The 72,089-nt window shown below is 35.1% G+C and overlaps 2 protein-coding genes across 2 annotated transcripts; one reads left to right on the top strand and one right to left on the bottom strand.

The window, feature by feature from the left end:
- Positions 1–15,124: 15,124 nt before the first annotated feature.
- LOC145681494 (uncharacterized) lies at positions 15,125–20,248 on the bottom strand. Its single transcript, XM_081753144.1, has 2 exons — positions 20,120–20,248; positions 15,125–15,610 (listed from the first exon to the last, which is right to left on the bottom strand). The coding sequence occupies exons 1-2, from the start codon at positions 20,129–20,131 to the stop codon at positions 15,248–15,250; spliced, it is 375 nt and encodes a 124-aa protein (XP_081609270.1). The 5' UTR covers positions 20,132–20,248; the 3' UTR covers positions 15,125–15,247.
- A 26,815-nt stretch (positions 20,249–47,063) lies between these two features.
- LOC145681493 (uncharacterized) lies at positions 47,064–57,572 on the top strand. Its single transcript, XM_081753143.1, has 2 exons — positions 47,064–47,093; positions 57,019–57,572. Exons 1-2 carry the CDS (start codon positions 47,082–47,084, stop codon positions 57,340–57,342), a joined length of 336 nt encoding a protein of 111 aa, XP_081609269.1. The 5' UTR covers positions 47,064–47,081; the 3' UTR covers positions 57,343–57,572.
- Positions 57,573–72,089: the final 14,517 nt, after the last annotated feature.

Below are 72,089 nucleotides of genomic sequence, written 5' to 3'. Positions count from 1 at the left end.
AAATATTTTTGTAAAATATTCTAAAAGATTGTAGAACTAAACAAACAAATCATAAATTTAGAACAAAAATAATATGTAGTTGAAGGCAATGAAAGTTAAAAAGAGCGTTACTTATAGCGTACCCTGTATTTACAGCTTGCTACAACAAAATTATCTTTGTTTATTTCAGAATTCTAGTACTAGGAATTTTAGTACATTTCAGTAGTTATACCAGTGGTGCCCACCCCCCCTTATGTCCATGACGCACCCCCCAATTGTCTATCCGTAGGTGTTCTTCCATGAAAAAATCTTCTTTTCGATTAATATTTACACCCCCTCAAACATATTTATATAGATTTTTAAGCCCCCCAAATATTTCAATGACGCAGTTTGCGTCATAGCCCCCCCTCTGTGGGCACCCCTGGTTATACCAGTAAATAGTCAGCGGTTGTAACTTCAATGATGAAGTAACCCTTATAATTAGTGTAAAGTACTGCATGAAACCAAATATAATAAGTGGTTGTAAAATCTAAAATGAATAACGGTATTGTTACCAGCTACAAGTGAGCAATGGAACTCACGAATGACAAACCGGCGCTACGTAACTATTCTTTGTGAACGAGAAGGATGAATGTAGAGAAGAAAGGAGTTCTACTTCAATAAGGAATATTTGGAAACACCAGCAAGCATTAATAGGCTTGGAAAAGTGCTCCAAAAATTTGTAAAATCTTATCTGTTCATGATAAGTATTATAGGTAAGCAAACATATCGTACTGCAGTGTTTGCAAAATTTCATACTGTTTTATGAAATCAATTAGGATCACAATTACTTAATTTGGCTTTCATTATACAAGAAATCATGGAGCATTAGTTAAATCATAAAAGTTAGCCCAAGTTCGTGGTTAAAGATAAAGAACTTATGGAATGGATGCTACAGTAAGATTACCTCAACCTCATGAACCTTACTGAATGGAAAGATTTGAAATCGACCTTGTGTCAAGCTAACTGGGAATCTAGATCGTCTTTGGAAGAAAAGAACTGTTTGTAATTGCTGATCTGTATCCTATTATGCTGAAGAATTTTAAAATATTTTTTTGAGCAAGAATATGGAGAAAAGCATTGTCATATAGTGTATAGTATATTATTGTTCATTATAGCTTTAGAAATATTAAACACGTAGTTCTAAAACAAAACTATCCAAAACACTAAATATATATAAATAAAATGAATTTTATTAATATATATATATATATATATATATATATATATATATATATATATGCATTTGCTTTTGTTAATTTTGTTTCATTAAATCATGTAGTCGTATACGTTTTGCACTAATATGTTGTTCATTAGTTCTGCCATGAGCTTACGATGTTATTCACCCTATGTTTATTGTAAGCAGTTTGTATTGTGTATAAATTAGAAAACTCATTAACTATTTAATTCCCATACACAAAGGCGGTAGAATGACAAGGTGTGTACGATTTGAAGATGGTATAGCTCTTGTTACAGAATCTGAAAAAAAACTAATGAGGTGTTAGAAAATTTGAAAAGAAAGAGGCTAAAGTTATGGGATGAAAATAAACGTTAGAGAAACAAATCAATGCTGATTAGAACGAAGTGTAGAGGAGAATGTAGAAAACGTTACTAATTTCCATTACCTGGGTAGTATTATTGGTGAGGATATGAAGTGCAAGTATGAAATGAAATCAAGATAAGAATATCGAAAGAAGGTTTTAAGGAGAAGAAAAGTCTATTTTATGGCTCTTGAATAAAAAAAGTTAGAAAAAGTACAAAATGTTTTGTGTGTAGTATTGTATGCTACGGAGCAGAAGCATGAAAATTATGCAAAAGAAATTAAAACGAACCGCAAGTTTTTGAATTATGGAGGAGAATAGAGAGAATTGGCTAGGTCAAACGGAAAGTGAATGTGGAAGTGTAACGAAGGATGTACTAGAAGGCAATAAGGAAGAGCGAGAAGAGGTAAAAGAATTAACATACTAGAAAGGCCACACATTGACCAACGGATAAAATAGTCGAGCCGGGATAGGTACTGTATTGTGAGCAACACAAGAAAGGCTCGTAAAGCATATTTACCGAAGCACATGCCTCACAAAGCCCTCTTCAATGCTTTTGAGACACATGGTTAATGATCCAGGGCTCCCCTCTCTCCACCTTCTACCCTGATTATCTCTCTCTCTCTCTCTCTCTCTCTCTCTCTCTCTCTCTCTCTCTCTATTTCTTTTTTTCTCTCTCTCTCTCGGACTGGCTGTCCTGTTGCATGTGGTCAATGTGTAGCCTGCCTTTAAAAATCTTAAAGCAAAAGATTTAGCTGAAGATTGTGGTGCATGTAAACTACTGAGTATCCGACAAGTAACCCGTCAATAATGGCAGCATTTCTATTATGATGATTATAAATACAATTTCCAACGATGGCCAGATCAGAACCCTTCTTCTTCCAGGGAAACAACAGCTCGAGACGTACACAGTAGGACGACGACAGGCCGGTGATGCTTTCCTTATGATTTGGAGAATCTTCATATGATCATCTATGGGAGGTAGTATATGAGGAGGCCAACAAGAAGGATCCTCGCTATTGTCAGGTTATTGTTGACAGTGTACACCTATTGATGTTGATCATGTTTCTAATTGACAATAGCATCTTTCAGCAGAAAACGCTCCTTGTCACAAGGTCAACGTTACGCCACAGTAGTTCGAGTACCACAGTCGTGAATTTCAATTGCAGCAATGGCACCCAAAACTAACCTAATCTTAACCTGAACATCTATGAGATTTCATTAAAAGATTCGAGCTCATTGCAGTCCTCTGGGTAATTTACAGGAATTAACTCGTTTTTGTGTGCAGATGTGTTGTGACATGCTTCCAGCCACCTATCAAGGCCTCATTGATTGAATGCCACACCGGATTGCTGATGTCCACAGAGCCAAATGTGTACACATCAGATATTAGGTAGGTGGGCATAATGTTTTGGTTGGCGAATGTAGATTGCTAATAATTCCATGATGATCTCTCCTAATCTCATACAAATATTTTCATTTACTGAATAACTTAAACGGGACATAGAACACCAACATTGTAGATAGGGATGCATTCGAGTCGAGTCGAGTCGAGATTTAAGCCTGTCTCGACTCGTCTCGAGAAAATGTTGTCTCGACTCGTGTCTCGACTCGAAAATATGTTTCTGTCTCGACTCGTGTCTCGACTCGACAGTCTCTGTCTCGACTCGACTCGAATTCGAGTCGAGACGTCTCGAAATTCGAGTCGAGACAAAATATACGAGTTAAAATATACGCACACATCAGCCAGAATATTATGACTACCTACCTTATTGTCAGTGTGTCCAACTTTGGCACGGATAACAATGGCGACGCGTCTTGGCATGGACGCAATGATCCTTGAAAGGTCACTGGAGAGAGTTGATTGGTACACATAGGCAAGGGCGCCGATTTTTCTGTAAATGTGGGGGGACATTCAGATGCAGAAGGCATATGAGGATTTTAAGACAAATTGTATTCAAATTATGCCAAATATTGTATATTCATAAATACAATGCGGGGGCTCACATGAGCTTTGGGGGTGCCCGAGCCCCCTCGGCCCCCCAGGATCGGCACCCTTGCACACAGGTCATCTAATTCCCGTAAATTCCGGGAAGAGGGGCGATGCGCTCTGAAGTCATGTTCAATCACATCCCATTTGTGTTCGATTAGGTTCAGATCAGGCGAGTTGGGCGGCCAGAACATCACTTGGAACTTGTCCCTGTGTTACTCGAACCACTCCATCACAATCCTGGCCTTGTGATATGGTGCATTATCTTTTCGAAAAATGCCACTACCGTTGGGAAACATGGTCGTCGTCTGCAAGCAGTGTGTGATACGCCTTGGCCGTCATGGTGCCTTGCTCGAGCTTCATTAGACACATAGATGCTCACGTGAATGTTTTCCGGAGCATAATTAAGCCACCGCCAGCTTGTCTCCGTCCCGCAGTACAGGTGTCAAAGAACTGTTCTCTTGAAACACGACGAATTCGCACCCTCCCATCGTCATGATGAAGAAGGTATCGGGATTCATCAGACAATGCAACGCTCTGCCACTGTGCCAAGGTTTAATGACGATGGTCATGTGTTCATTTCAGTCGTAGTTGCCGATGTCGTGGTGTTAACATTTGCACATAGAAGGGACATGGGCTTCGGAGGCCCATCGTTAGGGGTGTTCGGTGCACTGTGTGTTCAAACGCACTTGTACTTTGCCCAGTAATAAAGTATGATGTTAGTTCTGCCACAGTTCCCTGCCTGTCTTGTTTTACCAGTCTGCCTAGCCTATGACGTCCGACATCTGTAATGAGGTGGGGGCGCCCAACCCCTCGACGTTTGGACGTCGTTTTCCCTTGGTTTCGCGACTTGTTGAAGACACTCACCACAGCACTCCTCGAACATCCGACAAATCCTGCAGTTTCCGAAATTCTCCTGCCGAGTATGCGGGTCATTACAACCTGCCCTCGGTCAAACTCAGATCGCGGGCCTTCCCCATTCTACACACGGCCAGCACTCTCACTGATACTACATGCACCGTACGCGTGACTGACTAGCAGGCATTCGTCGGCAGGTGACACAGATATCGCCTGGACGGAAATTATATCGATAGTAGGTTGGTAGTCATAATGTTCTGACTGATCAGTACATACTAAATAAATTTAAAATGTAGGAAATTTTCAACATTCTGATTAACTTGCAGGAAATTTCACAATGAAAAGAAGCAACTGACTTGGACAAGACAACGGTTAGTTGATGGGGCAATCTTTTTTTCTGGTCTTTGAGGTGTGAGCTTTGACCATGCCTTGTGAAATTTTGATGTTTGGTGCTCATCAGTCGCGCTTCCATTTTTTTCTAATTGTTCCAGTTCATGATAATTAACAATACATTGCGCAGTTCGAATACATGTTCACGTTTTCATTCAATCCAACTCAAGCCGCTTCAGATACTATAGAGTTGTATTTGTTTACGAAGAATTAATTGCGTATTAGAAATACACCCCAACAAAACATTCTGCGTGCTCATCTGCTCAGTATTCAAGATTTTAATTACAACCTGAATTGTTAAAATGCAAACGTAAGTTGCATTAGATATCTAAGCAGTTCCTAGTCTATGGATAATTCAAGCAATGCTAATTAAGGTCTTTCTAGCAAGCACTTCTGCTGTTCATAAACCTTACGCATTGGAGTAGGAAAAAAAAAAGAAAAGAAAAGAAAAGAAAGAAAGAAAGAAAGAAGTAAAATTGGTAATTTTGCAACCGTGACTCACTCGGGCTCATGCTCTCTATCCTCAATGGAGCTCGCGTTCGCTAATCTCAATGAGGATCACACTAGTCAAGTTTCTCATTAATTCGAGCTTGAGCTTGATATTTACTGTGAAATTCTCTTCAGCTCGATCGCGTAATGCCACACGTCCTTTCTTGTTTTTACATCTGTCTCACCATTTTCGATTTATACGGGTGGCCGTGGACTTTTCAATTAAGTTTTTGTTTTCATTTTGACCCGCCGCCATTTTGCACAGGGTTGTCGTAGAGAGTCGAGACTTGCTCCATTTTCCTTCATTTTACAACAGATTTCAAACGATGTGCTACTTAACCCCCCTTGCCATTTGAAACTTTTTAGTTGGATCCCGTCTGGGGCCCTGCGGGGAACCCTGAGGCAAACTTTTTACCCCCAAAAAGTGTGGCCTTGAAAATGATGGGATACATGTTCACCGAGTTTTCCATTTACCCAATCGTTTCCGAACAAATGACTCGGTTCAAACTATTCTAGCAGGTAATTTCCTAGCTATGGCTTTTTAAATATCTAGAAATTGGCCATGTTTTTGGCCAATATCACGGGAACGGTAAGCCATAGAGATATGATATTGGTGGTAATCAATCCCTAATAGAATGCTAAACATTTTTGTCCTGATATTAATTGGTGGCCACTGGCCAACTGGCCATTGGCCAAACCACTGGCCAGTTGGACAGTGACTACCGGTTACTATTTGGTACCAAAATGTTTACCATCCTTTTAGATATTGATCAAGACCAATATGATCTCTCTATGACTTACGGTTCCCGAGATATGGCTGCTTAAATTTCTGTAAATCGGTCATTTTTTGGCCACTATCTTGCGAACGGTTAGATTGACGCGAAAAATTTAATAATTTTGTCTAATAGTTTTTGATGCTCTATCTAATGCAGTGTACAAAATTGAAAAAATGGAAAATACAGACAGACGGACAGATAGACACACAGAATAGAGAATTCAGTAACGAACTTTTTAAAGTTCGTTGAATATGTTGTAACTCACGATATCCCGCCCGGTGACACGTATAACTTCGGGATTCGTCTAGTTATAACATATACAATGCGAACACAATTGTCTCGTTCGGATCTCACAAGGGAACCTTCCGAAAATGATAGCTGCAGTGAAAGGTGTGGCCTATGCCAATTGAAAGAGCTTTAACAGAGATGAGCATTCCCAAAAAATTAGCTGCCCATAGCAATAGGCTCAGGAAATATAAGGGGTGGAAGTTCGGGAAACAGCAAGGCTGGACAAGAGGGAAAAGTGCAAATTCCACAAAAAAAAGGGGGGGCACGGTAAAATACAATGCTGACAAGTGATGTATAGAAAGAGACTTGCCACAATAGGGAACAAATGAAGGCCACCAGTGGGGTTAACAGTGTTGCCAACTGCAATGAAAAGTACATGTTTTGCAAAGAGCACTATATGAAGTGAGTGCAATATTCAGTGTCAACCTGTCATGTAGAACATAAGATATGGCGTGTCTAATCAGTGGTACAATCTAACAAAAGAAAATAGAAAAAACAGAAGTACGAAAAATACGGAAAAAACGGAGTTGGCCATAATGCGCCACATTTGATCAGGGGCTGTACATATTAGAATGAAAAACAAGAAGCACCGAATATGCAGGAAACCGACGTACCTAGAGTCGAAAAGAAAAACGAGTTCCAAAGTTGGCAAGACTGGCCATGGACATCCAGACAAGTCTAATATAGTTAGGCCACTCGCTTCACAAAAAGAAAATTCCGGCAACAGGCATCACTCGGAATGCATCAATGTTAGAGTGATTGAGGCAATGTCAAGTCGGGGAACATGAAATGGTTGGGTTGAGCCAACAACCGATAATAGAAGTAGTGAACATTATGTCATGGTTGGGTCGTATTGGGAATATGCAGGGTGTCCCATCAAACTTTGTGACCTGAAAGATTTGCGAAACGAACAAAAATGTGACGGATCCAGTTGTCCAGGAATGTACCAATGTCAGGGGGTGATAAAAGTCTGTGAGAAGCAAGTGCTCCCAGGATCCCCAACATAGGATCCCAGGAGCCAACTTCAAATTTTCAAATGGAAACAGGGACCGAGTGTTACCTCTCTCGATTGATCATGGAATGTGCAACAACATATATAGGAAATATTTGCTATATGAAGCATGTTTTTCAAAATGGCCGCCACAAATATGTGCTGTCTTAACATGGCATCGAACAATGTGATCTCAAATTGCTGCGAAGCGAAAAGAGATGTTGCAAATCGAATTGCACAGGAATGTACTCATGTCGAGGGCCAAGAGAACTTTGTAAGAAGCAAGTCCCCCAGGGCCCCCATCATAAGGCTCAAGGGGGTCAACCGCAACATTTCAAATGGGAACAGGGGCGGATGATATTTCTCTGGATAGATACAACACCGTCTATAAAAAAAACATTTGCTATATGAATATGAAACAGATGTCAGGCAAGGACAACTAGCGGTGTTTCCCATATGATCAGACGATGACTTATTTATGGCACGAGCCATAGTAGAAGGCGGCTTAGTTGAAGAAACTACACCCTCTCAGTAACCTAAATTGCACGAAAATTTCCAAAGCAGGTTCATTGACCTGACTACCGCATGTTGCCCACTTTGTCCAAGAGCGGGATGGTTTGTTTCTAACTTTTCTACCGAAAAGCATTTGTCTGGAATGGTGTTTCGGAGACAATAAAATAAAGAAAATATACTAGGCAGAGAGAGAGCAGGGAGGAGGGAGTGTACCAATTATTCTTTCCTCTAAACCAGCGTTTCCCAACCTTTTTCAACTTGCAGCACACTATGGGTGTAACATGGATTCTCGCGGCACACTTATAGATATTATTATTTGTAAATATAAAACACACTGGTATTTTTTTTCTTTGATTACTGATCTCCTTCGCACAGAAAAGAAAGCTCGATCATTGGGTTTTCCTCGTGGTAAATCACTATGCTTATTTTTCATTCTAATTTAAAAGGAGAAAACAACTGCAATGAAATGTTGGACTCAGGTTATTAAAAATACGCTTACTCTTTCGAAAACTGTATCCAACCTTTTACTAAGAATGAAGATCATTAAATAACGAACGAACAAATAAATCTATTTTACTTTTAAAACACAAATGTAAATAATTTATCGAAAGGATTGAATGATATTTTAAATTTTCAAGTTACGAAATAGTCTGTAACGATAAAGAAGCAATAATGGTCATAACAATAACAAATACTTTTTTCAACATTAGAAATTTGCAGAAAAGTAACACGGCATAAAACTTAAAATTGTAGATTCATAGTAGAGGTTCATAGTAATGTGCAATACAAATATACATTTTCCCCTACGTTTTGCAATTTGATTGCTATAGAATTAATAATTTTGTTTTGATATCCTCGCGGTACATCAGTGGCCCATTCACGACACACAAATGTCGCGGTATTTTCACTGCTAGCTTCTCATTTTAGACAGGTATATTTACAACAAAGGGGGGTAGCGTGCACCTTTGCACCCCCTTAAATCTGGCCCTGTCCAGAAGTTGTAGTGCTCCACTACGTGTGATACAACAGTTAATTCTATGGCTTGATGTGCAATCCGCAGGTCATTTTAATGTTATGAAAGTTAGTTTTAAAACAGTTGAGAAATTTATATTGTTTAATTAATTTTATCAGTAGTACCCAGATTATATATCTGTACTTAAGTTAATTTGAAAACATTATTATAAATAGACCATGAACACTCTTGAAGAAACTTATTCTCGGAAGTGAAAAAAAAGAAACATATTATTCTGTTATTGAAATAAATACGTTTTATATTCTGCAGTTATTAAACGTTAACGGAATTTATAAAATTTGTGCAGGTAAAGAATCACAATAAAACAAATTCTTGAGGAAATTCTATTCTTCAGTGTGGATTGAAGCAGATAGCATTGCCCAAGTAAGAATTGAGTGTTTTGTCGTAGAAAATATGCCAAACACAATGATAGCTTAAATTTTTAAGGCTTGAGGGTCCCATTCCCTCAACACCACCGAAGCCTTCAGACATGATATAATCTTCATATGGATAATTCTGTCAAAATTATCAGTACTAAACATGCAATAATGGTTGATAAAATTCCCGTACTTCAATAAGTATTGCAGTATGTATTCTAAAATGATGGTAAGTTTTCTGATTATTACTGAATACGTCTTTCTTTTATCTGGATCTTTTGCAATGTATATCAGGTCAAGAAATATTGGATGTGCTGCGGTGATTCATGGGTATCGAAGCGAATATATATATATATATATATATCGAGGAATTTTATAGTTATTCTCCAGATTTTCTTAAGGCTATCTAAGTAGAACACAAATATGTCTTCTTCGAATTTTAAAAATGTATTAAAGGTGAAGTTAAATATTACATAGTAAATATGAAATACGAATGAATTACTTTGATATGACCGCAGAGGCATATCGCATCTTGTATGAATAGTAGATATTTATTGTATTTTGTGTTTCGTGGAGATAGTCATGCCTATTAACTTAGGGAGAATAGGAACTGATTTACTAACGATGTGTATATTATTGTTCTACCATCGTATTTTTGTTCGCTATCGACTTTAATAGCCCACTTGGATCAACAATGATAAACTTATAATCACTCATCATCGCACTTCTGTTACTAAGAATAATATCTAACATCCTACTTCAACTACTGCTGCTGATGTTGTTATGTATCATGTTATGAAATCTAACCTTACATAATCTACCTTTTTATTTTTTTTCTACTAATATTCATAAATTAAATAAGAAGTATGGAAATTTTATAAATTGAGATTCATCATAGAAGATACATACCGAAGTTGTCCATAGCCAAGAATTACATCAGAAATCCTTGATTATCTTCTTTTGTTTTCTTTTGTATCTGTTTCTTGTATTAATATTACTTTGGTAATAATATAATATCAATTCTATTCTAAATTTTGATTATTGTCTATTGAGATCTTTATTAATAATTTGTCAATAACGTGTCATGCTGCCTTCTGGATGTTGGCTCCAGTATGTCGTCTTTAAGTCCCAATCCGACGTGTCACACTCGATATCAACGAATCAGGAATGAAATAATCTACAGATGCGTGTTCTTACGATCCCTGTCAAATAGAAGTTTTCGTTTCGCAATACTACTTATTTCGAAAGACAGGAGCTACATAGTGTGTTGAACAGTGCTATTACAAAGTTATGTAGCCCTATATCGTTCATGGAAATAAAAACACAATAGTTATAACTATGCTAAATTACTATAGACTGCCAATTGCTAATTCAGAGAATTTATGATGTTCACTTTATTGCAATGTTCTTATACAGACTAGATATAGGCTACGGATAATAGTTTTATACAAACTAGATAATCAATTATTATTATTATTATTATTATTATTATTATTATTATTATTATTATTATTATTATTATTATTATTATTATTATTATTATTATTATATTTGAAGTACAATCAAATATCACGACATTAATTACTAGTTTTAATTAACTGAATTGAGCTGAAAATTAGATCTTGATCTCGGTAGATTAACTAATAAATTTACACGTTCTGTACCTTTCTAAAGTAATAAATGCTGGAATTGGTTTCAAGGCTGTTCCTGAGTGAATAATTTCTTCATAATAATATTAAAAGTTTTAGAAAAATTTTCGAGACATTCGAGTCGAGTCGAGATTTTTATGAGCTGTCTCGACTCGACTCGTGTCTCGACTCGAAAATTCGAGTCGAGAAACACGTTTGTCTCGACTCGTCTCGAATTTTACAAAGTGTGTCTCGACTCGAATCTCGACTCGAATTCGAGTCGAGTCGAGTCGAGATTCGAGACATGTCTCGACTCGTGCGCATCCCTAATTGTAGATAGTGACAGATATTGTCTGCAAAATGCTATTAAATAGGGTTTCGAATCTTTTTGAATAGAACATAAATTTGAATGCGCAGTTTAGGACGTCATAATTGTTTTGCATCCAAATGTGAACATTATACCAGTGATTCTCAACTTTTTTTTGAGACTAGCATCCCTTTGGGTGAATGCGATTGCCCTGAACGCCCACAACATCTTAGCCAAATTCTCTCTCATGCACTATCCACCTACTTGAACGGATCTTAAATTCACTGCTCAGATGAGGTGTGGGAAATAATAGTAACAAAAGTCCAAACTTGTAATAAATGAGTCTATGTGTAAAATGCATAGTGGTTTTCGTCCACTAAGGAGAAAGGTCTAACTTGTCATGGAATCTCATATGTCCCCTAAATAGTCTATCGCCCCTTTTTGTTCCAACGTAGAGAACCGCTGCTCTTGAAAACAATTACTAGTACAATAATAGCATTTTGTACAATCAGTGACAAAACTTCTTTCCGTTTGGTAAAATTTATTTTGAGAATAACGGTAGTATGACTGGAACGTACAACGGTGGTATGACTGAAACGTACAGAAAATTTACATTGTTTTTAATTTACTGAAAACTGTACTCAAATTATCCTTCCATTCTGAAAATATTTGACGAAACTAATTTCATCAAACGAAAAGAACTTTTGTCGCTGACTGTATAATTTATCCAAGTCAGCTTCCATATTTTTTATGTTTTTTATTGTTTTCAAGTTATTTGCTAAAAATTAAATGAATTGAAATCTTTCAGTTTTACGTCCCACGATTATGCCGTGTAGGGTAAAGGAAAAGATGATGATGAGAAATGAAAGAAATAGTGGAATGAAGAAAGTGGAGGAGATGGAAGAATTCCGGGGAAGAACACACACACCACAAAGTTCACTTGGTGCGAGCTGGGATCGAACCAGGGACCCCAATCGCCAGAGGTGAAAGCTCTACCACAGAGCTACCGCGGCTCCCAAAATGAAGTTTTACCCGAAAGAGAATGAATGGAAATTTCCCAACAATTCTTCACTAAAATCTAAGAAGTGAAAGTAAGTGAGGCTGAGAGTATCAAAGAACCTGAACCAAATCAATTAGCAATTTTACAAATGTATAAATTATTCAAGGTTCTATGCGGGGAGAAATTGGAATTGAAGGGAATTATTATTATTATTATTATTATTATTATTATTATTATTATTATTATTATTATTATTATTATTATTATTATTATTATTATTATTATTCAATATTACATTTGGTACAATGTTAACAGAAAAATTTTGACTAAAATGTCATGGGAAACGAGAGAGATACATAGCCCCGTAATGAGCTCTACATTTCAAGAAAGTTCTATTCCAAAGTGGCGGAATGTGACTATGTTGTTTGTTCATTGAAATAATACCTGATTGACGGAGAAAAGAGTAAGTCATTGTCCTTTTTTTTTTTATCTCTTGTTGTTCATACTTTGTAAGAGATAATTGAGAAGTCGTGAACTTACATCAGCCGAAGATCTACCACTCACTGTCAGAATGATGCAGCAGTAAATATGTCTGACAAGGAATAATGAACTCGTCACTACCAACGTACGCAAAACAACGTACCAGGCTACATTCAACGTTTAAGCAATTCTTTACTGCATACAACTCATATACTGGACAAAGCATCTTCCATGTGGTAGGTATAATACCTGTGTACTATTCAAAGAAGTCTGTCCATCAGAAGGGATAAAAAAAAAATCTGCCGATCACCAAAGTGCCAAGGATGAAAGAGAAAGTATTAAAATATACGTATGACAAGGTTCAATACTATCAATGAGGGATTCATGTCAAAGTTCATGATCATAAAAGCATATCCTATTTGAGTATTAGTCTTTAAGTCAAAAGTGGGATGGGTATGACAATGTATTGGTACGAAAACCTGTAAAGAACTTGTTTAAACAAAGATCCAAATGACTAAATTGCCTTCACAGACATACAAAGTAGTATAACAACAAACTTTCAGGAAATACTTACTGCAACTTTTTTTTTACTTTAAAACATACATACTCAAGGTAATCTTTTACTTGAAAAATGAGAACTTTTAATCATACTTAAGAGTAATGAGGTAAGCATAATGCTCTTCATGAACTTTAAAGAAATTAACACGCTTTACCATTTTCTACTGGATAACCTTCCAGAATAAGAAAAGCTTTGTTACAGGGGCGAAAAGGTCCTATCAATTTCTGGTAGGTTAAGACATTGAAATTGGCATTTTTAAAATGCTTTATTTGCACATTACTATAGGTAGTAAAACAGAATGTAAAAAGAACAATAAGAAAAATGAACGACTATCCGGAACATCTTTTAAGTATTTTGAAAAAAAAAAATAATATTGAGACCCTCTGTTCTTAACATATTAGAAAAATGTTCTAAGATAATAGTCATCTGATTTCGGATACTTTTTTTCTTGTATGATGTTAAACTACTATGATAATTGCATCTTCTCTTTGTTTGGGCAGTGTCCTAAGAGTCTGACATACTAAAAATAATACAAAATTTACCATTTTTCTTTTGCTTGCTTTTCATAAGTAAAAGGAGATAATATAATGAAAATATAAGTAAAAGGAGATAATATAAGTAAAAGAAGATAATATACCAACTTACCACAATCATAGATAATGTTATTCTACAACAGAAAATATGAATCTGAAGAATTTTCAGTGCTGCTTTCCATAGGAATTATAGTGTTGTCAGAATAACATTTCTCCATAAATCTAAGTTAATCCAGTGATTGTATTCTACTTGCATGCGCCTTAAACTTGTAAATACATTTTTATTTTCCTTCGGGGCACTTGTGACTGAAATTCTGCTTGTTGACAATAAACATAAGAATTCAATAATTCCTGTTACTCGAAAGTGTTGTTCAAAGGATCAGTTACTGTTTTGTCGCAAACTGTACTATTTTATGATAGGTTGATATATCTTATCTATTTGTCAATTAGAACTGAGATTCTAACATTGTAAGACAGGCGGTTGATCAAATAGTCTCAAACTGGAACATGCCATTTTGGGATTAGTTTTTTTTTCTATTTGTGCATTTGCAAATGCCTACAACAAAATTTTTTGTGTTGGTTGAAGGCAGAAGACATCAGTTTAAAATGCAGAATGAGTTATCGAAGTTTTCACCTTCTTTATATTTTACTTTTTAAAATCTTATTTGATGATTTAGAAGTTTTTAATAGTATCTTTTTATGATGGTCTATTTACATAAGAACTTTTACCCATAAGGTAGTTATTTAGTTATTTAGCTTGTTTTTAAACTCCCCTGGAACCTCTAAATGTCTTTTGAATAGTTTATTATTATTATTATTATTATTATTATTATTATTATTATTATTATTATTATTATTATTATTATTATTATTATTATTATTGATCGCAAGAAATATATATTCTAAGTTTACATAATATTATCGTCATTTACGTTATAAATAGCATTAATGAAATATTTTAAATGTCTCTTTTATTTTTTCCAGGAGGGCTCATAACAGCGCTACTTGAAAAGATCTGATATGCTATTATTTTAATTATACCGTATTATAAATAGCAAATGGCCAAATTTTGAAATTATCGTATTGTATTAAGAAGAAAAATTTATAAAACTTATAGTTGGAACTTACTGTAGCTAAGACCAGTAGTGTGCAAAAACATTTTCCTTTCGATCAGAATAGTGTGGTGCAATAAAAATAATACTTTAATTTATAATTTCTCTTATATAATAAATTATTAACAACATCTTTCCCTTCCAATCCAATAATAAGTTATCTGCTTACTCTTCTTATCTAGAAATTTCATCTATTCCTTCCTTTTCTTATTACTGCGACTATATGAGAAACAAACAAATAAATTCCAGTTCGAAGGTTTATAGCAAGAGTCCCACTATTAGGTAAGGTTTTTTATTTCTTATTTACATATGTACAGTTCATATTTAACAGTCCCGTAACATGCGTAACAATTATCAAATATCATTCCAGTATCATCCAAGAGCATCACTTCTTCAGCAAAACTGGTGCAGGTGCAACATGCGCATGTGCAAGTGGAGAAACGTGTGCATGAGCCAAAGGTGCAACATGAGCATGAGTCAGGGGTGCAACCGGTGCATGTGCAATTGGTGCAACAGGAGCAGCAGCAAATGCAGTTAAAGCAGGAGCGGCAGCAACCACGGGAGCAGCAAGAGCATTATAATTCCTAGCGACGACCTGTGAGCTTTGGGCTGTTACAAATGGCTGGGGTGCAGCAACAACAGGATGTGCATATGCAGCTACGGGTGCAGCAGCATATGCAGCTGGTACTACTGGTTCAGGGATAAGGTGAACTGCGGATGCTGCGGAGATTACAAAACTTACGAGGAACTGAAACACAGAGAGAAGAAAAGTGTTGCTGTTAGTATATATTTATGTACCTGAGGTTTACTTTTCTTTTTTTTTTTACATAAAAGTGAACTGCCGAACAACTTAAACTTAGTTACAAGAGAAATAAAACTCCCAATGGATTATATACAGTACCAAGTTAATTTATCTTCAGTTTTCTATTATCTATCTATCTACCTATCAACTTTCTAGCTATCCAAACCTTTTCCTGGAAAAGAATAGTAACTAAAAATTTACACACACCACAAGAATTTCCAATGCAAGCGAGATATCCCGTTCTGTCCATAAGAGATATCTCGTTCTAATTCGTAAATTGGAAGACGTGAAAAATTAATTAAGTTCACACTTTGGCGTGCGTCTTTGTAATCAAAATGTTTAAACGCATGTACATTCTGTACGCGTGGCTCGGGTTCTTTCTCAGTAGAGGAACTAATCCTAAATTTAAAAAAAAAAAAAACTCAAAGAATGATTTTGGATCTCACTTTAAGCACTAGGCCCTGCCTCATATAGATTTGGTTCTGAAACTAGACATTAAATCCCAATTAAATAACTCTACTTCGTCTTGTTAATGTTTCTTGAAGTTTCAAAAAGTAGGACTTCTGCACTTTTCAGTCGAGTTCATGCTTACAGTGAATAGTCAACACAATAAGTTACATATCCGTATATTCCATATTAGCTGCAAATGAGACGATAAAATGCAACTTGACCAACAATTCTGTTGTTTAATTCTTTATTATTTTCTGGTAAATCATTTTTTCTTTATTCTTAACAATTCCAGTGAATAGCCATTATATATAATCCATAGGGTATTGTAATCCATGATACATTAAATTAAATACGATTAATACGATATTTAATAACAACCTGTTTTTGGTATGTGGCGCAGAATGCGAATCAGAGTAGATTTCTGTTTGATATTTTCTGTACTGTTCCAACGTCAATTTAAAACCCATAATAATGAGATGAAAGTCGCTGTGCATATATCACACAAAACTCTGGTAAAAGATACTTAACTGACAGATACCTTGTAGCCATGACTCGCAGAGGTTACGCGGATCTTTACTCATTATTATAATTAGCCTACTTTTGTTTACTTCTAAATCAAAGTAGAAACTTATTAAATTTTAAATCATTTTATGGAAACCTTTTGAAACGATATTTATACTAAATAAAGACCAATATAGTATAGTTGGAATGGAATTCGCAACCATTAGAGGTGATGATCACTTCATTTCTGTACTACTCCCTCTAAAGTTCAATAATTTAACATTTCTTTTTAACAACTAAATATATTTCATAAATAATAAGCATTTTACATCTGAGAGTAAAAGTATTAAGATTCTCCTGAACTGTCACCCTCGAAACCGTCGCTGGTTATAAACTACAAAATATTCTATACACAAATACTAGATGAAATGCTTAGTCCTTGCAGAATAGTTTATGGAAAATATTAGGTATATTTGAGTTTCTTTTTTCTTTGGATACTGTCTAAACCGAAATAAAATTAGAAAATCTCAGTTCCACCCAAGTACTAAAAATATATGCAAAATTTACTTCAAACCATGCAGCCTGTATTCTTTGCCCAAAATTTGTACATTGTCCACAGATACAAGGAGTCGCAAAAGTGAAACCGTATTTTTTAAAAACGAAGTCTTCTCCAAGGCTTTTTTGCCTGGGAAATTTTGGGCTGTCTTGAACATTTCAACTTTAATGATGAACAACAGTACATCCACCTTTCTTTCCGCATTATAACACGAAAATGATAACTACATTCTGAATAAAATAAAAACATGATAAGTTCAACAATCAGAAATAATCACTCACTTCATGGGATATAAAATAGCAAATCGGTGGACACAATACAGTTTTCTAATTTGAACGAGTTGTTAGTAGAACTATTACAATAATGTTATAGGACAAAACATGTTTTAGTGAAAATTTAACAGTGTTTGCAGTAACTGTTTTGAAAATGTAGTTGTTAGACTTAGTGAAACAAATTCGTTATTTAGAATTTATGCATAAATTAAACTTCAGTTGGTTGGAGGAAAATATATCTTATGTCGGAAGTTACGCGGAAAACAAGTTTATCGTTTTATCTATATATATAGCGTTTATTGAGACTGTTGAAATTCGAGTGCAAGAAAGTTAAGATGTTAAACCCAAGTTTCCCATTTTAAATATATTGACACAATATAAGAATAAAGGAAGAATAAATGCTGTAAACGATGTACTAAGTTTTTTTCATTAAACTAAGATTTTACATAAAGTGGTCGTTTATAGCTTTAATTTTGTAAACTGAACTAGAATATTTGAACTCACACACAGTAAAGTGTTTCCCGAACGGAGAACGAGTTGTAAGCTAAATTCGGTATCAAAACAAAAGTGGGTTCGTATCTGTTTCTTGATTCATATTTTTCTTCTTGTCTGGCAATTTGAATTTAGTCAACTAATAAAACACGTATCAAAATATATAACTTTCACGCAGTCCTGCCCTCTCAACTACTGGCTAGTGCATGTGCCTTTGGTTCGATTCCAGGTATGTACCTAACATACAAATCCCTGCCGCTTTCTTCCTTCTTCCCATTCCCGGATAGTGTGCTCGCCGAGGGACGTTACCCCTTACATGTGACGTGTTTATGGCAAAAGATGCCGGTAGTGCCCAGAAATGTGTACAAATAAAATAAAATAAATAAATATGTAAGTGGATAGCCAACAAACCTGACCGTTCTGGTATCTTGGGTTACTTAACTTACATTTGCAGAACTCCAATTAAATGCCAGTTCGAAAAGCAATAAAGATAACCAACCCATTACTGAATATACAACTCATATGCTGTAAGGAGACATTTAAAATAAAATAGAATCTATAATAGGAAAACAACAGTAATATTTGAACAAGAAAATAACAAAAAGTCAAATGAACGAAAATTTCCTCCCCCCTCTCCCAAAGAAAAGGCAGTCTTTTTATGAAATAAAATTCTGACCCCCAAAAAGCCGGATGCATTTCTAGCAGTGTATATTTCTACCCCTTTAGTATACACATATCAATGATAAAATCCCAGGTCGACCCAAGAATTGTAAAAGGTTAAGCCGCTTATTTATTTTTGAAACTTTTTGAATGCAAAATGACGAACTTAAATATTAAGCCCTTTCTCTCCTTTTTTCTTAAAAGCGGATTTTTCTAAAACATTGTAACGATTATTTTGTAGTAAAGAGTTTTTGCACTGAGTTTTATCATCCCAACTTGAGGAGATTGTGAGATACTCTATTTTCGGAATTAATAAGAGACACATTTCAATAAATTCTAAAGTGTGTACGGTCTTTTCCTTATGGTTTCCTAGAAGTATGTCAAGCCAACAGTGTAGATTTTTATACACGTACAAACATACAAACATACAACCAAACCTTAAACTTTACATATGTCGCATTCAGTACACAAGGGAATCAAATCTACTTCTTTGGGCATATTTCATCTTTAAGATTTCTTTCTGAAGCTCCTTTCACAGCTTAAATAATTCATGTTCAGATATTGTAAATAACTCTCGTGATTTGAAAAGCAATATTAATTTTCCCACGTACGTTAGTGTACCTAGGGTTGCCGACCGTCCGGTATTTTACCGGACAGTTCGGTTTTTCACCTCCTTTTTGGTGTCCGGTACGACCTCAAAACCAGACGTTAAAAATTGGATAATGTTTCCTCTTAGTAGTCCTATTTATTTTTCAAGTATATTTTGTGCATCTCATAATTATATTGCAAATTATATTTGCTTTTCTGTTTTAAATACAATGTATTATTGATGGTAGACTACAATAATTACATGTGCTGACTGAAACAAAATTGGAATAAGTAAATTCAATAATTGCTTCAAAAGTAACTAAACTTATTAAATTCGAACTTCGAATCGCTCAATTGTATGTGAAGTTACCATTTTCTGGTTGTTCACATGTTTGACCAGCGATGATGTCCCAAATTTGAGAATATACATACTCCAGGCAGGCCCGTAGCCAGCCCAAAAATGTAGGGGGGTCGGCTGAAGTTAGGGGGGCCCGATCCAACCATATTATAGTTCATCACCATATTATAGTTCATTTCCAAGCCTACCGTGAAAATTTTAGGTGGACCGGCCCCCTAGAGCCCCCTGGATACGGGCCTGACTCCAGAAGGGTGTCCGGTATTCTCATTTTCAAGAGTTAATAACCCTAAGTGTACTGTAGAAACTTTTGAGACTTTTTCTTACAACTTTGGTGATTAGAATTGATTCTTGTGTGCTCTGAATGCTCCATATAAGATATTAGTGTTTGATTTACAAGATAGGGGACTTTCTTTTACTTTTTTCCCCTCTAGATATATACTCTATAATTCTGCTTTCTTATGTGCTACCCCAAACCTAATGACTTTGATAAAAATTCAAAAGTCTCCACATGCATAGGGTAAATCATATATCAGACACTGGAACAAATATTAACTTAAGTTCACTATTCAGTCACTCACCACTCGGAACATGATTGTTTTGATTGCTTTCACTGTTAGGAACTACACTGACATAAATGACAATTGGACTCTCACTTTATATAGTTCCACGGAGGTATGCAGTAACGTGGTTGCAATCCACTTTGGAATCTCAGAATTGAACACTGGGTAAGAATGTACGTGTTCTCAATGATTAACAAATAGCCATCAAAGACTTCCGTGTGCAGTCTTCTCTTTCGACAGCTCTGGCAGTAGTGCCAAGCGCTTCAGTTTGATTCAACTGATGAACGTTTGCAGAATATCAAGTAATTAGTCATCACAATATTTGTTATATAAGAGGAACATATTTCATTTATTCAGTTAGTAGGCAGCATATAGCTAACAACATACAAACTACGTTCCAGAAACTAGGGAAATTAAATCATTTAGGCCACTTTTGAGTACATATGATCTACCCTACTTTGTCCCATTTTGCATATAATCTATCCTGCAGAATTAAAAGTAGCTATTTTCAAATGATTCCAGATAATTGTTCAAAATTCCCATCTTCCTTAAAATGGCAGACGATTATCCTATCTATGGTCAATTGCCACACCTAGTAGTGATTACTTTACTTACTAGTGATTGTAGATTTGGAACTTAACTTTGCTTTCTAGCACCAAGGCTATTTGAGATGTGGATCTGCACTTTCACGTGAAATCCAAACTACATAGTTTTTCACAGGGAATCAAACCTGAGTTTCTCTCACCAAACATGCGTACGCTAACACAAGAAGAGAATTCCTCCTTCAAATTGAAACTTTAATGTGGAAAATAGAATCCGCCCTCCCGAAACAATTTATACTTTTGAAAATATCAATGTACCGTAATAACAGTTTACAGTGACGTATCTAGCCAAGGGGCCGGAAGTCCTAAGCCTCCCAGTCTTTTTTGAGGGACAAAAATAATTTAAGCCATTATTTATATATCCTTCAAAGTTTATAGCAAACTCATCATATACCTATCATAGTCTGGATTCTAATTTCCGCCCCTTCTGTTTTTACCTTCTAGATCCGTCAATGACAGCTTACCTTTTTTCTTCTCTTTTTAACGTAAATAAACAGGTAATTTCCTAGCTTATTATAATATGCATACTTTTTAGCCTGAAATTAGTGCTAATTCCTAATGGTTAACGTTGCATGTTCAGCTACATTCGCTCCATAACTGTCTCTATTTGAAAACGGATAGTGGGATACTGCAGATAAATGTTCTTTGTTGTTTATTACTAAGAGACAAGGATAGTATTAAATGTTAATAAGGTTATAATTACTAATGTATATAAAATCCACAACTGTTCACTCCATATTTAGCATGATTCCTTCCTGTTCTGCCTAACGAATCCCTAGCACTTTAGGCCCTATAGAAAATATTTTAAATAATCTTATTTTTGGCAGGATAGGAATTCCTGTTCTGCCTTATTCTTGAAAAAGGGATATTTAAATTTGAGGGAAATTTATTAGTAGGTCTACTAATTTTTTCCTTGATTTTCAAATATCATTCTAAAACACTTTAAATTAAATTTGGGCGGACGAATGAGGTGCGTAAATTGAACGTCCAGTTTTGTTAGATTGAACGCAAGATCAGAATGTTTTATCTGATAAATTTAGGGCTGTTTTATGTGATCAAACAGCCCTAAAAATCATTTTTAGTGTAACAAATCTAATGAAAGTGTCCAGTGTGATGCAAAAAGCAAAACACTACAATTACGTCGAGTAATTACATAATTTATTTCAGATAAATACTTTCAAATATCTACAGTAGAAAGCTTTACAAGAACAAAGCTACACTAACAAATTAAAATTTTGCAACAGGAACCACAGTTTTAATTTCTTAAAGGATTTACATATACATTTTGTCAATTCGAAGGATGACAGAACCTTGAAACTTTAAAAATCGTACTTATAAACACATAAAATTGACACATATTTTGACATCTGCTTACATACAACCTTCATTGTTCTAAACGTAAGCAGTATGCGGCAGCGTCTATGTACGTTCTTAAGAACTTGATAATTTGGTGAACATGTTTCTTTTTAAGTTTTTGTTCGCCACTAGAACATAAATTGTTACATTTCTAGAAAATCAATCCAGGAAATGCAATGATATATCCTGTATCCCCCTATCCCTTCTGCAATGTACAGAAAATAGTCATACGTTTTGAAACATTATATTCCTTTCATGCCTGAGTGACTAGTATATTCAATCTTTGGATGGATCCCCACTAGATATAACTGCCTTGGACCTACAGTTCTTCAAGTGATTCTTCAAGTGATTCCCTTAATGCAGCGTTTCCCAACCGGTGTGCCGTGAATGGGCCACTAGTGTGCCACTACGAATCGAAACAAAATTATTAATTTTATAGCAATCAAATTGCAAAACGTAGGGAAAAATGTATATTTGTATTTCACATTATTATGAAACTCTACTATAAATCTACAATTTTAAGTTTTATACCGTGTTACTATTCTGTACATTTCTAATGTTGAAAAAAAGTATTTGTTATCATTGTTATGACCATTATTATTTCTTTATTGTTGCTGACTATTTCGTAATTTGAAAATTTAAAATATCATTCAATTTTTTTCGACAAATTACCTACATTTGTGTTTTAAAAGTAAAAGAGATTTGTTTGTTCGTTTGTTATTTAGTGATCTTCCTTCTTAGTATTTTTAAAAACCTGAGTCCAATATTTCATTGCAATTGTTTCCTATTTTTAAATTAGAATGAAAAATAAGCATAATGATTTACCACGGGGAAAAACAGTGATAGATCTTTCTTCTCTGTGACAAGGAGATCAAAAATCACAGAAAAAATACTACTGTGTTTCATATACAGTATATGAATACAAATAATAATATCTAGAAGTGTGCCGCGAGAATCCAAGTAACACCCGTAGTGTGCCGTAAGTTGAAAAAGGTTGGGAAACGCAGCCTGAACGCTTCGAATGCTTGACAAATTAAGACCTGAAAACTACTCTCAGAAAGAGATGTCCAAATTCGCGAGCTCGACTCTGCAGGAAAATCAATGAGCACGAACCCATCTGAGCACAAGTTTTATAAGTGGATAGCGTGGACGCTAGCCCTAATGAAAATCGTTATAAATAAATTTAAAAAGAAAGAGAAGAGTAGTCGCCATTTAAAACTGTAAATTACTTCAAAAGCAAATCTTTTGAATATCATAACATATCGAAAGTATTATTGATCGTAAATTAAAGTTTATACGCATTTCTTTAACTGTCGTTTAATATTGGACTACCGAAGATAGAACTGAACCTAAATTTATTGACCGCGCACAATACACCCAGTTATGATGTCGTTCAGTTTTATTAATATAGAGAAAAACTAAGAAAGAAAGATACGAAGTTAAGAGGAAGATGAAGGAAGGAGAGGAGGAAGAAGGGTACGGAGAAGGTAAAGTGGTTGGAGTGACTTTAGAGAAGGAAATATATTGTCTCAGAGATAGTAAAAGGACAGGGAAAGGTGATACAGAGAAAGGGATATGGGATGGTCTATGGTAAAGATGGAAAAGATAAAAGAGGAAGAGAAAGAAGAGGTAGAAAAGGAAAGGTACTGGAGAAGTATCGAAATATAGTAAAGAAGCACAAATAAGTACAAGAGGTACTTTATATTCCCGTTCTAGTTCTGGAGAATCGAGTTTAAATAGTTCTCTGCAAAACACATGTCAACCCATACAACTCTGACCTGGATCCAAGTAAATGCGCAAGTCGGAGTTACTCAAACTCAGCCCTGATGGTAACAAACGTTAGGTCGATGTTTGTAATCATTGTTTCTAATCATAGAGTATTTGCTTATTGGCTTAATGTTTCTTGCCCAGCAATCAGAGTAGTACTTGAACTAGTCAAAGAAAAAACATCAGTCTAAATGTTTCTTATTCGTGATTTGGAGTTCCTGAAGGTTCTGAACTCAGTGGTTACTATCACTAGTTCTGTTCCATTGTTTCAACTTGCTTCGTAGAGCCATTGTCAAATTAATTGGAAGATTAATGACCTTCATGATCTTGGTGATGAATAAGAAATAACCACATTTTCCAAAGAAAATCAAAATATACATGGAATAAGATAATTATCGATTCTTACTCTATATCGTAGGTTTCTCTACTTATAACTAAAATAATCATTCATTCATTCGCACATTCACACCATATCAGACAATGTATATATATGACTTTTGAAAATATTGCTTCAGAAAGGAAATACTTAACTAACTACAGTTTGTACATTTTTTATTACATCGAATGACAAAAGATAAATAGGAAAGAAAGAAAAAGAAAGTTAAATACATATTTTTACATATTGTACATTTTTTATTACATCGAATGACAAAAGATAAATAGGAAAGAAAGAAAAAGAAAGTTAAATACATATTTTTACATATAAAGTGGTCTCGATAAACATTGGAATAGATCAATTGACATTCAGTTTAAGAAATTTAATCGACTAGCTATATTCCGAAAGTAGCTTATCTTGCTAATTTAACATTTATAACAAGAGATTGAATCTCTCCTATTACATATACCGGTGGTTATATAACACACGGTTCTGGAACTTAATATGGATTAACTTTGGAAGATAAGATTTATTACACGGCTTTAAATACTCTCTTCAATTTAGCTAATCTTACTTAGGTTTCGTGTTCATATTATCACTAACTTAGTGTCTATACACGATTTACTTTCTCAAGTGTGTGAATCAAAGAGACACACTTATAATAATAGTCACATCGTTTACACACTAGTCCATATTAAGCGTGTTTAGCTATCGAATATGTCGCACTAATGTCGTTGTGATGACAGTCAAAATAATCATATAACGAATAGATAACTTCTCATTACCGTAGTTTTAAGACTACATATTTTTCAAAATCAGTTCGTTGTCTAGTTTAGTTTGATATTATCAGTAATTTAAATTCATAATCAACATCAATGTACGTTAAAAATTAGTTTATAATTTCGGTAAAGTCACAAAATTAACTAATATGCTTTTAGCATTAACTAGTCACAAAATAAAATTAACTGTATACGAGTCGTTGTGAAAATTGTAACCATTAGAGATGCCTTACGTCGATTTTCCAGTTTTTTTTTTTTTTTTTTTTTTTTTTTTTAAACTATGCTGTTGAACTTAAGTCCGTACGGTTATTGAATAATCACCATAGCTTTAAATTACACACACGAAATTATCAGGTTTGGGAGATTCATTGATCAAAAAGGGAAAGGAGAGATTTAATTATTTCAAAGAATTTAGGTTTAACAATGTTCTACGTGGATATATGAAAAGTTAAACATACGTCGCAATAACCTGCCTTCTTACTAAACCCAACATGCACTTTGTAATTAAGTAGTAGAAAATGGATCGATCTGGGCCATACTAGGCCATAAGAGGCCAACTCAGGAGCCCCTGGGAAATTGAGCACCTTACACCGTGAACCCACGGTCTTTTACGACCTCCATTTTAGGGGTGAATTTATTCCCTTTTATGAGCACTTTTAGGGGGTGTACTCGTTCTCTGTTATGAGCATATTTTTAGGGGTGAGCTCGTTCCCTTTTATGAGCATATTTTTCAACCCCTACGAACACATAACATAACAAGGGTATACTCGTTCTCTTTTATGAGCACATTTTTCAACCCCTATTTTAACATAGCAGAACTAGTAAAAGAGTATGACTTATTTTTCAACCTTAATTGAAGACAGCAGAGAATAGATAATATTCATCCCCTATTGGAACATAGCAGTGAATACATAAAACTACTCCAACCCCTATTTTAACATAGCAGAAATTACACTGAGATTATGAACATAGAACAGAGCATGGCTTATTTCCCAACATAGCAGAAATTACACTGAGACTACGTAACACACAACATCCTCCATTTTAAGGATGTACTCGTTCTTTTTTATGAGCATATTTTCCAACCCCTATTGCAACATGACAGAGACTACGTAACATAGCGGAGGTGTACTCGTTTTTACGAACACACAGCAGATACATAAGACTCGTTCCACCCTTATTTAGAGTATGGTATATTTTCCAACCCCTATTTGAACCCATGGTCTTTTAGGGGGGTGAACTCGTTCCCTTTTCCAACCCTTATTTTAACATAACAGAGAATACACTGAGACTATGAACACACAGCACAACAGATAATACATAGTACAGCTAATAAAAGAACATGGCTTATTTTCCAACCCCTATTTTAACATAGCAGAAATTACGAACACACAGCAGAGCATAAGAGTACGTAACACACAAGGGTGTATTCATTCTCTTTTATGAGCATATTTTCCAACCCCTATTTCAACATGACAGAGACTATGAAACATGGCGGACATAGCACAGGGGGTGTATTCATTTTCTCCACCCCTAATTGAACATAGCAGAAATTACACTGAGAGTACGTAACACACAAAAACCTCCATTTTAGGGGTGGACTCGTTCTCTTTTATGAGCATATTTTTCAACCCCTATTTTAACATAGGAGATAACACATAAGATTACGAACAGATAGAAGAGCACATAAAACTACGTAACATAGCAAGGGTGTACTCGTTTCCTTTTACGACCTCCATTTTATGGGGTGAACTCGTTTCCTTTTATGAGCATATTTTTCAACCCCTATTTTAACATAGCAGAACAGATAATACATAGCACAGCTAATAAAAGAACATGGCTTATTTTTCAACCCCTATTTTAACATAGCAGAAATTACACTGAGAGTATGAACACATAGCAGAGCAGATAATAAACACAACAACCTCCATTTTAGGGGTGTATTCATTCCCTTTTATGATTACTTTTCCAACCCTATTTTACGACAATGAATACCTATGTAACATAGCGATTCGATACGCTCTTTGAACCGATTTGGGTGAAACTCAGTATATAGGGGTTTTCGGACATGCTTATTACAAATATCATACTTATTTTTACCTGGGTCCTATAGTTTATGTGGCATACGCCCTTTCTATGACAATTTTAACCGATTTGGATGAAACTCGGCATATGGGGGTTTTCGACCATGCTGAGTACGAATATCATACTTATTTTTACCTGGGTCCTATAGTTTATGTGGCATACGCCCTTTCTATGACAATTTTAGCCGATTTGGGTGAAACTCGTTATATGGTGGTTTTTGGACATGCTGATTAGAAATATCATACTTATTTTTATCTGGGTCTGATAGTTTATGTGGGATACGCCCTTTGTATGACACTTAAAACCTAATAACTCAAAAACGAAGCCACACATTGAAGTGCTGTTTCCACATTTAGTAACTGGTCATCAACTACTACAAGTTCCAAAATAATGATCATCGAGGTCAAAGGTCAAAATACTTAAAACCTAATAACTCGAAAATGGATCCACATATTGAGGTGCTGTTTCCACATTTAGCAATTGGTCATCAGGTACTACATGTCCCAAAATTAGTGACCATCGAGGTCAAAGGTCAAAATACTTAAAACCTAATAGCACGAAAACTGAGCCACATATTGAGGTGCTGTTTCCAAATCTAGTAACTGGTCATCAACTACTACAAGTTCCAAAATTAGTCGCCATCGAGGTCAAAGGTCAAAATACTTAAAACCTAATATCTCGAAAACGGAGCCACATACTCAGGTGCTGTTTCCACATTGAGTAATAGGTCATCAGGTACCACAAGTTCCAAAATAATGACCATCGAGGTCAAAGGTCAACATACTTAAAACCAAATAACTCTTAAATGGATCCACATATTGAGGTGCTGTTTCCAAATCTAGTAACTGGTCATCAACTACTACAAGTTCCAAAATAATGATCATCGAGATCAAAGGTCAACATACTTAAAACTTAATAACACGAAAACTGAGCCACATATTGAGGTGCTGTTTCCAAATCTAGTAACTGGTTATCAACTACTACAAGTTCCAAAATAATGATCATGGAGGTCAAAGGTCAACATACTTAAAACTTAATAACACGAAAACTGAGCCACATATTGAGATGCTGTTTCCACATTTAGTAATCGGTCACCAACTACTACAAGTTCCAAAATAATGATCATCGAGGTCAAAGGTCAACATACTTAAAACTTAATAACACGAAAACTGAGCCACATATTGAGATGCTGTTTCCACATTTAGTAATCGGTCACCAACTACTACAAGTTCCAAAATAATGATCATCGAGGTCAAAGGTCAACATACTTGAAACTTAATAACTCGAAAACGGAGCCAAATATTGAGGTGGTGTTTCCGCACTTAGTAATAGTTCATCAATCACTGCAAGTTCCAAAATAATGACCATCGAGAGTTTGTAAACGGAGCAACGGATAAATTTTGTACAAAGCAGAAAAAGTGAAGGAGGAATAAATTTGAGTGGCCTATTGAATTTTGTACCAACGAGAAATGTCATTTTTTCTAAACCATGTTCTAATATTTAAACAAACGAAGGGGTGAATTTGAGTGACCTATTCAATTTTGCACCAACGAGAAATAATTGCGTATTTTAAATAAACAATCGGATAAATTTAACCGGCTCAGAAGTTCAATACTATTTCGTACTCTTGAGTGAGCTTTCCAATTTTGTAGCAAGAAGGACCATTTTTCTTTTTAAAACTAACTCAGAATTTCATTTCATTTTTGTAATACTCAAATTTGGATGAAGTGTTTAGTTTTGTACGAACCAGAAAAAAATGAAGAAGGTCTGTTTTGACTAGTTCAATATTTCTGTACAATTTTGTACTACCCAAATAATCACAAGAAAATCAAAGAAGGGTCATTTTAACTAGATCAGCATTTTATACCTTTTGGTGCTATTCAAATAATAGAGGCAACAAATTTCAGTGGTCTATTTTATTTTTGTATAAAATTCTGTATAATTTTGTATAATTTTGTATTATTTTTGTATAATTTTGTATAAACACCACAAAGGTATAAAATTCTGAGCTGTTTTCTTCTGATTGTTACAAAAATGATATAAACATACCGAGCTTGTTATAATGGACCTTCATGGTTGGTATAAAAGTGAATAGGTCACACAAATTTATTCCTTCGTTTATTTGAATAACACAAAAAGGTATAGAAATTCTGAGCTTATTCCGTCGTTTTTTGAGTAGCAGAATATGGTATTTCTTTGTTTATTTAAGTAGTACAAAATGTACATAAAATAGACCTTCTACGTTTTTTTTAATTGCAAACAATTTTTTTTACTTGGTATAAAATTGAATAGGTCACTCAGTTTTAATAGCACAAAAGGTACAAATTGACCTTCTTTGCTTAAGCCACTCAAAATTTAGTCTTTCGTTTCTTTGAGTTAGTTAATATGGTTATTTGATTAGTACAAAATGTTAATTCTTTTCTTTTCCTGCTTGTTTTCAAAACTGAATAGGTCATAAAAATTTATTCCTTCGTTTATTTGATTAGTACAAAATGGTATAAAATTCTGAGTTAGCTAAATTGAACCTCCTTCGCTTTCTTCGTTTATTTAAATAGCACAAAAAGTTATAAGATGCTGAGTTATTTAAAATGGTATTTCTTATTGATACCAAATTGAATAGGTCACTCAAATTTATTCATTTGTTGATTTGTGTATCACAAAAATACTCAGCTAGTTAAAATGGCTCTTCTTTGCTTTTCTTCTGATTGGTATAAAATTGAATAGATCACTCAAATTTATTCCTTCGTTTATTTAAATAGCACATAAAGGTATAAAATGATCCTTCTTTGCCTTTTCTGGTCAGTACAAATTCTTTCCTTTTTCTGCTTGGCACAAAAAATAATACTCCATTCAAATTTAGTTTTTTCATTTGTTTGAATGGCACAAAAGTACAGAAATTCTGAGCTAGTTAAAATGATCCTTCTTCGTTTTTTTTTGTTTTGTTTTGTTTATTTGAATACTACTGAGCTGGTTAAAAAGGCATTTCACGCTGGTACGAAAATAAGACACCTAAACAAAACGTATATAATTTCTGAGCTGCTAGTTAAATTGGTCTTTTTTCGTTTTTTCTTTCGTTTATTTGAGTAGTACAAAATGGTATAAAATTCTGAGTTAGCTAAATTGGACCTCCTTCGATTTTTCTGGTAAGTACAAAAAACAGGCCACTCAAATTTACAAAAAGGTACAGAAATTCTCAGTTAGTTAAAATGGGCCTTCTTCGGTTTTTTCTGGTTAGTACAATTTTGTTCTTTCGTTAAAATACTCAGCTACAAAATTAAATAGCTCACTCATATTCATGCCTTCGTTTATTAGACTAGTTTAAAATGATATAAAATTATCCTTTGTTTTTGCTTATTCCTTTGTTTGTTGAAATAATACAAAATGGTATAAAATACTCAACTTCGGTTTTTCAAATGCATTACTTCGTTTAATTAATTTTAGAGTTGACACAAGTTATAATTCCTTTGTTTATTTGAATACTCCAAAATGGTGCAAAACTAAATACTCCATTGTTTATTTGAGTAGTACAAAATTGAATAGGTCACTTAAATTTATTATTTCGTATATTCAGCTAGTTCATTTTTTCTCGTTGGTATAAAAAGTAGAACATCGAAATTATTCTTTCGTTACAGAAATTATGAACTTGTTAAAATGACCCTTCTTCGGTTTTTTCTAATTGATACAAAAATAAAACATTTCAGTAGTTCAAAAGTTACATAATGCTCAATTTTCGTTTGTTTAAACAGTACATAATGAGCTAGTTAAAATAGCTCTTCTTCTCTTTTCCAGTTGGTACAAAAGAAAATAATCCACCTGATCTTCACTTCTTTTTTTCTGGTTGGTATTCCTTCGTTTATTGGAGTAGTACAAAACGGTATAAAAGTCTGAGAATGGCATATCTTTGCTTTTCTTCTGATTAGTACAAAAATAAAATAGACCACTGAAATTTGTTGCCTCTATTATTTGAATAGCACAAAAAGGTATAAAATGCTGATCTAGTTAAAATGACCCTTCTTTGATTTTCTTGTGATTATTTGGGTAGTACAAAATTGTACAGAAATATTGAACTAGTCAAAACGGACCTTCTTCATTTTTTTTCTGGTTCATACAAATATAAATACTCCATCCAAATTTGAGTAAAATGGTCCATGTTCGCTTTCTTCGTTTTGCTTAAATAATTCTCAGCTAGTTAATATGGCATATCTTTGCTTTCTTTTGAATAGCCTAAAAAGGTACAGAAATTCTGCGCTAGTTAAAATTATGTTCTCAAATTATTCCTTCTTCACTTTTTTTTCTGCTTTGTACAAAATTGAATAGATCACACAAATTTACTAAATGAGGAAACGTTATCTCAATATGTGGCTCCGTTTTCGAGTTATTAGGTTTTAAGTATTTTGACCTTTGACCTCGATGATCATTATTTTGGAACTTGTAGTAGTTGATGACCAGTTACTAAATGTGGCTCCGTTTTCGTGTTGACCTTTGACCTCGATGGCGACTAATTTTGGAACTTGTAGTAGTTGATGACCAGTTACTAGATTTGGAAACAGCATCTTAGTATGTGGCTCCGTTTTCGAGTTGACCTTTGACCTCGATGGCGACTAATTTTGGAACTTGTAGTAGTTGATGACCAGTTACTAGATTTGGAAACAGCACCTCAATATGTGGCTCCGTTTTCGAGATATTAGGTTTTAAGTATTTTGACCTTTGACCTCGATGGCGACTAATTTTGGAACTTGTAGTAGTTGATGACCAGTTACTAGATTTGGAAACAGCACCTCAATATGTGGCTCAGTTTTCGTGTTATTAGGTTTTAAGTATTTTGACCTTTCACCTTGATGGTCACTAATTTTGGGACATGTAGTACCTGATGACCAATTGCTAAATGTGGAAACAGCACCTCAATACGTGGCTCCGTTTTCGTGTTATTAGGTTTTAAATATGTTGACCTTTGACCTCGATGGCGACTAATTTTGGGACATGTAGTACCTGATGACCAGTTACTAGATTTGGAAACATCACCTCAATATGTGGCTCCGTTTTCGAGATATTAGGTTTTAAGTATTTTGACCTTTGACCTCGATGGCGACTAATTTTGGAACTTGTAGTAGTTGATGACCAATTGCTAAATGTGGCTCTGTTTTCGAGTTTTAATTTTTAACCTTGATGGTCAGTACTTTTTTGATGACCAATTGCTAAATGTGGAAACAGCACCTCGATATGTTGTTTCGTTTTCGAGTTTGACCTTTGTTCACGATGGTCAGTAGTTTGAGGACATGCTTATGTCATTTCTGCTATGTTAAAATGTTCAAATAGAGGTTGAAAAAGTAATCATAAAAGGGAACGAGTTCACCCCCTAAAAAGTGTTCATAAAAGGGAACGAATCTTATGTATTATCTGCTCTCCTATGTAATTTCATTAGGGGTGGAAAAAATGGTCATCAAAGAGAATGAATGAATACACCCTCTAAAATGATTATCGGTAGACCGTGGGTGTTCGATTGTAATCTTTGCTCGTTATGTTAAAATAAGGGTTGGAAAATACGCCATGCTCTTTTATTAGCTGTGCTATGTATTATCTGTTGTGCTGTGTGTTCATAGTCTCAGTGTAATTTCTGCTATGTTAAAATAGGGGTTGAAAAACGAGTACACCCTTGTTATGTTAAGTACTCTTATGTGTTATCTGCTCTGCTGTGTGTTCGTAATTTCTGCTATGTTAAAATAAGGGTTGAAAAATATGCTCATAAAAGGGAACGAGTACACCCTTGTTATGTTACGTACTCTTATGTGTTATCTGTTCTGCTGTATGTTCATAGTCTCAGTGTAATTTCTGCTATGTTAAAATAGGGGTTGGAAAACGAGTTCATCCCTAAAAAGTGCTAATAAAAGGGAATGAATACACCCCTAAAATGGAGGATGTTGTGTGTTACGTAGTCTCAGTGTAATTTCTGCTATGTTGGGACATAAACCATGTTCTTTTATTAGCTGTGCTATGTAATTTCTGCTATGTTAAAATAGGGGTTGAAAAATATGCTCATAAAAGGGAACGAGTTCACCCCCTAAAAATGTGCTCGTAAAAGAGAACGAGTTCACCCCTGAAAGAGTGTTCATAAATGGGAACGAATCTGTTCTGTTGTATGTTCATATTCTGCTATGTTCAAATAGGGGTTGGAAAATATGCTCATAAAAGGGAACGAGTTCACCCCCTAAAAATGTGCTCGTAAAAGAGAACGAGTACACCCCCTAAAATGGAGGTCATAAAAGGGAACGAGTTCACCCCTAAAATGGAGGTCATAAAAGACCATGGGCTCACGTTGTACGGTGGTCAATTCCCAGGGGGGCTCGTAAAAGGGAACGAGTTCACCCCTTAAAAGTGGTCATAAAAGAGAACGAATACACCCCCTAAAAAGTGGTCATAAAAGGGAATAAATTCACCCCTAAAATGGAGGTCGTAAAAGACCGTGGGTTCACGGTGTAAGGTGCTCAATTTCCCAGGGGCTCCTGAGTTGGCCTCTTATGGCCTAGGTTGGCCCAGATCGATCCATTTTCTACTACTTAATTAACAATATAGTGATGTTAGACACACATATAGGTAATATCAAACACAAAAAAAGAATAACACTTATTTACAAGTACGTTATACTATACGCATTCTCTTTTACATTTATCGACATTAGGAAAATATGGTATAAAAAAACTTAATAGTCGTGCCGCAACTAACCGGGGAAGGTAACGAAACCCTTTGCTTACATCCAAACAGCGTACCGTAACACTATACTATACTTTATCATAATAAAACATATGCCTATCACATATTCATATTTCAATATATACATATTCAATCATATTATAGAATTCGTCGTTAATTATCTTTTTTTTTTTTTTTTTTTTTTTTTTACATATTTCAAGTTTGTTTAAATACATGAAACACAAAAGAGAAAAGGAAGAAAACAAACCAAAAAGAGTAGCCGCACCAAAACACATTTTTATATTTTAGTTGGCCATTAATAATTTGGGATTCTAATTTGAAAGGGTAGCAAGCAGGCATGAACGCGGGAAATTTACATTTTTTGCAGAATGATAAGTAATGAATATTGCTAATTGGCAATACTGAAAATTTTATAATTCATAATACACAACAATGAAGTTTCAAGGAAATAAACGATAATTTGTGGGCCCACAAATTATGGTTAATAAAGTTTCATCTCTCAGTTAGTTTTAAATACAAAACTGAACGTGATGAATACGATCGTTAGTGGGACCCGAAAGCTTAATGCTGACACAGCAATGTTGACACAGCAAAATTGGAAATACATCTCAAAGATAGAGTAATTTTAGAGGAAAAGAGACCTTGGTAAGTCATCCACCGAGCAATCGTCCATAACCACTGCCGGTCAAATTGAGAAAAAAAAACTGGCTATGGTAAAGCACGTCCCTTGGCATACAACGGAGGTGTATAACCATACGAATTGTATCTCACAACATTTCGTGCAAAGAAAACATATCAAGATAATATCTCAGGGTTCAAATCAATTTACTAAGTGATTATATAAAATTTCAAATTTGAGATTTTTAGCAATAAAAATCTTTAGAGATAGGATAGAAGGACAGATAGAAGAAAGAAGATAGGAATATGAAGAAAGTAAGATAAGAGGGTAGATACCGCTGAAATGGTAATCGGATCTGAAAAAAAAAAAACACTGCGACAAGTGTTGACTTCAAGCCAAAACATTATCTTAAAGTGCCGAAACGCTTGGGGCCTCAAAATATACACTGCCACCTGAGGAAACACTTGGTGTCAAGGTTTGCAAGTCTGTGTACTCTAGAAGGTGTCTCATAAAGAAAAGCTTTATGAAACTCCCCCTATTAACCGTATCCTGCCCAAACCACCAAGTTATATTGGGGCGATGCTTTAAATTTAGTAATTTCAAACAAAAAAATTCACCTGATGTTTCAAAGCAGCAAAGGAGAAGAATTAAGTCTAAGGCGCAGAGAAAAAGGGTTTAAGAGTCAGACAAGTGTAGAATATCCAAAAAAAAAGTTAACAAAAATAGAAATTTATAAAATAATTTGGTGATGGCAAGGTAATATAAACCAAAATCTCACCATCCACTACAGTACGCAAGGGTATGAAGCCTTGAGATGCCATTAATTTCAATCTTTATTTATAGACAGAAATGATTTTTTTTTTTTTTTAAAGGACAAGTGACTTGGCATCCTGTTACGGAAGAAAACTACCGTAAGAAATACATATTGTTTGCTATTATCTGTAATATCACATATGCAAACGATAATTAACTTAACCCCTTTCAAACAATAACACTCAGAAAAAAAAACGAAGGTAAACTACGAGTATGCAAGTCAATTGTTAGAGGTACACATCAACTTTAGTTGCATAACGATTCAATGATTATTTATGTCATTCTGGAATTATCGTGATATGCACTGTAATATTTAATAAACAAACACTGTACGTATCGTCAGATCTGGTATGATGTTAACGTACGCAGATATTTTACATGTTAGATTTATCTAAGCTATTAATATGCGTATGCACAAGATGAAAAATGAAAAGAAAAAGATATTAGTCGTTCGCCACAATGTTACTCTGTTTACTATTCATTAAAAGTATTTCACTCGCGATGCTATTATATTCTGAGTGGTTGCAATGATATAACGAAGTTCCAATGCGTAAACATAGCCAAACCTAAATATAACTCACTTCCGAGATTAACTTTCGGAGCTGGGGACCACTGTTTGATCATCCCTAATGACACATAAACATTCACACAAATAAATATAAACACGTCCCTAACAAGCAGCTAAAGAGAAAATGAAATAGGCTTACACGTACATTATATCTAGGTGTATTATTACTCGACGACATTTGCCACGCACTCGTATGTAATCATTTATTTACATTTACTTATTTCTATATTTATATAATAGAGGTGCTTCGCCCAAAGACACCAAAACTTTAAGACGTCCAGGACTGCTTATAGCATATACGTCCTATTTACGTAGGCCACTATCAGTAAGTAATCACTGCTAAAAGCTAAATCAAATAATCCATATTCGCCAACCCTACAAAGTATAGTCGAATAGGGATTATGAACTCAAGTAAAAATTTTGTCAAACACTGAGCAACGCCACGTAAGATTAGAATCTACTCAATATTTATTGCTACTCACACAAACATTACCATATATTTACACTTTGTAACCTTCATATTATATATATATGAAAGAAAATTTAGTACTATTTCACTTGTTTACGTTTATAAATAAACTAGCCTTTGGCTAGATGGGGGCTCCGCCCTCAGACCCCTGAGTGTGCTCGGCCTACGGCCTTCCATTTCTTATCTATCGGCCTTTGCATCAACAGTGAATTTCGTGAACTTGCTCTTCATATTTCCTGAATTTGCCCATTAGGGGGCTTCGCCCCCACACACTTTCTTTGCTCGGCCTACTGCCTTGCACCTCTTGAACCCATAATTCTATCGTTTCTTTTCCTATTTCAACTATCTAAAAGATAAGATTTTGTATCCCAAGAAAAAGTCCTTTTAAATAGCATGGAAATTTCTTTATCCCCCTTAGACCCCTAAAAAATTAAAAATATTCACTTTTGGCAATTTTCCTGTTGGTTAGTTCTGGAAGGCCATGATCATGCCAAATTTCATGATTCTAATCCTGTCGGAAGTTCCTAAACATTATGGGGTGTAGAAGACGTCCCATATAAATAACATGGGAAAGATTTTTCAGTTCCCCATAAAACCACTCTATGGTTGGAATTTTTTATTTGTGATGATTCACTCAGGTAACTCTAACGAAAACGTACAAGCATTCCGAATTTCAAGTTTTTATTCCAATTCTAAGTACCTAAAACATGAGATTACAGATCCAGAAAAAGGCCCATTTAAATAACATGGGGAAGTTCTTCATCCCCTGTTTAGATCCTCTAAAAATTAAAAATGTCCACTTTTGGCAATTTTCCTGTGGGTTTGTCCCGAAAACCTACAATCATGTCAAATTTAATCATTGTAGCCCTACAGGAAGCGCTCAATAATTTGGGGGTGTAAAAGATGCTCCATATAAATAACATTGGAAAGATTTTTCAGTTCCCTATAAAACCCCTCTAAAGTTGGATGTTTTTTATTTTTACTGATTTACTTAAGTAGTGCTAACGAAAACCTACAAACATACCGAATTTCAACTTTTTATTCCAATTCTAACTACCTAAAAGATGAGATTATAAGTCCAAAAAAAGCTACAATCATGCCAAATTTAATCATTGTAGCCCTACAGGAAGTGCTCAATAATTTATGTCAGCTCATGTAGTTTTATATATAGTTAAGATTAAGATGTTACTCCGTAAGTGAAACTTCTGCATCGGCTCGCAAACTGAAAATACATACTCTGAATGATGTTAGTTAACACTGGTAGCTAACCTATCTTATGAACGTTCACTAGTACCAGTATCCACATAGCTACTAAAAACAATTTATTGTTTTATCTCAATATTGTAATCGCAGTAACACACGCACACACACACACACACACACACATATATATATATATATATATATATATATATATATATATATATATATATATATATATATATATATATATATGTTTGTGTGTGTGTGTGTGTGTGTGTGTGATTTAGGATTTAGATTTCTGGGCTTTCGGCATCTAAGGCCATTTAGCCCGTCACGATTTGAGGGATGACATCCCTTGGGGAAAGGGAAGGAAGAAAGGATTGGGGAAAGAAGGAAGCGGCCTGGGACCTATAAGTTAGGTACCACCCCGGCATTTGCCTGGTGTGAATGAGGAAAACCCAGGGAAACCTCATTAAGGGTGGCTGGCCTGAAAAAGGTGTTACACTTTTTCGACCGAGTGACCCCATCGTATATATATATATATATATATATATATATATATAGTTTTACTGTATATATATATATATATATATATATATATTCCGAGGATCAATCAGTATCCTATACGCATGCAATTGCTTAAGGTTACGAAACATCAACAATCACTAACCTTCAACTATGGGACATGTTTTCTAACAGCTGATTTCTGTTAAGGGGCACAGCAAAGTGTTATTTCTAATATTATTCGGTACTCTTGCTTCAGAATGAAATGAAATCTTTAGTATGGTTCACTAATAGTGTCCTCTTGAAATTTGACTACCTGTCATAATTGCAGCGGTTCACAAAATCTCATAATATTGGAGAAAACACTTATTTTAACTAGTTCTTGCACTCGAAACAAAAATTTACATTTTGTAGAACTAATTTTAGCCAAAAGGGGGTTGAGGAAGATTCCTTTATTAAGGAAGGGAATCTTCACTTCTTTATTCAAGCCATGTTAATTTAGGAAGCTACTAGAAGCAAAAGTAGACAGGTGTCCCTACAGTAATTTACACGTACATTTTAAGATTTAACTTACTTAACCCAAAAACACTATATACCGCCATGACCTATATAAGATTTACACAGATCCTACACAAGGAAACTATGGTACTGGACAGGTTACCGGGCCTAACAAATTCATGGAAGGTGAATGAATGTTTAGAAGGGAAAACGAATCTCCAGTCTTGGTTTTAGTAGCTCACAAAACCGAAATACCAAATTCACTTTCACTTTAAACCTGTCCAGGGGAGTTTGTCATCACAAACATGGGACTGTTGATCCGAATTTCATATATAATGTATTCCTGCTCGTCTTTCTGACTGATTTTTTTTTAATATTCCTGTACTCTTTTTTGCTTAACTGCCGTTTATATCATAATTTAGACTATTATTACTATATATACCGTCATAGGCGCCGACTTGAAGAGAATATTGGGGGGTCCAAGCAATGAATAAATATATCATCATCGTATTCAACCGTTTTCAATTAACTGCTTGATGAAGGCCCCCTCCCCTCAAATCTCTATCTGTTACTCCGCTGCAAAATTCACACTGCATTGATCTTCACTTGTCAGGCCAACGTTGCCAGAGTGTTGGTTGAAGCTTCAGTGCTCTACTCAACACCAGTCTGAAAACCGCCTTTTCTATCGAATAAGAAGGCTGTAGGGATGGCCACGAGCGACTTCGAGCGAGTTTTCTTTGCAACTCGACTCGAAACAGACATATTTAAGCTCGACTCGAGAACTCGGCTCGAAAAATTTCCTCCAACTCGACTCGAATTCAGGTCGAGTTTCGAGTCGAGTCGAGCCAGAACGAGCCAAATGGAGCTAAATTTTATGTAGTTTCAAGTACTCTCTTCAACTATCCTACATAGACTGTAATTATTATCAATGATACTACTGTTACTACAACTTCTCCTTCTTCTTCTTCTTCTTGTTCTTTTTATTATTATTATTATTATTATTATTATTATTATTATTATTATTATTATTATTATTATTATTATTATAACAACACCGTGTATAAAGATGAAAGATAGGTGGTTTCTATCTGAATACTAAAAACTAATTGAGTGCCGAACTCGGTAGTCGTGAAGTCTAGGAGGCATGGTCATCGTTCACGAGATTCTGGATTTGAGTTCCTGAGAAGCAAGGATTTGGCTAAGGCCAAATATTGTTAAATTTATAGGGCGCTGGCCAAACATGTTCAAAACTGTTCGGCTCGGGCTTAGAGTTTTCGGCCCGGGTGAGCCGATCTAAGCCGATGGCTCACCCAAACCGAGACGAACAGAGCTGATAGCTCAGTTGGGGCGAATCGATGGCTCATCCCAATCATGCCGGCTCGAGCGTTTCGCTCCGTTGAACTGAGCCGAACAAGTGTACATCACTACCCGGGTTAAGCTTCTGTTTGGGCTCAAAAATTCGACTGTGCAGGTCTCAGCCTTGATGGTAAGAACTAAAGTATATACTTAAATTGGTGCTAACGACATTTGCGGCCTCCTTATAAAATCCTTTGTTGTCTTGTTATCGAGACGAAACGAGATACAAACAGTGTCCCCTCTCGTGAACAATACTAAAAGTATTCCACTTTATCGCTTACATTTCTCATGGCTTTCGCTTTCCAGTCTAATCATGCCATGATTTTAAAACGAGTTAAAACGAGCTGAACGAGCGAGCCATTTATCAAACTCACTCAACTTGAAACTCGACCTAAAAACAGCGACTCGATTCGGAACTCGACTCGAGAAAATTACGTTTGACTCGACTCGGAACTCGATTCGAATTCGAGTCGAGTCGGGTTTTAGCTCGACTCGTACCCATTCCTAGAAGGCTATTCCTAACCTTGAATTAAAGGAATGACGAAGTTTACAACAGAAATTCTTGCTCCTCTTTGTTAATTCTTAATCAGCCGGATTATATTGGAGGGGCAAGGACCCCACCTCTAAATATTGGGGGGGCCAAAAGTGTCCTGCCCCCCCAAAGTCGGCGCCTATGTATACCGTGGATTTTTTCCAAAAATTTCCAAGATTTTCACAGATTGATGTTGGACCAGTTGAGTCTATAACAGCTCACGAACAAAACCCTCAAAGCACTGAGGTTGCATGATATTTCCAATTATGGCACAGAATTTTCACGCGGCAGCAATACAAATCGAATATGAAATGGTTAAAACCGGATAAAACTAGATTTTGGCAGGATATGGGTCTCATCGTGCTGAAATAGGCCTTAAGAGTCCTATCTGATTTTGGATTGACCATACTCCGAAAAAATTTAATCCATTTGTTAAAACATGAATAATATTGAAAAAATAATGCATACTTTATAACTGTCTAAATGAGATGCTCATATACGAGAAAATCATGAAGGAATAATGAATAAATGAAAATAAATTATTTCCTGAAAACCTACACACCTAATTATCCTAAAACTTCCAAATTATTATTATTTAGGTTAAAATAAAACGGATTTTACATGTGGGTTAGAGAAATTTATACATTAAAAACTGATTACGTGTTCCGATATTATAAAGTGGGTTTAAAAATTATCGGGACAGGGACCAAGATTAAAAATAAAATTTTTAGACACTAGATATACTGTAACACACGCATGAGGTTTTAACAGACATTCCTGCTAAAATAAATCAACAGCGATTTGAGAATTATCAAATAGCAACCCTGCATCCATTCTTTAAATCAACTTATAATTACGAGTGGGTGGAAATATTGTTGTTGTTCGGAGTAATGACAATAAGGATTTAAAAAGTTTGAGAACACTGATACCGATTTGGAGTTTGAAACTGAAGATGTTTCAATGTATGATAATTTTAAAGACGAAAATCGATACTTTTGGTCTCTGAGGTTGACAACTCTGGTACAAGAAGCAAAATCACAACTAATATGAAAATATCTATTAGCAGGCCCGCAACCAGAGAGGGCTAGGGGGCCTGCCCCCTCTAACTTTTCGTGACCCCTCCAGATCTTAACACAAGATGCAATTATTAATACAAAAAACACAATTTATCTATTGATAAAAGAATGTAATGACTTGGCTCCCCCTAACATATTCTTTGCCCATCAAAACCTCTGTGGTTGGTTGCGGGCTTGTCTATTAGAAGTTTCTGTGCTACTGTTAGTGTGTGTGTCACCGTTAGGGAAAAAGAAATAAGCCACGTAACGGCGTAGGCTATATATGAGCGGGTCAGGCGAACATAATGTTATGTCACATTTTTCTAACTTTCGAGTAAATTAAAGAAGAAGGTTCACCATTCCCATGCAACCCAAGGCAATGATGCATACCAAGCAAGCTTATCCTGCCATATGCAGGTACATTTTCATAATAAAACGACCTACATTCTCTTCTGTGATACGATCACAGCACATTCTATCTAATAACTCAGTTTCATCGAATGTCGCGCTTACCATTACGTACGAGCCACTATAAATTATTATTGGGAATGAACAACATACTTTTTAGCGCCACAATTTTTTTTTTTTAATTTTCTTAAAAACTACGCATGTTACTATAGTCTGAAGAACGCCATTTTGTTCACTCCGACGTCATCTATAGGCTGATGTATGTTACAAGATTGATATAATACATTTAATAGGTAGAAGATAAAGTTTAAATGTTAAACATAAAATTAAACTTTCTCTGATTACAGTACACTCGTCATGTTGCTCGTGTTATAATGAAGAGCTTGATGACCCCAGTATCAGTTCCATTTTAATAGAGCCATGGTTTGCGTACAGCATAGATTTTTTTAGTTTTAAAAAAAAATCTTCTTTCACGATTTTGATCGAAAACTATGCATAAAGTTTTACACACACACACACACACCTCAACGAGATACACCAATTGGTATGTGTGTCATCTTTTGACATGATTTTTTTTTTCATCATGCTCATGCTCTAAGAGTGGGAGGCAGTTACCTATCTGGATTTTCGAGAAGAATCTTCAGTTCTTGGAAATATAGATCAAAACTAGGGATGGCCAATTCCGGAATTTTTACTTCCCGGAATCCGAAAAGTAAAATTGGAAAATTCCGGATTTCGGAAAAATCCGAGTTTCCGAAAAATTCCGATTTCGGAAAGTCCAGATTTCAGAAAAATCTCGATTTTGAAAAAAAAACAGAATTCGGAAAAAATCCGGATTTTTTTCAAATTCCGGAATTTTCTAAATTCCTGATTTTTCCGAATTCCGGAATTTTTCTGAATTCAGGAAGTTTTCAGAAATCCGGAAATTGATATTTCTGTTACCGGAATCCGGAAAATTTTGGCCATCCCTAATCAAAACATAGAGATTTGTTCTCACATACTATAGTACTTCTGATATCTATATTAAATATTATAGTATTATAGCTTATGTATTGTAGTTACTAAGAATATGCGCTTAAACTATTGTTATTTTACATGGTGTGTTATACTGTATGAACGCGTACATTAATGTGTGTGTGTGTACTTGTGTTTGTCTTTTGCCCTCCGTCTCCATCACTCAGCTTGGAAAAAATTATGCGGCCGTTCCTGTGTATAAATAATAATAAAGATTATGGAATTTGTCTAAACATTTCGCATCTTTATGAAACGCAAAACATACCTATAATCCTTTCATGCTAGCCAATATACACTTAAGTAAATATTACATTAAAAATTGCATTATGCAGTAATTATATAATTATATTGCTTTTACATCTTGTTGGCAGAGATCTGACGCATCGCAACATGAACAAAAAAAAAAAAAAAAAAAACTCATTTCCATAGCTGAAAACAAAAGTGGAATTCCTGGAACGAATCGTGGTGTTATTTCCAAACATTAAATGAACAATGCTGAGAAACGTTTTTTATTAGACTTGTAATTCCCTTCTGTCCCTCCCCTCTCCTCTTTTGGTTGCTGATATTACGCCTCGTACACCAGTAAAGGAAAGTTGCAGGTGTTATTTACTGGTATTTGGCCGGCTTTCAAAAGTAATAAAATGCTTAGTTGACCCACTTAACTGAAATCTCCCGCCTCGGAAATTCTTTAAAAACAAAATATTACTGAATTAAGTTCTGTACCAGTCTTGTATTTGAGCAACATGGAGAAAAGTTCGATTGAAGAAACTAAAATATGTGCATGCGAATTTTACCGCTTATTCAAAAGTGGTTCATCACGAAACAAGAAGAAATACAAATGGCATTCTTATGTCGGAGAGGAAAAACCACCAAACCAAAATTATGTTGAATAATGATGCAACGGATAAAATAGTCAAGGCCGGGTAGACGCTCTTTCACTACCTTCCGGGGGATGATACTGACATTCTTGTCTGTATATTTACAATAATAGGAATACTACTTCAGAATCAAACAACTTGTGATCAGAATTGCAACTTAGATCTTTTAATATTTATATTGCTTTATAAAGAAGTTCTAAATATTTTTGTGAGCCAATGATAGAAGCTTTTTTTTTTTTTTTTTTTTTTTTTTTTTTAGAAAAGTGTTTCTTAGCGCAACGGTTATGCATTGTAGATTACTGAAGTGTAGGGCTATAAAAGCAATTTATGGAATAAGAATGTGGGAGGAAACCGCTAGAGACGCCGAAGTAAACATGTTGTTCTTTGCTATTTGTCAAACCGAGAGCATGATATATTCAGGGACGTCATTTAGGGGGATAGGAGGGAGGAAATTGCCCGCACCCCAAGAGTTTGAGGAATACATATACTTTAATCGATTGTCTACTAATATACCAGTACAAAGCGTGAAAGTCTTATGTCGGTGGTGCTCTTGCCCGCCTAAAGAGAAGTCTGAAATGACGCCCCTGGATATATTCTAAGGCAGTTCCCTCAGAGTCACAAGGCACAAGTGAGAACAATCGCTCCAATCAGCTTAGGGCCAGCCCTATTTCTGGCTTTTACTACCTGTTGCTCATGATTTTCTGGACTACTGAACTCGACAGAAAGAAAAACACATGAAACACTTAGGATAGTTAAAATGTATGTTCACACCATGTTTCTAGAAAAGTATGTTCACACCAATTTGCATTGTATCTACGCATCTTTCCGATGAAGTCGTTTCTCGCTGTTAACCCCCTGTACTGTAGTCAATCTAGGCCATTTTAGAGGTGAATATAGACATTCAAAATAATAAAAGGAAACTTGGTGGAAAATGTTGTACTACTTGTTCAATGTTTCTCATAAAAAGCCACAAAAACAATCTCGTGCCAGGTTTAGAAGTATTGACGTCATCAATGGCTCTGCCCTCTGAATTTGCAATTTAAACTTTAAAGCAGCATAACTTCTTACTGAATGCAGATGAAAATGTGTTTTTTTTTTTAATAGAATAAAAAGAATTTATTTGAAAATATACGAAATAAAGTATTTGGTATATCGTGGCAAGTATAATAACAAAAAGGAGAAAATTTTGGATTTTTTATTATTTGTCCCAAAATTTGATTAAAAACCTAGCCGTAAGTTTCAAGTAACTTTACAAAATTTGACACTAAAAGGACAGACCATTTTGAGTTGTAAAACAACACCAGTATCATGTCTCTTTATAACACAATAATCATGTCTGTTGTCCTATAAGGTTGCGAAACAGGGTTGCTTACTCTGAGGGAAGAATGTAGACTGAAAGTATTTGAGAACAAGATCCTGAGACAAATATTTGAACCTAAGAGGAACGGGAATGGGGAATGGCGGAAACTTCATAACGAGGAACTGAATAATTTATACTGTTTATCAAATATTGTTAGGGTTATTAAGTCTAGGAAGCTCAGGTGAGCAGGTCATGAAACCAGAAAGGAAGAAAGTAGGAACACTTTTAAAGTTTTAACTGGAAGTCCAATCGGAAAACTACCATTAGGAAAATCTACGAGCAGATGGAAGGACAATATAGAAAAGAAGAGATAGAACAGATCCGTGAAATTTATGAGATTGTCCCTGATTGATTTGTATAAATGCACAGCGTTGATAAAGAAAATTCGGTATCAAAACGGACGTAATGAAGTGGTAGATGACGTTTCATTTTATTACCCCATCATGCCAGACATTATCAAAGCCACGCTCTATATCACAGAAAATAAGCACAGATGGAAGATACTTATTACTCCACTATAAGGGAAAATAGTTTAAGAAGCTGATCATTAGTAGCAAAAGATGGTCGAAATCCTGCTTGAGTAAGACGAACGGTTGCGGTTTTGAAAATTGTGTTTCTAAAGTGGAAAAACGGAGCAATTTTCATAACATTCTAATTTTCGATTTTGTATTCATAAAATGCCCAAAGTGAGGAAACAGCTCAACTGTTTGAAATAACGTTTTTTCCACATAGTTAACTATTCGGCACAAGAATGGTTTCTATCATTTCATTGCCTTTCAAATATCTATCGTAAGGGGAACAAAGGGGATTTAAATCGTTTCACAAAAATAGAATATCTTACAAGCGTCTGAAGTTAGATAGATCAAATTCAAGCGTAAATAGATAAACGTTTAAGCGTTTTTGAAATTTCCACTTCTAGTACGGGACAAGGGGGCTCAATTACTGTGAAATATGTTAAATTTCGATTTTGTATTCCTAACGATTTTGCATAATGACTTGCACGAATTGTTTGAATTCATCGATTTGAAGTGTGAGAAAACGATCTGACCCGTTCTTGATGTTGCGAAAATCTATTTGGGGATAATTGTGTAAAGATTTATGCAACTCCAATCAAATCAAACTAGCAATGAAATCAAATTAACAACTAGGCCTATCTTGAAAACTAAAATCGATTCGTATTTATTTTTCAAATATTTTCAATAAACCTTTTTCTTCCGGTTGGAAGAACACATGTTCTCCTCAAGGGCGCCGATTTTTTTGTAAATTTGGGAGGGAGGGCATTCAGATACAGAAGGTATATATATGAGGATTTTAAGAGAAATTGCATTCAAATGATGCAAAATATTGTATATTCATAAATACAACACGAGGTCCCACATGAGCTTTGGGGGGGGGCCTCGGCCCCCCAGGATCAGCGTCCTTGGTTCTCCTAGTTGTAAGTAAAATCTGACAGGATTAAATGAGTCGATATATTTTATTATTGAGATGACTTCCACCCCCAACCCCACCCTCAGTCCTTGTTTTATTGTTTAGAAAAATCAAATTAAGAGCGAAAATGAAATAAAAATGAAACGTCAATGAGTAAATTTTTAGTTTACAAACACTGTTCAAAACTCCTTTCAGGCAAAATGTTTTAATCCTTATCTATATTGATAATCATTTTAACATTCTTAAAAAAAATCACAGTGACACACTTTTATCTTTTTACGTGACAAAATATTTCGAATATGAATTTTAATAATTTTTCCAAGGATTTAGATCAAACAATACATATGTTCAATATTCGTTCAATAGTTACAACATCTATTCAAGTTACTTAACTCGATGTTTTAATGAATTCAAAGCAGGTATACTGAGTGTTGCGTCTTGAGAAGACTGTTTGAATTCGTAATACCGTCACGTCATACATTGAAAAAACTGATTGTTTCATATTACTGGGTTGATTCACTGATTGATGAGACTATATAAAGAAAATCCTTTTTTTACTCTGCAGTACTTCTCTATACTCACAACATTCCTACATTGTTAACATGCTCCGGCTGGTAAGTATTGTTTATGAACATAATTTGTAGTAAATCTCTGCCATTTCATGTAACCGTTTGTATCAGATAAGACTCGTATAATCTTTCAGTTTGAGTTGAGCTTTTGTGTTTTGTGTTTCGACACAAATTTGACACCAAGGTTATGAAGAACGGAGATTAATAATGCGTAGGCTTCATACCACAACCAGTGCAGTTTTCGGGATTACAAGTCAGCATGCAAGATCAATCCTCAAACGACAAGCCAATTCCCACCACACAATATCGTCTACAAGAGAGCTGCATCACACGACCATGCTACTGATAACACGCGAAAATATCTTGAATGAATCTTTTCAAAGCCTACTAGAATCATGTTACAATTAAATTCATACTAAGTTGTAGTTTCATATCAATTATCGTAAATTTAATCTTTTTTAATGAAATAAGACTACTACTGTGACAATACTCCCAAATAATATAAAATTGGTGAGTCCTTTGGGAATCGAGACCTGGATAAATGTGCGGAAGGTGTATGCGTTAGACATTCGTTAACACGAGTCTATTTATTATAATACAAAACCATCTCAGTCTATGAATAATTCCTAATAGGTAATAATCGTCGCTTTGCTATGTTCCCTGCCTGCCGAATTGCCTGCCTTTATTTGAAAGTGGAAAGTGTTGACAATGCTTTGTTGTTAAATTATTAAGAAAGATAAGGGTCATGTTATTGTAAATAAGGCTGCAATTAATCATAGAAAAATACATAAGTATTTATCTCATGTCAATCAGAATACAATTTATTAACTGAGTAACGTGAACCCGGTAAATAAGCTAAAGATAGTTGTTACTGTTTATTTTATAAAATACTAACATATATTACCCGCTTCCCTGGGTTGAAATAAATAATTTAAATACACATCTTTCTATCTCTTGTATTTTATTGCCATTAATCGGGGTTGAATTTGAATTTAAACGGGATCGAAAGTATTACTGTTCATATAAGCGACCCAGAAAACTACAAATTCGACACTGATAGTGGCCATTTTAGGGTCATTTTTATCTCTTTCTCTCCTCCCCAAATGGTGGGGCTAATTTTGGATTTAAACCCGATCGGAAATGTCACTGTTCATCTGAATGATCCCAAAAGTTATGGATTAGACACTAATATTGGTCATTTTCGATCATTATTATATATAGCTCCCCTCCCCCTCCTTTGTGCTGCAGCACACGGCATCAGAATTGTCACTGTTAATCTCAGCTACTCCTAAAACTATGGATACGTTAATAATATTAGTCATTTTCGATCATTTTTAAATGTTTATTTCCCTTCCCTACGTTGTACCCTCCCTCTCCCCAACTATCACGGTTGAACTTGGATTGAAACAGCATCAGAAGTGTCACTGTTTCTCTCATCGATCCCGAAAACTATGGATTCAACACTAATATCGGTCCTTTTTTTTTCATTTTTTAGATTTCTTTCCCCCTTCCCCTCCCCTACGTTACAACGTCAAAGTGAGTAGCCTAAAGTAATCCCTGTCCCTAAATTCATGCATGTTGAAAATTTGATTGACATCGTTCGGGTGGTTCAAGAGTGATGAAGTCACAAAGGCAGTCATTTTTTATTTTAATGTTTTTACATATATCTCCCCCTCCCCTTCCCTTGTACTGGCTCGTCAAAGTGAAACGATAAAAAACACAAAAGGCCCGACCCTCATATATGTTGAAAATTTGATCAAGATTGGTTGGTTGGTTCAAAAGTTATTAGGTTTTATTAGTTTTTATTTATACGTCCCCTCCACTCCTCCTCCCCTAGGATCTACCTTTAGAGTGAAATTACAATAATGTTTCCAGATTCGAACCTCATGTATCTTGAAAATTTGATTTAAATCGCTAGGATAGTTCAAAAGTTATTAAGTTACAAAAATAGTCACTTTCAGTCATATAAATCAATTTTTCTATATCTCCCCTCCTTCTCCTCCTCTGCGTTGCTCGGTCAAATTTAAACGATAAAAACGATCCCAGGCCTGAACCTCATCCATGTTACAAATTTGATCGAGATCGGCCGGGCGGTTCAGGAGATTTAGAGTCACAAACATAGTGATTTTCAATTTTAATATATAGATTATGTTTCTCCTTTCCTAAACAATTTCGGCAAGTCATATAAAATTTCGAAACTAAACAATGACATTTTGGTGAAATGTAATAGAATTTGAGAGAATTTGATATAGCTATATAATTTTTCTTCTTCTAAAACAGCGACAAATTCAGTTAATTTAGGAGTGAGCATAAACCATTACAGTTACAGCTCAATATAAATAACATAATAACTGATATAAAGTATACACAAATAAATGAGCTTGAAGTACACATTAAAAGAGTTGAAACACTAATTAGTCACACAGACAACTAAAGCACACAATACGGGATATTAATAGGCAATTGAACAAACCAAAATGTAACGGAGGAAATTTGTTCGTTACAAATATACTGGACATTATAATGTTATCCAGCAAGGAACGAATATTTAATACATAGAATAACAAAATAAAGTAAGTCAATTATTAACGTTATAATGAACAAGGTTTATGCTCATTAACGTCTTTGAATTGCACTTATATTCATGTTTCAAAACACTAATTGATTAAGTATTGCTATTATTATTATTATTATTATTATTATTATTATTATTATTATTATTATTATTATTATTATTATTATTATTATTATTATTATTATTATTATTATTATATTTATTAACATTTTCTCGTAAAATCCAGTGTATTTACTGTTAAATACATTCGAATTCAGCGTACTCGAAATGGATTAATAATGTTACTCAGAAATGGATTATATACCTTACACGTAACATTTTCCTACGTAAAGTACCTACCTTCATTAGACATCATCGCTGCCATTCCGGTAATAGTCATCATTTACTTCTTATTTTCTGCCTTATTTGTTAACAACTTTTTTCCATGAAAGATTTTGAAATTTCTTATTTAATTTGACTTCCAGAAAGATATTTTAACTTTTAAGAAGTGTACTGTTAAAGACAATGTAAGTTTTTTGTACATAATCACTTATTTAAAATACGCATGTGTTCAAATTAAAGTGACAAACGGAAAAAAGGGAATAACAAACACATTTGTGATGGAAAATGGAAAAACTTAATATGATGTCTGAGTATACAAGACGCTTGATCACGGTGCTTGGCGTCTTGAAGAACTCCGTGCAAACTATCAGTAACACCACAGATGAGCAATGAACAAAGTGCGGCTAACGTGACATTTAACAACTCAAAATGAAACAAAATTTTAAAGTTTACGTCTCACGATTATCCTGGCTAGGCTAAAGGAGACGATGATGATGAGAAATGAATGAAGAAAATGGGAGAACCTAGAGAAAACCTATGCACACGTTGTTTGTCCACCACAATGCTCACCTGGAGCGACTAACCTACATCTGGACGACACATTGCGCTGGTAAGCAATTGTTTGAATAGAAACAGTACAGTCCCAAACTGATGTAAGTTGGTTGAATGTGTTTCAATAAATGATCTTCGTTCCATGAGACAGGAAAAATGAAGTGACGATCAGTATAAGGGCCCCCACGAAGTGAATGATCGTTATTTGACATTTAACGGCTAGTTGCCATACAGACATGAGTGCAACCCAGGACTCTTAGTCAATTTCGCACCAAGCGGTGTAACAACACTTTAATGTTACATGACTCTGCAAGAAGACAAGAGATATGTGTGTATGTCTCTCTCTCTCCCATCACAAACAGAAGCGATATGGGTGGTACAGAATCCATAGGCGATTGATGGAATATTGAAAAGTTGTACTGTTCAGTGATGAATCACTTTCAGGTTCGCACAGAGGCTTTCGACGTCTGTTCGTGTGAAAGAATCTGGTGCACGTTTTTGATGCTCCCACATCCGAGAAATGGATCGCCACCAAATTGGTGGCATGATGGTGCGAGCTGAGATTATGCTCTATCGACGGACATCCTTGTATATGCTGGAGCAAGGCAGCCTGCTCACCCACATGAACAGAGTTGAGATCCTTGAACCGATTGTGAGAATTTTCGAGAAGCCGTTGGACTACAGTTCCGATATATCAACCAATATAGGTCTTGTGAATTCTTAAAGTGGAAGAATATTAGACGGATCACATAGCTTACACGATCTCTGGACTTGAATCTCATCAAATATATGTGTGGTTTGAATTGAAAACAAGGTATGCAGCTCGTCACCTTCTCTCCAAAACTTTCTAGACCTCAGAATTGCTCTACTGGTGAAATGGAATGCTTTGCTGCAGAAACTTCTCTACCCCTTATAAACAGCATAGAAAACTGTTGTCCGCTGTACATAACTATTTCAGAGTATCACATTCCCTACTAGAAAATGTACATGATTACTAGAAATATTTGAATCTTATGCCCCGTTATAATCACATCTAAGCCAGTAGTATCATTAGACGTTTCGGTCCCTATCATGTCTAATATTTGAGTGACTTTCGTATGTTCTAGTGTTCTTCTGTTAGCATCTTCGATTTTCAGTTTGTCTCTACTTTTGCTTATATGTGTAATAGCTAAGGCTCGATCACTAGACTCCAACAAAAACAATTTTTGTCCTTGTAATATAAATTTTCCGTTTTTGATTTTATTGAATTAATTATGAAACTACCCCATCTTTTAATTTCATAAAAGGCTGCATTTAGTTCATAATTTGAGTTATAAAATAAATAAATAAATAGATAATATTAATAAAAATATTGATTATAGTAAACCAATTAATGTGTTTTAAAAACTTCAACACCAGTAAAGTACTAAAATTTCGAATACGAAAACTTCAATTTCTTGGGGAACAGGAGAAGGGGCAGAGAATATTTTTGGGGACAGCTATTTGTTTGTATATTGAAAAATACAGTTATATATTTCTTGATCTGCATTACAATACATGACTGAGAGGTAGCCAAGGAGGGGTTAAACAAGGCATTGCCACAAGAGTGAACCTCTCGCTCCCCTTGCCCTCTTTGTCGCCTTCACTGGTGCACAATGAGACCCTCTTCTGTAAATTTTCTGAACTGAAACCTGCTCTGTTGTTTCTAAGCACATTTTTGTAGACTGATTGTGAGAAAGACCTTACAATCAAAACTTCCGTTACGGGCCAATATTCGGGGCAGAGGCGACTCGTGAGGGAAATCACACAGGGGAAAACTTAAAGTGATTTTCGCATGAAAACTACAAGAAGGAAATCAATTCACTAATTGTTACATGCAGCAATGTATACATTAAAGCAGTGGTTCCCAACAGATGTGTCGCGACACACGAACGTGTCACACAGTCTTATGGCGTGTGTCACGAAATATTAGAATTTAAAAATCATTAAACATTTCTAATTATTATTTAACATCAATTATGAGACAGATTATATCAGTCAACATCCTGAATGGTGCAATAATGCTCAGGGCAACATATAATTGCTATACTTTATAGAAACCTATACGCTTACACTATTGAAATATTATTATTATTATTATTATTATTATTATTATTATTATTATTATTATTATTATTATTATTATTATTATTATTACACAGGCCTACAGAAAAAAAATTTTTCTTGGTGCCTAAAATTTTAGAGCTGATTTTAACTATGTGTGGGGCGCTGAATCCAATAATGTAAGCAGTTTTTTTCTATCAGCTCTACTTTGGTAGATACAGGCTACTGTACCAGTAGTGTTATTTACGTTACAATGTATGTGGAAGAAATATTACAATCCAAAATAAATATGTAAATTATAAATGATGTAACCACTATTTCTGCATGCTTCTTGCAATAGTATACAAAATAAGCAAAAGAAATACAAATATTCTCGTAATAACAAGTTTGAATATGATCTTATAAACTCTGCAACTCAAATAAATCCTACTGTGCTCTATAGAGATTTCTATTTGGAAGAACGGCGCTCTTTTCTCATTAGTGCTGCTATCTGTCGGTACTAAACGGAAACTAGTCATATAGTAGTTCCAGGAACGTCCACTAGATTGCATTGGTATTCTACTTGGCTAGTGGATCGTAGTTGTTGTCTTGCAGGTGGAGTGACATGTTGGAACACGTGAGTTTTGTTCTGAAATCATAACTTGTATCGCGTATACAAAGGCTTTATATTTAACATCCGTGTTAGTGGCCTGAACATAAAATGAGTTCAAGTCGAAGAAGTTGTGTTAACCATCCTGATGTGTTTTGCTACATATGTGGTGAGTACACATTTAAAGACAATAGAAAACATATCAGTGACTTTGTAAAAAAAAGCATATCATGCATATTTTGGTGTACGCCTAGGGGACCAAGATAAAACGTGGGCTCCACATATTGTGTGTAAAATGTGTACTGAACACTTGCGACAGTGGACAACTGGAAAAAGAAAAAGTCTTAAGTTTGGTGTTCCAATGGTTTGGAGGGAACCCACAAACCATGTTGATGACTGTTATTTCTGCCTGGTAAATGTTACGGGTATGAATAGAAATAACCGGAACAAGTGGACATATCCTGATCTGCCTTCAGCAAGACGTCCAGTTGTTCATTCCGATGAAATACCAATCCCAACGTTTCACCACTTGCCAGAGCTTTGTGAGACTGAAAACGAACGTAGTGAACATTCTTGTGACATGGATGATGGAAGTGACAGTGATTATGTGGGAATGTCAACAATTCCTCAACAGTTTAATCAAGATGAGCTAAATGATCTAGTTAGGGACCTTAATCTTTCAAAAGAATCGTCTGAATTACTTGCTTCCAGATTGAAGGAGAAAAACGTACTGGAACAAGGAACTAAAATCACATTCTACCGAACAAGGGAAAAGGAGTTTTTACCATTTTTCACTGAAGACACAAATCTCGTATTCTGTCACGATGTTAGAGGTCTCCTAGAACACATGGGTCTTCCAGAATACAATCCAGATGATTGGCGCCTGTTTATTGATAGCTCCAAGCGAAGTTTAAAATGCGTCCTTCTACACAATGGCAATAAATATGGCTCAATTCCAATCGCTCATTCAACACGACTGAAAGAAGAATATGAAGCAATTGCTTTGGTTATGGAAAAAATTAAATATCAGGACCATCAGTGGGTGATTTGTGTGGATTTAAAGATGGTGAACTTTCTTCTTGGACAGCAAAGTGGCTACACAAAATATCCTTGTTTTCTATGTCTGTGGGATAGCAGAGACAAAGCAAACCATTGGTCAAAAAAAGAGTGGCCGCAGAGAGACGACATGGTTGTTGGTAAGAAAAATATTATTAACATGCCTATTGTTGAGTGTGACAAAATCATTTTGCCACCTCTACATCTCAAGCTCGGTTTGATGAAGCAGTTTGTAAAGGCGCTAAATAAGGACGGGCCGTGCTTTGCTTACATGGGAAACAAGCTACCTCAGATCAGCACAGAAAAATTAAAAGCTGGAATATTTGATGGTCCCCAAATAAGACAACTCATGAAAGATCCGGCTTTCGTGGAGTCCATGAATGAGACTGAACGTAGAGCTTGGACCTCATTTGTAGAAGTTATCAAGAATTTCCTTGGCAATAATAAAGCTGATAACTATGTTGAGCTAGTGAACCAGATGCTTAATGCATTCCAAAAACTTGGATGTAATATGAGTATCAAAATTCATTACCTGCACAGCCATTTGGACCGTTTCCCAGACAACGTAGGCAGTCTGAGTGAAGAACAAGGTGAAAGATTTCACCAAGATATTAAAACAATGGAGGACCGCTACCAAGGAAGATGGGATGCCCATATGATGGCAGATTACTGCTGGAACCTAAAAAGAGACTGTGCAAAGAAACATTCAAGGATGTCACGAAAACGAAGCTTCCGAAATGTTGAATAGATCGTTTTGAACAAATTATTTGATTTTTTATTCATAAAAACTATTATAAAATGTAGTTACAGAGTTATTATGTACTTGATGTTTGTGTTTATATGGTTTTCATTATTTTCAAAGTGTTCCAAATAACAGATTTAAATGTCATAGTTTTCTTTTCACTTACAGTAAAACAGCACCTATGCAATTTTCAACGTTGTAGCAGGTCAGTCTTGCAATTCCTATATCTCAAAAACTAAAGCTGTTAGGGGAAAACTAACGCCATATTTGGATTCAGCGTCCCAATTCTACTTCAAATCAGCTAAGAAACACCCGGCACCAAAACCACTGTAAGCCAGTGTTATTATTATTATTTAAAAAGCCAACGATATCGCGGGCGTTCATTAAAATGACATCAGTCGAAAAAGATTGGAAATCACTTCAATTTTAAGGGATAAAACTTTAATTTTTACAAATGTGACTTCCTTCACGAGCCGCATCTGATTGCAACTTTACTTTAATGGCCATAACGTTTTGAGCTCAAGGGTCCTCTGAAATATTCTTGCTTATTTAGTACCCTACACGTATTTCTTCAACCCCTGTACCGTACCTTGAAAAGACTCAGGAACAGGTTGGTGCCCTTGACGTTTAGAGGTAGAAAATATTTATAGGATCTTCCAGCCATATGGTGGTTTTCTAATATACTGGCGTACTAGATGTCTATAGAATCTTTCAGCAACAGAATGATGTCCTAATATACTAACATACTACTTATTCAACAGTGAGAAACTGCAATGAAAGTTATTATTAATGCCATCACCTATCACTGCATGGAAGATACAATTTCTTTTCAGGCAAATGCAATAAAGTAATACAATTTCACAAGGACTAAAATATTACAGGGTGCATTGTAAAATTTTCCTGTTGTGTTTTGTTTCTCGCAGCCAATTTTTACAATTAAAAATTAACCTTTGAAATTTAGTAAATAGATTTTAGTTGCATTTAAATTTGATAATCAATACAAAAACCATTACAAGTTTTACCCACTGATAACGTTAACAATAATAATAATGACAAGAAAAGGGGAAAAAACTATATCATTAAAGTTTTAACGTGTAAACTATTGGCTAACCAAACTAGTGTCAGAACTTGTTTTTAGTGTATCTTTCCTTTCCAACAAAGTAAAGATTACTTCAGGTGGAAAGTTCTGAATCAAATACTATACATTTGTAAGTGTACTGGCAGCAGAAATATCTAGCGAGAAAATACTGTATATAGAAGCTTCTGGTAACAGGGGATGTGCTTTTGAACATCGAAGGCAACTAGATATTTGCGATAAAATAGTCTAACATTAATGAATGTTATTTTTAAAAAGAAAACATTATATTATTTATTTACTTTAAATTTCAAATCGAGTAGCATATACCTAATTGATAAGATCTTTTAACACACACACACACACACACACACACACACATATATATATATATATATATATATATATATATATATATATATATATATATATATATATATATATATATATATTGTTGTCGAGCAGTCTTTAAGTGGTTACCGCCTAAAATAAAGTGAAAACTGCCTGTATGTTAGTTCCTCAGACAACATCCAACGGAAAGAATTAGTCAACATGCAGAATAATAACGTAAAATTCTTTGCTGTATGTGAGTGGCTCTAAAGATTTATAAGCAAATTTAAACTTAATAGATTTTATGAACAGTGTTTCCCTAAAAATAAGACCTGGCCAGAACATAAGTCACAACTCAACTTTTCTGATTGTCCTACTCAAAGAATACGTTCTACCACAAACCTCAAAACAAAACTTGTTTTGCATGTTTCTTGTAACAATAATAGAGAATGTTAGTAATGGTTACACTCTGAGTTGAAGCTGAGTTGGACAATGAACAACAATTTGTCATTTGTGCAAAAGCTAATGTAAGTCCGGACTTATTTATTTATTTATTTATTTTAACAAAACACGGAAGTACTGATCAAAATAGCTTTTATTTGAAGATTTACATTTGTTACTATGAACCATTTTGTTTTATTCTTACAGGTAATTTTCGCTTTCCTCGCTGCTGTCGCCGTTGCTGCCCCCGGGGCCCTTGAATACCCCGTAGCGGAAGCAGTAGTAGCAACTCCAGTGGCGAAGTCGGTCCACTTCGCTCCAGGAACGCCGGTGATAACAGGATTCAGTTCACAGGCCATCCGACATCTCTCTTACTCTCCGGTAGTTGCAGCTGCTCCAGTCGTCGCTGCTGCTGCCCCAGCAAAATATGTAGCCGCCGCCCCTGTCTCTGTTCCTTATGCTCATGCTGCTTATGTTGCTGCTCCAGCATATACAGCTCGATATGTAGCTTCTCCAGTGCTGTTGAAATAAATTTAGAAACAGGAAAGTGTGCGTTTCAAACCTAATTGTGATTAAAGAAAATATGTACATTTGAGTTCATAAAAGGAAAATTAAGTGCTTTGTATGATCAAAGTAAGTTTATACTGTATTATGAACAATAATGTTATTAAAAATCAGATAATCTAAAGAAATTTAGCATGGTTTCAATTTTGTGGAATCATTAATAAGAACTGTATAACAAGACATTCAAAACATAAATAAAGAAGTGTATTAGTCAAAGAGAAAGGTTTTTCTCTTATACCCAATCAATTGTTTTTTTTTTAAATTTTATTATGACTGGAAGATATGAAATAGTGCACACAACAAAATGACAAAGGATCATCGTCAAATATACTGTTACTATATTGTTAAATTATATATACACAGGGCTTTCGAAGGAGAATGGTTGAGTTTCATTAGACTTATGCATTAGCGATGGCAATTGGGTGGTAGAATGAAATACTGCTTTATTTGGCAACTTATGTAGTTTATTTGGTTTGATGAGATAACGCTTTCTTTGGCAGCTTACCTAGTTTATTAGAGTAAATGAGACACTGCTTTATTTGGCAATTTAAATAGTTTATTTGGTTGAATGAGACACCGCTTTGTTTAGAAGAAAATTGACTAGTTTATTTGGTTGAATGAGACACTGCTTTCTTTGGCAACTTAAGTAGGTTATTTAGTACATAAACAAATACAATGTTACCAGAATACAATAAACTGTTGGATTGCATTTGCTTGTTTATATGTTTCTATGCGTGCACCATCTACAGCACAACACTGCTTCAGGACAAAATAATAGCCCTAATAATAATAATAATAATAATAATAATAATAATAATAATAATAATAATAATAATAATAATAATAATAATAATTTTACACCAGACGTTGTAGAGCATGTCTGGCGCAACAGTGCAACTCACTTCGTTGATTCCTGTTTTCAAAAGGTTCACATTATAGATTTTAGCACGACAAATGACTGATAAAAACCCACAAGAAAAAATCAAATAGTGTAAGGTTGACTTCTTGGGGCCAAAGGAATATGTTCTTGACTTCAGATCCTTTGATCTCAAAAAAGAACATCCAAAACACTTGAAACAATATGAATAAAGTGAAGATGGTGCCCTCATTGTGTTTTTGTGGCATAAAACCTTCAGCGTGGTCCATGAGTATCTCTACCACAAATACGATTCCGCAAAGTGGCATCGATCCCCTGCCTTCATTCGTATTTCGTTCCCATGATATTCTTTCACTTCAGGACACTAATGTATTAAAAATCCATCATTGGGTCACTTAGTCATCTAATAATTAAATTATCAAACTGCTTTATTAATTAAACATCTTAAATAACTTCAATTTTAGGTGATTTCTCAAATGAAAATGTCATTTAATTAGAATTCGCTATATTGAAGTCATAAAAAGTGGTTGAGAGCAGATATGTGCGTCTACGCGTAAAAAACGATAGTTTACGTTTACGTGTCAACTATGCGTAGACAATGTAAACAACGTAGACTATGTAGATTATGTCAACAACACGTAATTTAATATGGTGTCGTGGGCAATAAAGGAGCTTTCTTTTGTCGTTACCTTGCGAAATTGCATACAAAATAAAATGCCTAGACCAGCGAATAGTAACTTTCGAATACTTCGTTTGTCTTGATGAAGGAAAATGAAAAATATTATGCATTTTGTAAAATATACCAGAAAAAATTGGCAAATACAACAGCTTCAAGACTGAAAGCCCACAGGTGAGAATTAGTTTTGAAAGTTTCATTATAAAAGCTGTGCTCGAAGAGAAAAATCTAAGGAAGTGGTATGTGCAGAGCAAAGTAAACATGCAGATTAGATAATTCCCTCTAATTTTTATATGCTAGTCGTTTCCCTAATCTTTCGCTGCACCGAAGCAAAACAACTGAATGAGGAAATATGAACAAACGAGCAACGAAATTCTTCCTTACATTTGATAGTGGTTGTCTACATAGTCTACATGGGAAAAGGTGTAATGTAGATTACGTTTAGATTACAGTAGACAATCGAGTAGACGTAAAATTATAGTTTACGGCACATCACTGGTTGAGAGGAAACACTATTTAACATCTCGATAAAGGCATTCCTGTTCATGTGCTCATTATGACTTACAATCAGAAAGGTGTAATGTGAATAATCGAAATATCGCACATTTAAGAAATTTAATGTAAGTCCTTTTTCGATAAGAAAATTGCGAAATTCAGTTAGCATATCATAAAAGTGGCAAAACTCAACTATTGTTTAAAAAAAATCCCCATCACAACTACATAACTTTCACGAACATTGAAATTTTTTTATTAAGAAAAAGCTATTTTCTTATAAAGAAAATTTTGGAAAAACTGTCCTCAATTATTGAATAAATACTGATGTCTACGCTCCGTGACACTCTGCTCCGAAAGATGTAAGCTGACCAGTCAGTGACTTTAATTGGTTTGATTTGATTTGATTTAAATTTAGCATCCCTTCCAGCAGCGACTCTATAAAAGACCTGGATTAGAGCTAAACGTGTATCCGAATTACATGAGCTCAAGCCGGAAACGTAACCCAAGTCTCCCACGTCAAAGGCGCGTACGCTAAACGCTTAGCCAAAAAGGGGCTCGTCATTTTAGTTGGGAATGTGTGATAGTGTGCATCGAATTTCTACTTTTTTTTAAAAAAAATCAACAAATATTGCAAAACGGCCTCCATACCACGTGTAAAAATTACAGATCGATTGGTCAATTTTTACCGGTGGCATAGTCTAAAATTTAAAAAAAAACTGTTTAAAAAATATTTTTGTAAAAGAAAATATTCACTTTTATGAAATCAACCTACTCTTAGTGGTATTTTTTCTTAGAAAAGTCTATATTTCACGTGAAAAAAATTCTTAGATTCATTGATAAAGTTATTCAAATGCCACCAATAGCTTAAAATTTTGACAAAAAATTACCAAAAATTCATTTTCTTCCAATTATTATTTAAAATTACGTTTCAATGTTTCTGTTTCTTGTAAACGGATAATTAGTTTTACAAAAATATATTTTGCATCTACAGCTGTTCGCTTAATTCCCAACACTGATGATGGAAATAACCTAGACCTCACTACAGGGAAAGTTCGAGTACGGTCCACTCTTACATATATTAATATATGTGGTGGTGCAACTTCATATCGTTACGCTACTCTTATGCCTTGAATTGTTTGTGTATGTTTGTGTTAAATTCTGGAATGTTCTCTCTCGATTGTAGTGTTTATAGGATAAGTTCATGTTGCGCCTCTTGTAAGTCGATAAATCCATGTAGATCCTCGAAATTCAAGTCTTTTGTCAGTGGTGGTTCCGTCAGCGTGTATGTTGACCAATTAACCACATCAATATAGTTTGTCGCTTCAGGATAGTATACTTCAGTATTTGAAGAACTAAAATACACGTTAAAGTACGCGATAACCAGATGAGGTCTTTTGTTTTGCTTTCAGGACTTCCCTCTGGTCTAGTTCCTTACATTAGCATCTTGGTCATTCAACATTGACAGAAGTAGGTACTCGAGACGGCTGCACCACGCATTTGTATGGATTATTGGATTAATTAATTTCTTGTATTTCGATTCCTATGGCGAGAGATTGTGATAAATTGCCACAAATGATAAGTTCCTTCTGAACACGATGAATTGCGGATCACGGTCAACCAGAGTGATGTGTAGATCTCCATGATGTACTGTAAGATGACTTTAAGTTCATCCGTTGGTTCGTTTGTTCTTACGTACAAACACAAGACCATATTTGCTGTAATTATCCACTAGTTTGATGATTTTACCAAGACTCCTGTCAGCTATCGCAACAGGACATTCTCCTTTTATAAAACCGCTTGGCAGATGCTTAGCAAATATTTTTCATTCATGGTCAATGAATCCTCGGTGAAGTTAAGGTTCTCCTCTGCTGGAAAGGACTGAAAACCCTGAAGTGGCAATTTTTCGCAGGTTGGAAGAGCGGATCCGATTGATACTTGAAACGTATTTATCCCGATAATCTTGCCGTCTATTCATTCATTTATGTGAAATGGAAGCTCATTCGTGTGTACCATACAGACGATTCTCTCAAGAAGTTTGTTAAGGAAGTTTTCAATATGCCAAATTACTCGTCTCTTTCAACTTAGAAACAACAAACTGTGTTGATATGATTAATTAGTCAGCACGTACCCACTGACGAAACAATTGAGCTTGGAAAAACTAAAAGAAAGTGTAAAGACTGCTCCATAGGCTGATGAATCTATTACATCCCTACTTTGTCATATTTGTGCTGTAGAAATAACAGTAAAGTTGGTAACAGAGGCAGTATCACTGGTACGTGAGCAAGAGCCGAGACATGGATTTATCTTTACAACACTACAATCGATGAGCATATGCCAGAATTTAACACACACACACACACACACATTCAAGACGATAAAAACCTTCACCATCACATATAACATGCTAGTATGTACGGGGGGGCATAGCTCGAACCGCACCACTTCCACAGAGTTCTGAGTTATTTCTATCATTAATGTTTAATATAAGCAAAGAGCTGCAGACTCAAAAGATTTGTTTCTTATCTACAGAGTAATTAACCATTCACAAGAAACAGAAACATTAAAATTTGGTTCATAAAACAGTGAGAAAAGAATTCATTTTTGGGCACTTTTGTCCCAACTTTAAGGCACTGGGTTTGACCAATGAAGCTGAGACTTTTCCACGTAAAATAGGCTTTTCTAACAAAAAATACCACTAAGTGTACACTAAGGTAATTACATAATTACAAAAAAAGAGTGTTTTTGATATTTTTTTTAAAATTTAGGCTGTTGGTGGCACCGGAAGAAATCAACTAAACGAACTGCGATTTTTATATGAAGGCCATTTTACAAAACAAAAACAAATAACTAAAGATAAGCAGATTAAAAAGAAAAGTTCAATAAACTCTAATGTGTTGCCAGGATATTGCTAGTCCCATCATGGTTAGGATTGGTTTGCCAAATCAGAGTTTGTTACCTCCTTAATCAAATAGCTCTACATTTCACTCCCGATGCTGGATTAGCATTGAAAATGTGTGTGCCTGTACTGGGGATCGAACCCGGGACCTCGCACGCTAAAGGCTCGTGAGATCTAATTACTATATTACACAGGAGCCAATCAATCAATCACATTATTTTAGATTTAATTTCTTTATAATATGTTAGTTTATGAAACGTGAATGCAAGTATGCAGCCACAGAGAAATAAGTAGTGTTACACTACTATGTAACTGAAGGAAATAGACGAATGGGAATTACTCCCAGAAGTATTTTTTTAAATAATGATAATTTTAGATAAGTGAAATTAGTTTTAACCATCACATTAAAATATAAAGGTATGTCTGTAGTTGATTTGACTAAAATTATATTAATTAAATCAAAGGTTCTAAATTAATTATTATGATTCTAAATTTAATTATTTTGTCATAAAACCAATGTATCTTAACCGAGCGAAGTAGCTCAACTGGTAAAGCGTTGGCTTCGCATTCGGGAGGTCGGGGGTTCGATTCCCGCTGCCGAACTTCCTGATTGGGGTTTTTCAGGGTTTCCCTCAGTCCTACCAGGCAGTCCTACCAGGTATGGTCTACTATAGAGGCCTGGCCGATACCTTCCCCAATCCCTTCCATTGTTGTTGTTGTTAGATATCCAGTATAAAATGGCCTCTGAGCTCTATCTGGTGATTGTTAAATAAATAAATGTTTTTTTGGTTCATACTTTGAGAATTAAATCTCTCGAAGTTTGTCATACACTTCAAGAAATTATGATTTATTGACGTTAGAGAAAGTGTCTATCTTTCTACAAAATAAAACTGATTGTGTAACGGTAGTAGCCACTGAAAATTATTTTCAAGATGGATAGGTGTTTCACATTACGCACTATGCTGAATCCCGTTAAGCCATGAACGTAGCTGTGAGCACTCTTGAAACTCAATTACTACGTCACGCAATAAATTAAATAATTTAAGTGACGACACATGAATCACGTAGTTGTTTCAGCGTCTGCCTAATGATGCTCGCAATGTCAGTTAGGGAAATCTTATCCTGCTGATTGGTGTTCGTGCACGGTCACATCAATTAACATCACGCAATTGATTTTGTTTTTTCGTATTGCAAAATCAATTCAAGTTGCTATCTTCACAAGATATTATTATACAACCACGTCTTTCGAGTTAATTATGTAGTATTTAGGAGTATATAATTTGACAGTTAAAATGAATTTGATACACAGACGTTGCTTTTATACTTGCCGCCTAACTTTTCTTGGTACAATGTGAGAGTTTAATTAGTTTTTCTCTCATTGAACATTGAAATTGTAATTAAGATATATTAATTTTCAATTAGAGCCTATTTAAGTATATTTATTTTTAAGAGATAAAGTGAAAAGTTAGGAGGAAAATGTTTAGAAATAACTTTAAATAAACAACTGAAATGACAGATAAAGGTTGAAATGTACTTGGTTAGAAATTATTCTAATTATAAACTGGCAAATATCTCAGACTGTACGTCACGCTAATATATATCGCGTACGCGCCTTTGGCATGGAAGACTCGGATTCGATTCCCGGCGGGAGCTCATGTGGTTCGAATTCCGCCTTAATCAGTAGGTCCTGATTCATATAGCCTCGCTGTTGAAATAGACGTTAAACTTAAAATCATCAACTCAACTCTCTCTCTCTCTCTCTCTCTCTCTCTCTCTCTATATATATATATATATATATATATATATATATATATATATATATATATATATACAGAGGCGGATCCAAGGGGAGGGTATAGGGGCTATAGCCCCCCTTGACGCTCAGACATACACTGGATAAAATGGGCTTAAATCCTGCTTTACACTGGATAAAACGGCAAAATATGGTTAGCCCCTCCCTTGATCATATCCTGGATACGCCCCTGTACATATATATATAAATGAGTAAAACAACGTTTGTCCTCCAACTTTCCTTAGACCGCTGCACCGAGTTGATAATAATTTATGTCACCTGACTTGGCCCATGTTTAGCTTAGGTTTCTATCATGATACTTCATAAAATGCATATTCTAAGGAGGGAGCGAGGGAGAGGCAAAATTTACGCGAAAAATTGAATATCTTACGATCCTCAGTTGTATAGAAAAGTGTTTAGTACTGCGTTATACGAGGGTACATAGATACATGAGCAGCTCGGGCAAACATAATGCTAAGCGCCACTTCCGGAGAAATTGTGTTATTAGGTGGGATGGGTTGGAATTTAAACATAGAACAACATTTAAGTAGTTTAATTTCCGAAATATACCTGTAGATAGTAGGGGTAGCTTGTTTGGTATGTGCCATTGAATTGAATTGTATAGGAATGTTGAAACCAGCTTTCCGAATTTACTCTAAAATTGGAAAATTTACACAAGTCGCTCTTCAAACCAGGGTCGCTCGCTATCCAGGGTCTAACAAAAGTCCATTGTCGTAGGGTAACTTTGTTATAAGTGCAAATACAAGAAAATGTTAAGAGGGCAAACTTGCTGTGAATGATAGGTTCTCAATCTAAAGTGTTGCAGTTTTTCAAATCCGATCAGCAGTTTTGGCTTTACACTGGTATTCGCCCCAATAATAATTGAAAAAGCAACGTTGCCAGTCATAGTGTTACAATACAGGCAATAGTTCATACAACAATTGAACGAACAGCAAGCAGAAATTATGTCGTAGGGTAGAGACAAGAATGCCATAAATCTCGGTTAGCATCATGAGACTAGGGGTGAGTGGGAATAGGGGGATGGAATTCGTTTGAAAGTTTTCGATTGGTTTGGAAAAAAGTATTCATGATGTCGCAGCTATTGATACATATTACTGTAGCTATTACCACTTCTTGCAACTTTAACTAATACTAATATTAAAAGTCTTTTATCCTGACTACGAGTATTGCTATCTTGTACTGGAATGCCTTTATTCCTATTATCTTCTTGTATCTTTCCCATTGTAACATACTCAAGAATAAAGCTGTTGTCAGCACCGGCTTCGATGGCGAAAACAGAAGAGCATCTTACTGTAACGCGGGATTCCGGGTTCGATTTTTGAGGAAACCAGAACCGGATAAGTTGTCCCCGCATCTACATGCTCTGGGTCCCACTCAAACTCGAGATAATACGCGTACCTGGGAGCAACTTTCAGGAAGGAAAGGAGATCTTCGCGTAGTGTTGACCACCCACCTTCAAAATGAACTAGCTTAAGAAAGTGTAGAGATCTTATATACGCATTCCCCTGTATATCATTTCGTGACATGGAGTTTCGTACTATAGACGCGTTCATCTCTAACACTGGCCATTATTTTGTTTCAAAACATTTAACATTTCTAAAAGTTATGGAAATGTACTGTCAGAGCAGTGGATCGCAGTTGTTTTACTTTCAAACAAAACGACAGTGGCTAAACGAGGTGCTTCCTAGTCAATGGATTGGTCGAAGAGATCCTGTAGAATGGCCATCTAGGTCACTTAACTTAATGCCACCAGACTTTTACTTGTGTGGTATCTAAAATAAACTAACGTATCAAACCACACCTAAAGCCGTGGATCATCTAAAGGAGAATAGCAGGTGCACGTGAAGAGAAATAGCATCTAAAACCTTGCGCCGTGTGTGTGATAGTGTACCACATCGTATCCACATGTGCAACCAGCAGAAGCGAAACCAATTTGAACATCTGTTGCAGTAGTACGTAGGAATTTTGTGTCTGCAAGTGTGTACCATGCCTACATGATTTACGTAAATTTATTCTCAGTAACATGTACATTTTGTTCAGGAAACTTTGCAAGCAACAGTTACAAATTTAATCCCCCCTTACCCTGAACGCCCTGTACTACACGATGCAAATGGTTCCAATCTAGGTTTGTAGTAATCTTGTTTCTCCCTACGACATTATGTTTGCTCTCTTTCTGTTCAACTATTGCCGGAAATAATGCTTTGATTGTAACACTATGACCGGTAATATTACTTTTGCAGTTTCTATTGGGGTGACTACCAGTGTAGAGCCAAAGCTGCAGGTCGATTGGAATGATTCCAGCAATTTAGATTGAAAACCTATCATTCCCAGCAACTTTGCTTTCTGTGCATTTTCTTGTATCTGCACTCATAATGAAGTTAACCTATAACAAAGGACCAGGACCGTCGTGTGGGCGGGGCGACTGGGGCAATGGCCCCGGGCGCCGAGACGACAAATAAACAACATTCAACTAACTCAAATTCTTCTGTCATCTTAGTAAATGATCTTTTTAAAATTTAATGTTAATTCAGATATTTATTAATGATCAAGCCACGGCTAAATAAAATAACCGGCAATGTAAAACATCATCTAGGATTATTCAACTGAAACTCTCTCCAGCCCTCTGTGAAAAGAGTTTTTTATCTTGGAAAACTGACCGAGATCGACTTACTTATCCGTACGATAATTTGATACAAACTGAAGAAACTTAATAACATTTCTTCATTCCTATTCCGTTCAAGAAATGCTCAAGTAATAGACATATTTAGGCTCAACAATGTCCCAGGAAAGACTTAATTCATTCGTCATACTAGCAATTGAAAATAATGGAACCAGAAAGTTAGATTTCAAGGAGATACTGTCCACATTTTCTCACAGAAAAGTCAGGAAAATGCCATTTAGTGTTTGAATAAAGTATGTATATGTCATTATGCAGTTGATTTTGCTCATTTCTATTGTAATTTATTAGTACTTTTGTTATCATTATATGATCTTTACACTAGATATTTTGGAACAACGTATAGCAATCGTCTTGCAGAACAAACATTGACAAACCGCACATTTTGATTTTGAACAGAAATTATAAATGTAGGATTGAATTCAAGCAAATACTCACAAATAATTACAAACGTCAGCTGAAAAAGTTAACCTTAGTTATCCAACGCTATGATAACTTTGCGGAAAAATTAATGTGTTAATCACAAAGAAAGAAAAGTTTATTTTGTTAGATTTTAGCGAAAGTCAGAAAACTACAAAATTTTGTTATCACTTACACATTTGGCTTTAATATTTGTATATTCTATGCTATTATTGAATCTAGGAGTACAGAATAAACTCTGGTCGTTTTTCATAACACAGAGTGGGCGGGGGCGCCTGGGAATTGTCGCCCTGGGCGCTTACAACTCATGCGATGGCTCTGCAAGGGACTTAAGTTACACTCAAGTTACCTTAAGCTATTTTTTTTTCATTAATTTCGTAATTTGTTTCTGCATAGATTTCTATTACGTTTTTAACATAGCTACTTACAATTGGAAGAGACTGTATTAAATGTTAACTTGCATTTGATTGGTATCATTTTAATTAGCGAAACTACGAGCTTAACTAATATGTATTGTATTTATAATATTATGTTATAAACTAATATCTTATATAGAACAAATAAGTTACATATGTCTAATATTGCATTATCTGTGGATGTTGATACGTAATTTTGTATCTGCACATACCTTCAGTAATAATAGTAGTGTTCATGTGTCCTGGAATCAGTTAAAAATGAAATGAAATCTTTAAGTTTTACGTCCCACGGTTATGCCGGTTAGGCTAAAGGAGACGGTGATTATGAGAGATGAGTGAAATGGTGTAATGAAGAAAGTGGGAGGAAACGGGAGAACCCCGAGAAAACCCACGAGCACGGTGTTTGTCCACCACAAAGCTCACTTGGCGGGGTCTGGGATCGAACCCGGGACCCCAAACACCAGAGGTGAACGTGGAATCAGTTAAATAAAATATGTACTTCCTATACTGAAATTCTTTTCCTAGTGGGAGCTCATATGATTCGGATCCCACGTTTAGTTGTAGCTCCGCATCTCATCTAATCTCGCTGCTCAAAGGAAAATGAAATGAAATCTTTGAGTTTTACGTCCCATGGTCATGCCGGTTAGGCTAAAGGAGACGGTGATGATGAGTAATAAATGAAATGGTGGAATGAAGAAAGTAGGAGGAAACGGGAAAACCCCGAGGAAACCCACGCACACGGTGTTTGTCCACCACAAAGTTCACTTGGCGGGGGCTGGGATCGAACCTGGGACCCCAAGCACCAGAGGTGATCGCTGCTCAAAGGAATGCTAAACTTAACCCAAGTAACCTTCTACTTGATTTTTTAATGTTGCTAACCACCTAGAGAAAAATTCTGCAAGTACTTAAGATAGGTTTTAACATTGATAAGTAGAATTGACAATTATTAAAGTAAAATATTAGACAAGACTAGCTTGCCAGTAGTGTTGCCTGATTTTTGTTTCAGAAGACAAACGAAATTCTAAAGATGCCTATAAGTTATGCCTAACAATGGATCACAATAATTCCACTTTTTATTTGTCACACAAACTGTTATTGAACAGGTTATAGACCAAACGTGAAATATGCCAAATAAAGATAAGAATAAATTGATAATGCGTAATCGGTTTCAGGCCCGGATTAGCGCCTATGCTGAGTAGGCTGGAACCTGGAACAACAAATATTTGGCTACTTCTCCTCCAATTTTATATGCACAGTACATTACAAAATAAATCAATTTATTGTACTAGAAATTTTCTTCTGGTCTAGTGGATAACGTGTATGCCTTTGGTGCATGTGGTTCCGGGTTTGATTGACGGTTAGAGAATACAAAAAATTAATTCCCCTATCACTCACTTTCATTAATCACCCATCTTTCTATAGCGAAAAAGGTATAATCATGAGATGTTGTAACGTATTTTTGTCTATTTTATATAGTGTTACACTATAGCCACAGTTCGAATATTTATAATCTAGTTTACTATTTTATCGAAATCCACATAAACACTCCATCTTGATATTACCTTTTATTATAATACGTAATGAAGGAAACATTTACACCCTTTAAATAACATGCATGTAGATTATACAAGATGGATCCTTTGTTATATCTTATATTTTTCGTTGCTATGACGACCAATAACACATTTCGTCAGATTACTATATTAACAGAACATCAATAATAATATCAAAAAGAAATTAAATCTATTTCTTTTTATATTTTCCTCTTCTTCTTTTAGCCAGGGGCGGATCCAGGGGGGGGGCGATCGGGGCGATCGCCCCCCCCCCAGAAGAGGAAACTTTTTTTATTTTATATATAAATAAAATATATAGTTTATTCTTTGACGCTCTTAAAAGTAGCTCTAAGTAGCAGTATTACAACCCACCGCCCCCCCAGAAGTCCGTCCTGGATCCGCCCCTGCTTTTAGCTATAGCTTGTGCATATTTTAATAGCACATATTGCCCGTAAATACAAGTAAAGATATTAAAAATACAACTAATGATATTAAAAATACACAATATCGTTATAATGTTAAACTAAAAAGAAATCAATTCATTGTCCAGAAATTCCCCATGCAATGTCTTGAATATTCATATGTTCCATCCGCAATAAAGATGCAATGTCCTGAATATTTCACTTATAATTTTGTGCTTATTCACCTTCCTACACTGAATGTTACACATAAACTATACAAAAAAGATATAACAAAACATCCTTTGGTCTCAGAGGTATCTTCTGTCAGAATACTACAGAGTAAGCTTTAAAGACTTGTTTGATAAGACTTTGACATCTCCCATAAGAAAAAAAGCAGCTTTCTTTTTTTTGCGATTCTCCCGTGATAATACATATTCACAAGCAAATACGGAAGAAAGACAAATATACATTTAGTGAGAAGAAGGAGAGAGAGAGGATAGAATTATATTTGCTTAAATTACTACTAGTGCGTTAGCAGACTCAGACATACATAGTATTTGTTCGTACGACGATGATCCATTGTCTCTGGTGCGTCTGGTGGGTAAGGGTCTAACTACTGTCGGATTTTCGTGGTCATGAATGTCTTGAGCTGTTCCATCACTGCTATTGACAATTGCTGTTATAGTAAATCAGTGGTTCTCAAAATGGAGGCAAAAGGTCCAAACCAAGAGAACTGATTTTCCATTTATTGAGGTGCTAATGCAAAATGATTTGTAAAATAAATTTTCTCAGTTATCGTGGGAATACTTCCCTCTACAATTATTATCATACGCACTTTCCACTTACTTCCGGTTTCTTCACCGAGCAGAGATTATATATAATATTTGTTTCATACTATAAGTTATCAGAATTAGTAATTATAGTCTATTCGTAGTTCGTGTCCTTCATTTCGTTTTTAATTATTTATTTTATTTTTTAATCAATCTGAAGAACAGTGCGCACATATCATATGCGATCTATCTATAACCCATTCGATCTGGACCAAACTTGGCACAGATAGTAGTAGATCGCCTACCTGTGGTACTTGGGGTTACTGGTTCAATCCATCTGCCACCTAAGTTTATGATGGGCAACTTCGTACCTATGGGCATTTTCGGGGTACTCCCGTTTCCTCTCATATTATCACTTCCACTAATTTTTTCATCACCATTCACTTTCCTCAAGGACGTCCTTAGCAGGGGGGTCGAGGGACGCATCCCCCCAGATTTTTAGTCAAATATATTTAAAGAAACTTTGCTACTTTGTGTATATATAACTTTTGACGGAAAGAGTATTTTGATTCATTCGACCCCCCCCCCCCAGATTTAAAAAGTTAACGACGCCAGTGCTTGCCTCTTAAAATCATCCTCTCCTTAGCCTAAATAGCATGGTACGTTGGACGTTAAGCTGCAAGATGACATTTCATTACATTCACTTGGCACGGAGGTAAATCTTCACTTGCTTACTATACACATGTGAAATCAAATAAATATTTTCCTGGGCACACCTTTAATTTCAAGTTACGGAGCATAGAAATTGAGGTTTGGATTAAGGCAAATTTACTCAAAATATATTTCGTTAGTTCCTACGTAGATCAAGAGTTAGAGGGAGGGAATATATGAAACAAAATGCAGTCTCTACTTATATTATAATAATGATTTGCTAAAATCAACGATAGATGAATGATTTTCGCAATCATGAAGTTTACCACTAGTATAATAATAATGAGTTCTTTTACTTACACTTACATTACATCCAACAGCAGCAACAATTCCATTTTGAAGCAGTTTGGTTTACCAAAAACTTCTTTGGGATACACAAAATCTCACTCAAGACCTATTTGATGGATGATCATCTATTTCGGTTATAATGTAGAAGATAAAAATTTAGGAAGCGAGTTCTTTGATGGTCTTGATCCATTCAGTCGATCCCAAGATATGGGCAATGAAAAATTGGTTCCCCATCTGTTTGTATGAGAGTAATTATGAATACCATCTTTGCTTAATAAACTATTTTGCACTGATGCTCAGATTAGCGGATTCGTATAATGGTCAGGATGCCAAATACTAGTTGGGCCCTGAAGCAAGTCTAAAATGAAAGTATTGTAAATGACTTCCTTTAAAATTCTAATGAGTTAAATATTTTCTATTTTCAAATATTCATTCATCTTTTACAGCATACTTCGTTTAATTTGAGGTTAAAAACAAGGTTATATTCAATCCTACGCTTGGTAAAATTTAAGCTTGTCAAAAAGTTTATTTTACCGAAAATCAAATCAAACTATTTCATGTGGTGTACACTGCGACCCTGCTATTTGTTTGCCATTATATATACTTGCCATTTCAATCACTTATTAGAATGGGTGCCAAATAGTTTTCCATCGAACAGAGGATCAGTGATACCTAAAAGTATGTGAACAACTCTTCTAATTGGTAGATCTAGTTTACAATT

Source organism: Thermobia domestica, chromosome 3 (genome assembly GCF_964235325.1).
Source record: "Thermobia domestica chromosome 3, izTheDome1.hap1.1, whole genome shotgun sequence".
NCBI classification, from domain to species: Eukaryota; Metazoa; Arthropoda; class Insecta; order Zygentoma; family Lepismatidae; genus Thermobia; species Thermobia domestica.
Note: the sequence above shows the minus strand (reverse complement) of the source record. Positions and strands in the feature narration are given on the sequence as shown.